At 37.5% G+C, this 72,089-nt stretch overlaps 2 protein-coding genes and 1 long non-coding RNA gene across 9 annotated transcripts; all 3 read left to right on the forward strand.

Annotated features, from left to right (window-relative positions):
* Window positions 1-1,819: 1,819 nt before the first annotated feature.
* Window positions 1,820-30,403, forward strand: rab11fip4b (RAB11 family interacting protein 4 (class II) b). 4 transcript variants are annotated; one of them, NM_001128825.1, is given in 13 exon segments: window positions 1,825-2,089; window positions 6,656-6,848; window positions 7,006-7,194; window positions 21,223-21,351; window positions 23,222-23,257; window positions 25,287-25,386; window positions 25,995-26,098; window positions 26,244-26,384; window positions 26,671-26,752; window positions 27,079-27,216; window positions 27,656-27,814; window positions 28,528-28,671; window positions 29,215-29,531. In NM_001128825.1, coding segments are annotated over 12 exon segments (1,509 nt in total). In that variant the 5' UTR covers window positions 1,825-2,089; window positions 6,656-6,678; the 3' UTR covers window positions 29,332-29,531.
* Window positions 30,404-30,730: 327 nt separating this feature from the next.
* LOC147836340 (uncharacterized) lies at window positions 30,731-33,602 on the forward strand. Of its 3 annotated transcripts, none has more exons than XR_015493622.1 (4): window positions 30,731-30,762; window positions 32,116-32,292; window positions 32,389-33,143; window positions 33,325-33,602. XR_015493622.1 is itself a non-coding variant. In XM_087257174.1 (3 exons), exons 1-3 carry the CDS (start codon window positions 30,732-30,734, stop codon window positions 32,562-32,564), a joined length of 384 nt encoding a protein of 127 aa, XP_087113300.1. In that variant the 5' UTR covers window position 30,731; the 3' UTR covers window positions 32,565-33,602. The 3 variants fall into 3 exon arrangements, 1 of the variants encoding a protein (XP_087113300.1); XR_015493623.1 differs by lacking the exon at window positions 30,731-30,762 and adding an exon at window positions 31,560-31,683; XM_087257174.1 differs by having other exon boundaries at window positions 32,389-33,602.
* Window positions 33,603-45,901: 12,299 nt separating this feature from the next.
* LOC108190486 (uncharacterized) lies at window positions 45,902-49,151 on the forward strand. Of its 2 annotated transcripts, none has more exons than XR_015493624.1 (6): window positions 45,902-46,011; window positions 46,941-46,974; window positions 47,073-47,208; window positions 47,400-47,514; window positions 47,607-47,743; window positions 48,195-49,151. It is a non-coding gene; the product is annotated as an uncharacterized LOC108190486 (long non-coding RNA). The 2 variants fall into 2 exon arrangements; XR_015493625.1 differs by having other exon boundaries at window positions 45,908-46,011; window positions 48,306-49,151.
* The last annotated feature ends 22,938 nt before the right edge of the window (window positions 49,152-72,089 follow it).

The raw sequence follows: 72,089 nt of genomic DNA on the forward strand, positions 1-72,089 counted from the left end.
TAACATTAAAAGGCGTAATTAGGTTAATTAGGGTAATTAGGCAGGTAAGGGTAATTAGGCAAGTTATTGTGTAATGATGGTTTGTTCTGTAGACAATCGAAAAAAATTATTAGCTTAAAGGGGCTAATAATTTTGTCCCTAAAATGTTTTTTTTTTTTTTTTATTAAAAACTGCTTTTATTCTAGCCAAAATAAAACTAATAATTTAATAATTTACAAATAATAATAATTCTGACTTCAACTGTATATTTCTAGCACCTTATACATTGCTAAGTGTATCAAATCCATTTTGCAATGGGAAGACCTACGCCTCACTGACAAAGGTCCAGAGTTTGTCCCAAACATGAGCTCTTTAACTCTTTAATCTGTTTTTATTTAACAGGTATTACATCATAAATTGTAAAAATAACTCTTCAAAGAAGGCTTTAAGACCAAGAAGAATCTGATGTCATCTTTTACTGACCTACTGTATTTTTGTTAAATATCGTACAAGTAACTTTTATACTGAATCGTGGACCTTATTCTTGAAAGAAAAGAAAAAGACCAATACATTTTAATACTAATTAGGCTATTGTTGCTATCCATCTATTTCATGTACTTTTTTACAAGAGTGGCTTAAAATTTAAGGAAGCTTTAAACTATTATTATTAATAATTTTACTATTATTTTCTACGTTTAATTTTTATTGTACAAGTGGACAAATAAAGTTGGATGGACTGGCTAGTTTGCCTAATAAATGACAATAGACTACTTAGCTTTAATGGGCAGTTTTTTTTTTTATTCAAAACTTTAACAGATTCCCTTTTTCCTAATGATATATGATGTAATAAATTTGTATTTTAAAAATAGTATGTATAAATACTTTTGTTTCATATTTCTTTATCCTAAATCTTTGGGAAATGTTTTAGTACATCAAAAGGTGTGGTTATGATTACCACCGGACAAGCTAATCCAGAAAAAAAAAAATTGTGCTGTGACTAAAATGCAGTTTTTAAATCTTATTAAATAGAAAATTAGGTGAATAACTGGAAAAGGTGCAGTTTTTGAAATAAAGAACCACCTCTTTCACAAGGCTGGCTAGTGGCTACGGGCCTGAATACTGTAATTCTTGTTTGATTGAAAATGTGTATTCTGTCCATACCATATGCTATACTGGACCGACACACACCTTTATAAAAGAAATTGCATTTAAACAAATATCCTGCAGTAATTGGGAGACCAATGGCCAAAATCTTTTTGAGAAGTCAAAGGGAGAACATTACTTTCCAGATAACTAACTTGCCTTCCATTCCCTAAGGCCGTCTTTTTTCTAATCTTTAGAAGTCGGTTTCATTCTGAGAAACTGTCACAAATACAGCATTTTGATATAAAGGCTTTCATGGTTGCAAAAGTGCAGTTTCACAATGAATCATGCAATACACGCACGATACAAACTGGTGTTGTTGCAAAGAGAGGAAGTGAAATTGTGAGGTTTGTTTATTTTGCGTGTAGTGTGGTGCAATGTCACCTCCGACTTCCCCTAACGACGTCTAGAGTAATTTCATTTAGATCAAAAATGTATTACGTTTGGTTTCCCTTTATATTTCGTTGTTTTCTTCTTATTTTTCCATCAACTTTCCAAACGAACGCACTTGCCGTTGCCACAGTGATTAGGTGTACCTGTTTATGCAAATACCTAGGCAGGAACCAATCTACAGCATTTCAGCTCCGCTCACAGGACCTCCCCTGAGGTCGGTTGCTTGGCAACAGCCACAGAGATTGAGAAGTCGAGAGTAGGAGTGGCTGGGTAACTCACAACTGCTGTCAGAGCTTCTGTGTGTGAGTGTGTGAGGAGGAGGCTGTTCGGTCAAGTGAGCAAGAGTTGTGCTGTGTTTGCAAACGTTTTGGAAACGAATATATTCATTCAGTCGATAAGCAGACGAAGAGGAAGCATAAGCATCCTCTCTCAATTTCTTGGATGTGGGTAAAAATATTGATACAGACGCTGTGAAGGAGGCCTCACCTGTTGGATTTGACTTGGTAGACAGTAACATCAGAAGTGGAGTGTGAGGAGTGAACAAAATCATGGTCCCTCGTCTGTGAGAGACAGGGTAAGATGAGCTCTTTTTATTTCTATCGACAGGAAAGGAATATACATTGGACATGAAGAAAAAGAAGAAATGTGCAAAGAAGAAATGTGGAGGATTTTATAGTTTTGTTGATCTCACGCTTGCCACTTTTCAAACTGCTTCATCCCCCAATTCTATCTCGTGCCCGTATGCATACTCTCTTGTAACCTGTACCATCTAATTCTTACTGTGTGATTGCCCTTACTCCGATGATAACAAGATTAATTGTAAATTGAGGGCAGCTGCAGCTTTCTATGTTTTAAAACGAATCATTTAAAGTAGCAAGACGTAATCAAATCGTCGGTTTCTTCTTTCTTTTTTCTTGACATCCTTATGCTCGTGAATGCTAACCTGGGAGTTTCTACACCACTATAACTACATTTAGTTGAATATATTCATGATATTTTGCCAATTCTGCCTATGGTTATAGTCTGCTTATACCTGACAATGATCGTGTCCCTGAAACATCTAGGTCAGAATGCATCACACGTAACTAGATCAGCTTGAGCCATGATACCATTAAAACGTGTTGTGGGTTTATGTGATGGATTTCAGTGTTTTCCTCTGAGTTGTATTTAGAGTGTCAGCTGTCTATTTTGTCTCTAATGATGATTTAAACAATAAATGCATAACTGTAAACAAAAGTATGTTAAAAATAAATTGCTAATCTAAACGTGTTTCAGCCAGCTGGTGTGGCTACACTGCTGTTCACATTTATCAATTTGCTGACATTTGCTATCACCTGTCATTCACCCCTCTGAACATTCTCTCTCCTCTTTCTCTCTGCTTTTAGATTCAAGTCTGCTAAATATAGACACAACAAGACTGTTCAAAGTTGAATTCGTGGTTAAAATTAATTGTTCATTTAGGTTTTACTCACTTAATGTATTTTTAAATACTACACCTAACTTTCTGATAATTAATTTTAAACTTTTTAAGAAACAACTAAGAATTTGACATTCAAAACAACATTTATGTGACATTCTGATCTTTCCAAAAATAGTTAAGAAATTATGACTTTTCTTGCTTTGACATCTGTTTTCAAACATACTCTTGATAGCATTTCAAGTCTTTACTATATCTCTTAAAATTATCTCTCCCACACTACAACTTAGCTTGAGTTACTGCTTTAGCACAGTGCAGGTTTCAGTGCTCTGCTTGTAAAGTGCAATGTGGTCCGTTAATGCAATCTCTCTATACAAAGGCTGATAGAATGTTTAAGTGGAAATGGGGAAAAATATCTGTACAGCAGCCTAGAACATGTACTCAAATACACATAGCACTTTGTGCAAACTATATGTCTATATTTTTCATGTTGTCATTATATTTTGCTGATACATACATTGTGATTATTTGGGAAGTAAACCTGGTCTTGGTAGGGATTTTTTTTTTTGCTGTGGTAAAACATAGTTTGGGCATGTCATGTATTTCTTTGGATTGCAAAAAGAGCAGAGCATCTCAGGGTGGTGACTCATTGGTTCCTGTGTATCAGCTTGGCCTTGACAGATTTTTTTTTAAACATTTTTTTTTTCCCTGGGTGTGTGTGGGAGTGAAACATTTCTCAGCAGAGTGAGAAATGTGAATTAGCATGAAACATTTTTTGTAATAATGCTAAAAAAAAAGAGGGAAATGCACTATGCTGTTTTAAACTTTGCTGATTTTAGATTTAGAATAAGGAAACGTACTATAAGATGGCTTATTTTTATGTAGAAACAAAATTTATGTACACAACGAAATTAACTGTCAAGAAGCTTATGATAAATTAATTATCAAATTGTCAAAAAAAATTTTTTTGTTCAGACATTTAAAATGCATAAAGGACAACTTAAAATGTGATGCTATTGTAACATTGCAATTTTTGTTTGATGAAACTCTTAACACCTGTTTTTTTTTTCTTTAATTTAAAGTGTTTGTGCTTCAATTTGAAAGTTTAGCCAACTTGAAACGTGAAGCTATTTACAAAATATTAAATCAAATAATCTTCAATATTTCAATGTAAGAAAATTTTTTCTAATGCTAAATTTGAAACTAATTGCTAATGCATTTTTAACAGTACAGTTTCTGTAGCTGAGCTTTGACTCAAAACATTGATGTCTATTTGCTATGAATTTGCTATATATGCATAGAAAAATTAAATGGAGGGTATTATGATTGATTATTAATTATAAGCTAAGCTGTTAATAACTTGGAAATTATACCAGGGAGGGATATTTATATTTAAGGTCAGAATGGGCAAACTCGCTCCTGGGGGGCCGGTGTCCTGCAGAGTTTAGCTACAACCATATTTAAATACACACCTGCCTTACTGTAGATTATAAAGACACTGATGGTCAGGTGTGATTGATTAGTGTTATAGCAAATATGCAGAACAGCAGACCTCCAGGACTGAGTTTGCCTGTCCCTGGTATAGGAATTCCGAATATCCAAATCTGCTTCAGTTGCACACATTCTGACTGTGGAAGAAAAAAAATATATATATAATCTCATAATGATTTTACCTTCCAAGTTTCTTTTGTTTTAAATTTGGGCTGCCCCAACTGGGTCATGGATCCTGAAGAGTTTAACTCCACATCTGCCGAGTAACCTAGTCAATAGTATTTGGATGCAGCCTTTATGATGCAAGCTGAGATTGCATCACTCAGTTATGCAATGTCAGACACAATGCACTGAATGGAGTGAGTGACGTCACTGTGACGAGTAGGGTTAGGGGAGCGCATTAAAAAGCATTGAATGCAGCTCAGATTGCACTGCACCAGGCCTGCATCCAGACCTCTCTTAACCTAGTAGAGCTTGATTGCCTGGTTCTGGTGTGTCTGGGTTTGGAGCTAAGCTATGCAGGACCAAGTTTGGGCTCCCCTGTTTTAGATCATTTGATGGCCTGCCTAAACCAGTTTGTTATTTTGACCAGGTATGTCCAAGCTCGGTCCTGGGGGGCTGGTGTCCTGCTGAGTTTAGCTCCAACTTTCTTCGACACACCTGGCAGGAAGTTTCTAGTACATCTAGCAAGAGCTTGATTAGCTGGTTAAGGTGTGTTTGATTAGGGTTGGATGTTTTTGATGGTTCACTCTGCTGAAATGTAGCCTGTTTTTCCAAGATTGAGGCAGGTGGAGATGTGGAGAAGTTTGTGCCTCTCATTTAATGTAAATGTGAAGGGACATTGCTGCTATTTCTAGTCAGGCCTTGAACATATGTGCAGTTTCCACACATTCATTTAGAGCATTGTGAGCAAGTAAATGTTTGACTCACAGTGTACGTTTCCTTCCTGCAAAGCTTTTAATATCATGTTTCAAGCTGCAGTGGGCTGTGTGCGTTTATAATCAGGTGCTCAAACACAGGTACACACTCATGCCCTGCTGTTACAAGACAGTCTAGTTATTTTGCAAGCAATAAGATCTCTGTTCATCCATTCTAAGGATTCATATACTGATGTTTCATGAGTTGTTGTTTTTGTGCTATTATATACACACCACAAAATATGTAAAAGTTTGTATTGCTTATGAGAGAGAAAGAGGATATGAAGAACAAATGGTGTTGTGTGTGTGTGCGTGCGTGCGCGCGTGCGTGTGTGTTGTTTTTGTGTGTGTGTTTGTGTGCATGTGTGTGTGTGTGTGTGTGTGTGTGTGTGTGTGTGTGTGTGTGTGTGTGTGTGTGTGTGTGTGTGTGTGTGTGTGTGTGTGTGTGTGTGTGTGCGCGTGCGAGCAAGTGTGCACAGTTTTTGTGTCTGACTGACATTTTGTATCCCTGCCCCCTCATGTTCAGCACAATAGAATATTAAAAAAGATCTTTTTTTTTTCCTTTCTCACACATGACACATGCACACCCCCCTCCTGTGTGCTCGGCTTACAAGAGTGACTGTTAGTTGTTGAGCCAGTTTTGAAAACCACAGAATCAGTTCCTAATTAATGAAATATTGGGAAGAGGTAACACTTTTGCACTTCTGTGCATTGTTTTATATATGACATACAGTGTGCTGCTTGTTGTTCTTTCTGTTGATCTGTAAAGTTTCCTTTTATTTGTTTTTGTCTGTTTGCCAGACTGTACTGTCTTTTTGTTCTATTCAAATGGAATAAACAGTCATAAAGCAGATTTATTAAATGAATACATTTTGATTGTGAAACCTTACCAAATTTGGCATAATATACATTTTTTATAGTAAATTAGGCATGTTCAACAACTAAAATGCTGCAAAAAACTGTACAATATCATGTTATGTGAAAACAGTATTGATAATTAATACAATTAAAATGACAATTAATAGTTTATGGCTCATGAATAAATTAATCCTAAAATGAAAAGCTCAACACATTGAACACTAGATTAAAAAAAGAAGAGATTTTTCTTGTAAATATGTCACTAGTCACTGTTATTAATGTAAATGTAATACTAATTAATGTAATCTAATGTAAAATGCCAAATGGCTAAATTTGTGATCATCGTAGACAAGTGCAGCTCTCACTGCTAAATACCTTAATCTGTAAAGACATCTGTGCATCATAATTATTTCTGTTCTTATTAATATGATTTGTGTTTTTTACTGTATGCAATCAGGACAGGTCAGACTACCCATCATCATGTCTATTCAAGAGTGTCCAGAGAGCCCAATGCTGGAGGGTGAGGAAGGCAGAGGGGTGGAGAGAGATTCGGACAGAGACAGTGCAGTAGACAGTGCTTCAGAGATATCAGATGGAGGGAGAACTGGAGAAAAAGAGGAAGGGATTGGGATTTGCCTCCCAAGAGAAAAGTGTGTGTTTTTTTTTTTTGTTGTATTTTTTTTTTTTTTGGTTTGTTTTAGTACTGTACGTAAGGTTGGACTGAACAATTATTGCTTTTATGGATGATGTAAAGTGACAATCTAAATCTGCACAAAATAACATGCCAATTGTATTTCTCATCTGCAGGGGTGATCTGATGCATAATCATTTTGAGATTTCTGATCAGTCTGCACTTTCATCTGCCTCATTAAATGAAGAGCAGTTTGAGGACTATGGAGAAGGTGAGGATGGAGACTGTACTACAAGTAGCCCCTGTCCAGATGATGAGATCCGCATTAATGGATGCTCAGATCTGGGGTCTTCAGTTTCCTCCAGGTAAATGTTTGTGTGTGCTTTCTCAAATTCTTTTTTTTTTTTTTTTTTTTTTGTCTCTGACTGTCTGAGTGCCCCTAAGCCTGCTTTCAGACGGATTTACTTTAAAATGAAAGAATGATCCATTTATAAATCCACACATCAACCTTCATTATGCAGGATGCATATTAGTTAATAAAACTCTGACTGTGGGAAACCTTTTCATTCAGAAAGACACAGCATTATGATGACAAATACCCAAAGGCAAGATCTGTTCAAACATGTGGGTGTAGTAAAGAACAGTACCTTTTTCATTAAAGGTGCAGTAGGTGATCTGCCAAAATGATAACCGCTTAGCATATTATCTTTGGACGGCGAGGAGGGACTGTAATTCAAAGCCACACCCCTTGAAATCGCGAGCACGCGCACTGCGTCACAACAGCAGACAGACAACCCACTAGTTCATGTCCTTCGCCAGCCAGCGGCGTGCACTAATTAAATTTATTATTTAGCCACACTTACCTGCTATTTAGCAAATATCCAGTGTAGCATGGTAAACAGTATAGGAAGGCTCATTGTTCAAAAGTGACCCAATGTGAATATTAAAGCAACTTCAGCTCACTAAAGCAGGTTAGGCGGAATAGTGCTATTTACTGATGATTTGTTGTTAAACTAAATATAAATCTACATTATCGATGCTGTAAAAGGACCTTATGAAACTGAAAATAATCACATCAATTTTTCACCAGGAGATATCAGTGGCTGAACAACACGTTTGTGCATATAAGGGTGCTTTCACATCTGTAAATTCGTTTCATTTGGTTCGGACCAAGGGTAATAAATGTTACATTTAGGGATGCTCAAAATAATCGATTAACTGTTAACTGAAAGGGTGCGTTTGTGACCGATTAATGCTATCACTTAAACTATTAAAATTATTATGTTATATATTTTTAGTTTGACTGCATAAGGGGCCAATTGAATGCGCCTTTGCGTTAAGAGGGGCATCTTTTGCACGCAGCTTATCCCAGAGCAGCAGTTTGTGTTGTCAAGACAACTAGAGAGAACTTTTAAAGAGGATGGTTTCCGCTACATTCATTCTTCCATGGCGGGGACCAAAATGCATCCCGCCACGGCTACATTACCCATTCAAAACATTCAGTTATTGTTGTTGTTGTTTTTAATAGCGGATTACAAACGCATCAAAACTTATTAAAAGGTAAGTGGATTATAACAGAGCAAACTTTTCTGTAACCGTATAGTGCTGTGCGCTGTCTGTTTAATCCTTTGGGGTTAAGTGCTGACTGACTGACAGGTGCGCGATGCATGAGACCAGCAAACACGCAGAAGCTTTCAGTTAAGATGAACACAGTTTCTATAGTTATACTTTATTTATAGATAAAGTATGATTCTGTATATAATCACACTATCTTGCTGGAGTTTATAGCCGTTTCGCTTTACTTCAGGACGCATTAATGCCGCTCTGAAGGTCTAATCAATGTTTTAAGTTATCCAGAGCTGTATGAATGTACAAATCGAGAATATCACAATAGTATTAAATATTACAATTGTAACAGCACAGACAGCAACACTTATGCACAATCGATACCCAGCTGATTCAGTCGTTTCATAAGAGGACCGCGCTTCTTCTCTTCTTTTTTCCTTGTCAACATAAAGGCAGTGAGGTGCGCCTCACATTTTTGGAATGAAAAAAAGCACATTAGCTGTGGTCGGCCACTTGTTTTACTGCAAGACATACTTAACTTTGCGGGACGATAACGTATAACCCATGGCTACAGACACATTTGCCAAAGAAGCAAATATGGAAGAAGAATATTGCTGTTTGAAACAGACGTGTTGATGCCAAAAAAGTGTTGATGTTGACCTGGATCTGCATCATAAATGCAACATATAGGCTTTACCGTTTATTTTACAGCTTATAAAGCATGTATGCACATTAATGCAATATCATATTTAAACAACACAACTGTTTACAAAAAGTCAACATATGCGCGCGTTGTTGTTGTCTTTTCATCACGCAGCGCGCGCACTTTAACCGCGAGGCAGAGAAAGGAAACCATATATCAGGACATATTCTTTAAAATAATGATTTCTATTAAAAATGTAAAGGTTTTGTGATTATAATAATAACAGCGGGGCATTAAATAAATGCATATTTTCCGTGGAGCGAGCGATTTGAGGAAGTCTGCTATTTTATTTGACGGAAGACAAAAATATTATTGGAAAAAAGCAGCCTATGCCGGTTATTAAAAATAATCAGTCAGTGTTTTCGATTTGTAATATAAATTAATTATTTAAGTGGAAAATAATTAAGGGCAGTCCTATTTAATTTATTAATTTTATTTAGTTTATTCTGTTCTTCTGTGCTTAACACTACAGGTGCGTGAAAATGCTCTGTTGTTATGTTATTAATATTAATATGCTAGCATACAAAAATAAATCAGTATTTTAAAATGCAATATTTAATTTGTCGGACACAAAATAGTCAGGTCAATTTTTTTTATATAAAATTAATAGTAATCTGACCAGTTAACCGTTAATAACCGATTAATGAGCGGCGGTTGTCGGTTAGCAAAATTAACCGAAATGAGCATCCCTAGTTACATTGTTGCATCTTCTGCCGTCTTTGGGTCGTTTTCACACCACACTGCTGGCTTTGGTCCGAACCAGTTGAAACGAACCAAAATGCAGTCATCTGACAAAATCCACATCTCTCATTGGCCAGATGTTGTTGAACATATTACCTAAACTGCTTATTGATTGGTCAGAATACACGTGCGGGAAAATGCCAGTGAACTCCCGCAGGTAAACAAAACCTTTTACTCTGGAGGGATGACTGCGCTGGCTGATTGTGGCCCTGCTTTAGACAAACTATACATTTTGAAAATGAAGCGCGGCCGTGGCTGGAAAACAGTGTTTAATGTATTGCTTGTCACTTCAGGATAGGACGTGAATTAATTTAGCTAAACTGCGACAAGGTCATCTTGCGGAAATATTACCAACGATCCATCAGGTAATGTTTTCCCCTCTCTCTCTCTCTCTCTCTCTCTCTCTGTTGGTAATGCGGTGTCAACAAATATTTTTCCTCCATATCCCATAATGCACAGCGCATCGGTTTACGGCAGCTAAATTAGTCCAAAACGCGCAGTACTTTTTGCGGTTGGACCTGTTTTAGTACGGATCATATTCTCACCACAAACAAACCGCTCCAGGGTTCGTTTGAAAGCGTACCGAGACCACCTCTTCAAGCAAGTCTCGGTCACTTATTTGGTCCGCTTTTGGTGCGCACTCGAGTATGATTGCTGCATTCTCACCTGCCCAAACGAACCGTACCAAAAGGGGAAACGAACTCTAGTGCGATTCAATCGAACTAAATATGGCAGGTGTGAAAGCACCTTAAGTCATTCATAATAGAAAACAACCTAACATAAGCTTAGCCAGACTAAAATAGTTTCAAGAGTTCACACTTAGCTGATGATTGGTAATAAGCTAGTTTGGCATGCTGTCCCGGGAGAGAGCCCCGAGCTCATGAGAGCCTCGAGCCCGGGGCTCCCTCCCGTTGCAGGGCGAGAGGGGAGTTTGAGCTCGGGTAGATCTCGAGAACCCCCCTCCCTCCTGCTGCGTGAGGGTTGCTAAGGTGATGCGTTGCTGACAGAATTGAATCAAATTGGTGCTAATTTGGATTAGTCAATTTACTTAAGTGTCATGTTTTTGGGAGTGTGGGAGGAAACCGGAGGACCCGGGGAAAACCCACGCAAGCACGGGGAGAACATGAACTCCACACGAAAATGCTGACCGTTTGGGTAGATGCCCGAACCGGAGGCATTTTGCTGTGAGGCTGCAGTGCTAGCCACTGGGCCGCCGTGCTGCCCTGTAGTCAAAAGAGGAGGCGAAGGGGTGGAAGGGGGGATTCTTCAAGACGAAGATGACTAAAGGTAAGGTGTTTGGTTATTTATACTTGGTTAGGAGTAGTCTGATTGGTGGTTCGTACATTAGCTTGACTCGGGGCCAGCCGTGTCAATCATAAGCACGTGATCCTCTCGAAATTAGTTTATGAATAAACTTCACTTCAAGAGTTCACACTTAGCTGATGATTGGTAATAAGCTAGTTTGGCATGCTGTCCCGGGAGAGAGCCCCGAGCTCATGAGAGCCTCGAGCCCGGGGCTCCCTCCCGTTGCAGGGCGAGAGGGGAGTTTGAGCTCGGGTAGATCTCGAGAACCCCCCAAAGTGCTTTATGCTCGGGACAGCAGCCGCGTATTGAAGAACCCCCCCAGAGCCGCTGATACCAATGCTATATCCGGCTGCTGGATATACAGTTAGGGAAGAGTAGGAGAAAGAGAGGGGCTCCTGCGGGAGCGTGGGTAATCATAGACTCCGTGGGAGTCTGGGCAGGGAAGCTTGGGAGACTCTGCGGAGTCACAGCTAGGAGTGATGGCCTAAGCAGAAGGAAGATAGAGGGGTAGAGCTAGAGGGAGTAGTGGCGGTATTCGTCACTGAAAAGAATAAGAAAAGGAGAGGGGGCGGAGAGACTTCAGTGCTTGGAGGAAGCGGAGCCCTCGACGCCGCAGGGTAGAGAAAAAAGTGGGGCGGAGAAACTCGACGCTAAGAAGGAGCGGAGTACTCGACGCTGGGACAGAAAGGAGGCGGAGAGACTCGGGCGCTCTGGGGGAGCGGAGCACTCAGCACCAGAAGGAAGGGAAAAGGTGGAGAGACTCGGCGCTAGAAGGTAGCGGAGCACTCGATGCTGGAAGGAAGAAAGAAAAATTCTAAGGGGCGGGGGTGGGCGGTGACAGACTCCGTGGGAGTCGAAGCTCGGGGTCAGAGCTGCTGGGCCAGTTTTTTGTCCCCGCTGGAGTCGGGAGCGGGAGGGGGCAATAGTGACTCCTGCGGGGAGGGGCCGTGGCCAGAATCGTGCTCCGGGGTGACTCTAGCGAGAGTCAGAGCTGGTGAGTGAGGGCCTATGCGGAAGGAACATAGAGGAGCTAGGTGTGCTAGAAGGAAGCGGAGGTAGCGGAGAGACTTGGTGCTGAAAAGGAAAAGAAAAATCGGAGGGAGGTGGAGAGGCTCGGCGCTGGAGAGAGCGGAGCACTCAACACTGAGAGACAGGCATAAAGTGGGGCGGAGAGACTCCCGCTAAGAGTAAGCGGGGCACTCAACGCTGGGACAGAGAAAGGGGGGGTGTGGAGAGACTCCGACGCTCGGAGGGCGCGGAGCGCTCCACACCAGAAAGAAGGGTGTGGCAGAGAGACTCTATGCTGGGAGACAGCAGAGCGCTCTGTGCTAGAAGGAAGACAGAAAATTGTCTAGTGGGTGGGGGGGGGGCGGTGACAGACTCCGCGGGAGTCGAAGCTCGGGATCAGAGCTGCTGGGCCAAGTTCCTGTAGGAGTCGGGAAAAGGGGGTGGGCGGTGGGGACTCCTGCAGGGAGGTTTTGGGGCTCCTGCTTGGGGGGAATACCCCTGCGGGGGTCCAAGCAGGTGGGTAGGGCCTATGCGGAAGGAATATAGAGAAGCGAGATTTGTGCTAGAAGGAAGGGGAGGGTAGCGGAGGGTTAAACGCTGAAATGGAAAAGTGGGGCGGCGGAGGAACTTCGTGCTTAGCAGGCGTGGAACCTCCGTCACCGGGAGACATAAAAGTGGGGCGGAGAGGCTCGATGCTAAAGAAGCAGGGGAGCACTCAACGCTGGGACAGAACAGGAGTGGGGGTCGGCGTGACTCGCCGCTCAGAGGGAGCGAAGCGCTCGACACCAGAAGGAAGGGTAAGGGAGGCTCGGTGCTGGCAGAAAGCGAGGCACTCGTCGCCGGAAAAAAGAAAAGTAGTGCTACTGGCCTGCGGGGCCGCAATTGACTCCTGTGAGCTGTGGGAGTCGAGCTCGGGGGGGGTGAGGGTGGGGGGGGGGGTGGGGTGGCTCCGCTGGCTGCTGGCGGAGATAAGCGTTTGTTGTGCTGCTTTGATGTGAAAGCGGCTGAGGCGGATATAGGAATTAAAGGCGTCTGAAGACCACCGGCCTAGGGCTTGGATTTGGTGTTGGGAAAGGCCTTTGTGTGCGGCTGTAGTGGCCGCTCCTATCCTAAACGAGTGGCTGGAGAAGGGGTCAGGGGGAAAACCAGAAAGGCGGAGGATGTTTTTTAAATGCTTTTGGAACCAGAAACGGGTTACCGGCTGGTTAGAATCATCTGTGAAGAGGGGGGAAAGCGGGTTAGGGGTTTGGCGCTTACGGTAGTGGGAGAAAGCTAGAAGGGTTTGAAAGGGACTTGTGGGGGAGGGGAGGTCGAAAATATATATAGAGTGGCCCTTCCTGGACTGATCCGTCTTGCTTTGCTTGATAAAGAAGGAGAGGGTTTCTTTATCCAGCAAGGCCAGATCTGAGATGGTGGGGTGGATGGCTGGGTTGAATTTGTCGGATGCAGTTAACTCAGAGCACCTGAGAAAGCCAAAAAAGGCTAGGTTAAACATGGCATCGAGGGTGTGAGCTGTGTGAATTGACTGGTAGCCTTTGCGGAGGGTGGCTATGCATTTAGAAAGAATGCGGAGAGTTATGGGTTGTCTGGGATCGGGGGGTGGGGGGTGGGTTTTCTGTATGCCTTTGATTAGGAGGTTTGTTTGGGAATGAAGGATGGCAGCAGAAGGTGCTCCATAAATCAATTTATGAAAAAATTGAATGCCACTTAAATAGCTTCTAATGGAGCTAGCCTGGATTTTCTTTGATGAGTGAAGGTGTGATATGAATGAGGTGATGGAGAGGAGGGAGAAATCGGGAAAATGAATGTTAAAAAGTGAGTGAAAAAGTTTAAATGAGTTCCAGGCTGTTAGATAAGATTGCAGAGTCCTGGGAGCCACGGCTTGAAGGATGAGAGAAATAGAGGTTTCGTGGAGTTTGTGGAGAGGGTGGTCTATGGCAATATCAGGTCTGAATATGGAGGCACTGGGGTTGGATGAGGGTCCGCCTCTGGAGCTAACCGCCAAAACCTCTGAAAACAGAAACGAGAGAGAGAGTCAGCAATTTGATTTTTAAAGCCTGGTACATGTTTAGCAGTTATGATAAATTGCTTTTTGGCTGCGGTCCAAATTAACCGTCTTAATAAGGGCATGAGCGTGGTGGAGTGCGAGCGCCCTTTATTAATGCATTGCACGGTAGCTTCGTTATCGCAGTGTATTAGAATGCTGCTAGCGGACCATTCATCGCCCCATAGGAGGGCGGCGACGACGACGGGATATAGTTCAAAGAGGGCGGATGAGCGTAGGTTTTGGGGGGTGTCTAGCATTTGGGGGGGCCAGGGGGCGGCAAACCAGTGCCCTTGGTAGTACCCCCCGAAACCGACAGAAGGGGCGGCGTCGGTAAATAGTTTAATGTCGACGGGCGATGAGATTAAATCGGAATAGAAAAAGGAACAGCCGTTCCAGTGCTGCAGGAAGGATATCCATAATTTCAATTCGTCTCGGCTGGAATTGGACAGGGAAATTGGGTCTTCTAGGCTACGGACTGAGTTGGCTAGCTGCAATAAGTGCGTGATGAAAGGGCGTCCTTGAGGAATAATACGCATGGCGAAATTTAGATGCCCGAGAATAGAGAGGAGCTCGCGTTTTTTGCAAACTTGTTTTTCGAGAAAGGCGGCCGAGAGTGAGGTGATACGGTCGATTTTCTCTTTGGGGAGAGATGCTTGGAATTTATTAGAATCTAAATCGATGCCTAGGAATTCGATTTTGGTAGCGGGACCGGAGGTTTTCTCGGGGGCGAGGGGAATGCCGAGATCTGCGAATACCTTTTGGGTGATCGCGAGATGTTTAGCCGGCGGCGCGGATGGAGGGGAGACGATGAGAAAATTGTCTAGGAGATGGATGAGGTAAGGGATGCCATAATTATTTGACAGTATCCAGCATAAGGCTTCGGAAAGCATGTCAAATATTTTGGGGCTGCTTCTGCAGCCGAACGTTAGACGAACTGCGAAGTAGAATTTGGAGCGCCACTGAATGCCAAAAAGGTGCCAAAAATCGGGATGAATGGGCATAATTTTAAATGCCGAGGTAATGTCTATTTTTGCGAGCCATGCGTTACGGCCGGCGGTTTTGATTAAGGAGATCGCTTGATCTATGTCATGGTAATGGAGGGAGAATTCTTCTAGCGGAATAGTGCTGTTAATGCTTGGAAAGTATGAATTATGCGGAGCTGATAGATCGATAATAAGGCGTTTTTTGCCTGAGAATTTGCGAGTGGCAATGCCAATTGGGCTGATGCGAAAGACGTTAAATGGAGGAGCGGAAAAGGGCCCGATCATAAAGTTGTCTTTAATTTCTTTTTCGATTAATTTATCTACGATTTCGGGCTCTGCGATAGCGGACTGTAGGTTAGAGCAAATTAGGTTATAGGTTGGGAGAGCGGAGATGCCAGGGTGAAATCCGTGGGTTAGACCTGAAACGAGAAAAGCACAAAAGTTAGGATCAGGATGACAGCGTAATTCAAAGGACAATTTTGAAACATTTACAGGAGTCGACAAGTAGTTTTTGGATTTTTTATTTGCTTTTGAGATAGGGCAAACTGTGCGTGCATGTGCGCCCCCGCAGTAGTTGCAGAGGTGGAGGTATCTGCATGGCTGCCTGAAGCATCTGCCAATGTTAAAATTTTGGCAGTTTGCGTGGGGGGAAAGGAGAGAAGGTATATTAGAGCTAGGGATACGGGGGACGTAACTGGTGGATTTAGGTGCTGGACGGTCTGAATCGGTAGGGGAGACAGTGAAGGGGCAGGAGGTGGTTGGGTGCAGACTGGAACGGCAGACCGCGCAGGTTAAATTGCGGCAACCTAAAAAGACTCTGTTATGAAGATCGGTGTCGAGTGCTCCCCAGTAGGATTGTTGGTTCCACTGGGTGAGTCGAATGGCGCATTTGGCGGAGAAGAGCTTGTGGTATGTGTAAAAGTGAGTCCCCCCATAGGAAAGCGCGAGCTCCGCGATAATGGCCATGTAATCGTTTAACTCACGCCTCCTATGGGGGAATACGGAACAAATTATCTCGGTGAAGCGTGAGAAGGCGATAGTGAATTCGGCGAGTGATAAGGTGCGTGATTGGGTGTTGGCGGGTGGTTTGAGGGTTATAGAAAATTCGCCGCAATCCACCTGTCGCTCTGCCGAAGGGGGTGTGATGGGTGAAAGAAGTGAGAGGAGATCTACGTCAGCACCTGACAAGATTTGGTTCCTTGCTGTGTATGAGACAGGGGGGGGTTCCAGGGCTGGAGCGTTAGGGGGGGGAGGGAGGGGTGTGGCGGAATGGAGAGTGAATGGAGGACGTGCTGTAGAAGGTGGTGGGGGGTGCTGGGTCGGAGCGGTGCTAGTGAGAACGGGGGGGGGGTGTGCAGAGAGGGAAGGAGGGGGGGAGACTGGAAGAGGGAAAGTTAGCTGGAGGGGGCGGGCCGCTAGGAAAGGAGCTGGGAGCGAGAGTAGGGTGAAGAGGGAGAGGATTGATTTGCTCTAGTGGATTTGAGGCCGTGGGGATGCTTTGGGGCTGGATAAGTGGGTTAGGGCTTGAGGAAAAGTTCGAAGGGGGAGCTGGAGGCCAGAACGGAGATCTGGGGTGCTCTGATTGGATTCTTCGGTGGAGAGTGGATGCTGGATGGTGGGTTGACGTCTGGGTTTCCTGGGGGTGGTGACTGGATGGTGTGCGGCTGGGGGCGTGGCCTCTTCTAGCTTGCTTCTGGATTGGTTGGATTGATGGAGAGAGTTCTTGCGGAGGGTACGGGGTGTATCGGGTCTTGGGATTCCGGGTTTTCTTCTTTGCTTGTGACGTATGTGTGGGATTTCCTGCTTCGGTGGTGGCGTTGTGGTATAACTCGAGCAGCGCCTTTTTGTTAAGTGAGCGTGGAGCCTCTATGCCGGCGTTTGACAGGATGTACCGGAGTTCATGGTTGGTCATCTGTTTGGGTGGGTTGAGGGAGGAGAAGGCTGAGGCATAAGAAGAAGCTGGTGAAGCGTTGTGCACTCTGGAGGTGGATGGGGAAGGAGATACTGCGAGGCTGTGGGTTTTTGAGGAGGAAGAGCGGGTTAAGCGGCGGCCTCTGGTTGGAGCCTCGGGCTCTACTTGGGAGCTCAGCGGGGCATGCTGGCGCTGGGCCGCGGCCGGAATTTCTTGGAGCGCGGGGCTCTCGGGAATGTTGCTGTCGTTGTTGTTTTCCATTCGGAATTTGCTGCTTCGGCGAGTAACGTTAATGGCTATTCGACGTTTTAACGCGAGGCTGCTTCTTCAAGACGAAGATGACTAAAGGTAAGGTGTTTGGTTATTTATACTTGGTTAGGAGTAGTCTGATTGGTGGTTCGTACATTAGCTTGACTCGGGGCCAGCCGTGTCAATCATAAGCACGTGATCCTCTCGAAATTAGTTTATGAATAAACTTCACTTAAAACAGAATATTACCTGTATTTTGACATTAAAAGTAATACTTTAGCCATGGTGTTGTCCTTCCTCCATCGTGCTAAAGTAACTCCAATATTGAGTCAGGTTTTTAAAAGTTTCAATTCAGCATTTGATATCTCCCGGTCTGTGTATGTCTCGTGACCGCGCGGCACTTATGCAGACAGGCACGCGCGAATGAACAGATGCGCAGAAGTCCGACTCTACATTTGCTGACAAACAGTTTGAGCTGCTAATTGGAATTATGAGTGATGTCGGTCCGACAATATTTTATTAGATGAACATTTTTTAGTTTTATGCCTTACCCCGAATATAAAAATACATATACACACGTTTAGATCATTTACTGTAATCATTACTATTGGACTATGAAGAGACTTTCAACCAGCACAACAAAAAATGCTTTTGAAGACAATCACCTGCTGTACCTTTTACATAGCACAGAGTACACATTTTTCATTTATTTTGTAAAAATGCAGTTTACGTTTTTCAAATGTTAACCTTTTCCCAACACCACCATCTTGTTGTATTAATTAATTTTTTTTAAATGGAAACATTTTGCTTTTGCTGTCTGGTCAGTTAATTTGTCTTATTTTTATTTAACATACAGTGCACCCGGAAAGAATTCATAGTACCTCACTTTTTCCACATTTGTTTATGTTACAGCCTTATTCTAAAATGGATTAAATTAATTGATTTCCTCAATTCTACACACAATACCCCATAATGACGATGTAAAAAATATTTTTTTTAAATTGTTGCCAATTTATTAAAAATAAAACCTGAAAAATCAAATCTACATAACGTCACGTTAGAATTATAAGGTTCTATTTGACATTTTTGTCAATTGAGTTATTCACATATTCTTATTAAATGACAAATTATTTACATTATCTGATGTTTTTTATAAAGGTGTTTACATTTTAAGACTTTTTATTTAAAAAAACAATTTATTTACAAAGTCAAACTGTAGTTTGGCTCTATGAAGTGCTTTCTGCGAACCAATTAGCATTTTAATGCGCGTACAAAGATCAGTCAGGATTAGCTTCTTTGTCATTTTGCCGGATTGCTCCATTGACTGGGGAAAGACCAGAAAGACAAAATCACAGTCAACTAAATAATGCTGCACCACACAAAATTGGGATGTGTGTAAATCTGATGATTTAGAAGCATTTTATGACATTGAGATGAAATGTTAAATTTTACATTGTTGATAAAAAAAACGAATAATACGTTTTTTTTTTATTAAATGTATTTAATATTTTTTTATTAAATTTTATTTTTGTAAATATAGTCAGTGAAAAATTTTTCAGTGTTCATTAAACTCATTTGCTCATTGTCTTTTTTATGTCTTTAAATGTGATATTAAACATTTAAGGGCAAATACTTATAATAATTCATGGCACATCAATAAATATAATTCAATCATTCACATAAACCATAAAATTCAATAAATATTACCATATTAATCACATAAAATTAACATCTGCACTGGACAAAGTATTTAGCACAGCCTTGTATGCTTAATTTGAACAAGAAAAATATTCATCCTAAAACATTAAATAAATGTTATAGAAAGCAAAAGTGTAACTTTCTCGAGCATTAACATATTGTTACAACACTTATAATTTTTTGGATTGTATTTCTTTAAAAATAATGCTTCAATAAATGATCTGCCAGATTATTTCAAGTGGAAAACAACATTTCAGAATTAGAAGGGTCCATCTGCATTTACCATGTTTTTTTTTTTACTCCATTTTGCAAATGTAAGAGATCTTTGATAATTTACATTTAGAGTAGATTTAGGGTCTCTGTCATGTTTATGTATAAAACAGAAATGTTAAACACATATTGTTTGCTTTATGGAATGCAAGAACTTTGAAGCTCAATATCTTTGTTCTAAGGTGACAATAAGTATTCACAGCCTCAATACTTTGTTGATGCACCTTTGGCAGCAATTACAGCCTCAAGTCTTTTTCATTATGATGCCGCAGGCTTGGCACACTTGTCTTTGGGAGATTTTGCCCATTCCTCATTGCAGTACCTCTCAAGCTCTTTCAGGTTGGATAGGAAGTGACGATGTACAGCCGTTTTCAGATCTCTTCAGAGATGTTCAATAGGATTTATGTCTGGGCTCTGGCTAAATGAACCATCGCCCCAGTCTGAGTTTAAGAGCACTCTGAAGCAGGTTTTCATTTAGGGTGTCTCTGTACGTTGCTGCATTCAACTTTCCCTCTATCCTGACTAGTCTTACTGAAAAACATCCCCACAGCATGATGCTGCCCCCCCCCCCATGCTTTACTGTAGGGATGGTATTAGCCTGGTGATGAGCGGTGACTGGTTTTCTCCAAATGTAATGCCTGGCATTCACCCCAAAGAGTTCAATTTAAAAAAAAAAAAAAAAACAGAGATTTTTGTTTCTTATGATCTAAAATTCTGGGCGGGGAGTGGCTTCCGTCTGGCCACTCTACCCTACAGGCCTGATTGGTGGATTGCTGCACAGATGGTTGTCCTTCTCTACAGGTTCTCCTCTCTACACAAAAAAACGCTGGAGCTCAGACAGTGTGACCATCAGGTTATTGATTACCTCCCTGACTAAGGTCCTTCTCCCACTCAGCTTAGATGGCAGGCCAGCTGTAGGAAGAGTCCTGGTGGTTCCAAACATCTTGCACTTATGGATGATGGAGGCCACTATGCTCATTGGAACTTTTAGAGCAGCAGAAATTTTTCTGTAATCTTCTCCACCCTTGTACCTCGAGGCAATCTTGTCAACCCTGGGACCTTATATAGACAGGTGTATGCCTTTTCAAATTATGTCTAATCAACTGAATTTACCACAGGTGAACATTTCAGGAATGATCAGTGGAAACAGAATGTACCTGATCTCAATTTACAGCTTTACGGCAAAGGCTGTGAATGCTTCTGTACATGTGATTTTTCAGGTTTTTTATTTTTTATAAATTTGCAACTATTTCAAAAAAACTTTTTTTTCACATTGTCATTCTGGGGTATTGTGTGTAAAATTGTAGGAAATAAATGAATTTAATCCATTTTGTAATAGAGCTGTAAAAAAAAAGTGAAGCGCCATGAATACTTTCCGGATGCACTGTATAAATAAAATAGATGCTTGTGCAAAGTTTAAATTAATGGAACACTAATCTATTCTGTATTCAAATTATATCCCAGAAGAGAAATGTTTTTATTTTTTTATTTTTTCTTTGCTTAAATGTGGATGTTTGTGGAGCTTTACAAGTTACTACTACTTAATACAACTAACTCACAAGGATATTGGTCATGCATAATAGTGGCTGCATCTATTGTAAGTGCTTAAATTGATTGTGAACATATCTAAATTTCATTTAGAAGCTCTAGTTAAAATGTGCTAAAATAATAGGCAAAACTAACTGCTGAGAATCTGCCTGACGCTTCTGTGATGAGTAGATTTGTTCAAAATTCACTGTAAAGGGGTTCTTGCTTCTAGTTTTAGTTTGTAGAAACTATTTCTTGGTGTGTTTCTTACAATTGCTTATATTTTTACTAAATGTTTTTAAAAAATGCACATTTGATATGCCATATGTTTGACCTTTTTTTATCTCTTACTTTTTTCTTTCTTTCCTTCCTTCCATCAACCAGTGCTGGTCAAACTCCTCGAAAGATCCACAATGTGGATGACCAAATGGAGGTGTTTTGCTCTCAGTGTTGTAAAAGGGTCAGTCTGCTCAGTGACCTGGAGAACAGGCTGAAAAATCTCAAAACCAGCAGGTACTGATACAGTTAATCTCTTATGAAATATAGAGTTGTAAAATTATTTTGCATCTAGAGTGGTTTGTCATATGTTGTGTTTAAGGCATTGGTTGTGCACCAAGTTAAATCTCTGAGCTAGGGCACTTTCTGTACTGATCTAGGGTCACCTGGTTTTGTTCCATGTTGGTGTCATTTGAAATCAAAAGGTGATGTGGCTGTTTCTGTGGTTGGCCACAAGCCTTGGAAAAGTCTCCCCATATCTTCCGAGATCTGCTCTATTACTGGACATTTTTAAGTGGACAAATACAGCACATTGGGCCAGTTTATATTGTGTTAAAATGTGCTTTTTAGTTGAATGCTGTTGTTGCTGCTTTAAGTTCATATTCAAAAAGTCTTTTCTAGTTTCTCTTCAGTCATGTAAAATGAGTGACCTCATAGAGCTGGGAAATACACCTTATTCTGCTGGAATCCACATCAGAGGCACACTTGGATTCATTTAAATTATTTGTTCTTTAAGGTGTTCCTCAAAGAGTTAATGTGAGGATGAGACACTGTTAACACCTCTAAAGTAGAGGGACTCTGAGATCTTGCTGCAGTCTCTCTGTACCTCTAACAATTTGCTCCCTTTTCCCTAGATAATTCAGCCCACGACTTTAGAACCTATTATTTATTTATTTACTTACTTCATTATTTATTTTTTATTAGCCTTATTAGAGATCTGGAAGTGAGCTACACACACATCCCTATGCTAATCTGTCTCTATGCAGTCTTTAATTTGTCATGTCTCTGTTTCTGCATCTTTCTACGTCATTTCTCTTTCTCCGCATCTGTCTGCATCTACATCCGCACATGAACAAACAGGCATGCTTTGGATACTGATTATTTGTAGAGAATCAGGAGATTCAACCAGATCTTCTTCTTCTTTTCTTCACCCCTGCTGGTTTCCAAGATTCAGTGAGTTTACTTTTACTTTATGTTCACATATTTAATTAACCTGACAAATCTTAGCCTCAGGAAAGTCAGACAGGAGGTAGAAGAGGAGGAAGGAGAAAAATGAAAGGATGATCTGTGGAATAGAATGGAGGAATGAAAGCTAAATGCACTGTCAGCAGACTGCTTAAAGAAATGCCTTGTTCTGTTACTTGCTGGAAAAGGTGGTGTCAGCAATTACTCTGTGTGCGTTTGTGTACGTTAGAAGCGAAAGTTGTGCGTCTACAATTTTTTTGATAAAAAGAGTTTGATTGGACAGTACATTACACTAATGTATATTAGGGCTGCATGATATTGGAAAAATCTGACATTGTGACATATATTGCAATATGAATATCATTTCATCAGATAATTTGATTAGCTCTATTTGGAAATAAATTGTTCATTTAGATTGACAGGGATGATCAAGTCTTTTTCTATGCAGTGCGGCTGCAGAAAATACAATAAGCTACAAGCGTATAAACACAACAGGGCAAAAATAAAAGATAAATAAATAAACATTGCTCTATGGTTTTCTGGACAGTCATCAGAAATTGAACAATCAAATGTAAAATGGCATGGTCATTACTGTTTAAATCATTCTAATAGTAATATTTAAAAAATACCTTTTAACCTTTAATAAATAATCTAGTCCTGTGATGTGACTATTGCAAATACACACATTGTGATATCGCTGCTCATACGATATATTGTGCAGCCCTAAAGTTTATATTAGTTTCTTGATGCATGTACACTTTTTGCCTGCATTAACAGATGCAATTCAATGGTGTTATTAAAGTTCTTATTAACTCTGTTAATTCTTATTTGTGAATCAGACAGACTTTTAATCAGCGAGGTTTAATCAAAGAGGTTTAATCAGCGTGACCATTTATTTGGCTTTCTCTTGTTTATTTTCCAGTCCAAACAGAAAGATCTCCAGTACTGCATTTGGAAGGTAGGTCACTCCATATTTCTCTGCTCAGTGTTTGTTTGTGTAGTCTATGTTACTGTGTTAATCATTACTATGCTAGTTTGTCAAATTGTGTCAGCTTTCAAATGCCTTTTACTGCTTCAACTGATCATCTTCTGTGCTTTTGTAATTTGTTTTATGAATCTGTAATTTCTCGATGGTCATTTTTCTCATTTTAGTTTAGACAACAGTTCTAGATGAACAAAATCTTACAATGGAATAGAAACACATAGCTACAAATAATTGCATTTATGTAAGTACTCTAGATCAGTACTGGCAGTGCATTATTATGATCTGTACAGTAGTTTGCATAACCTACTTAGACAATATACATTTAAACAACAAAAATGGTCAATAAAACTCACTGTGAACTTCAGAGTTTAATTTCCAAGGTTAAAGGATTATCAGAGGTCAAGATCCCATGATTGATTAAAAATAATTAAATGCACAGAAAATGAATCATGAGCTATGATAAGCTAAGCACTAAAAAACACAATCATTCATGTGCATTTGGAAATCATTTATAATATCCAGCAATAAATCACAGTGAAAAGATGCTGAACTGTGAATAGAGATAAAGAAAGCAGAGCCACTGACAGAGCTGGATGTGTGTAATTTGTTTAATGTATTTTCATTCATTCATAATGCTTTCATTCATTCAATTCAATGCTTTAACAAGATTTGGAGAAATAAAGTGTAAATAAGGCAGACATGTCACATGAATTTATATCTGCATGCCTTTAAGATTAGGGCAGAAAGGGGGTGGGTGTTATAATATATAACACATGCTCCAATCATGTGAACAGGTAGAGTCATGTGGCAGACACAGCACATACTTGTACCTTTATAATTAATGCGATAGTTGACCCTGTAATATGCATTTATTTTGTATGGCCATACACCCAAAGTACTTTACAATCGTGTAAAAGGGTCTCTCCACACTGGCATAGGTGTGCAGCATTCACTTGAATGCTGCCATGGCAGCCACAGTGCGCTCACCACACACCAGGAGAAGGTGGAATGAAAAGACAGTTATAGAGCTAATTTAATGTACAGGGATGATGGGTAAGGAATTCACCTATTGAAGACAGAAGAAAATATTTTAAAGAAAGCTGGATATCTGTAACCACTGACTTCTGTAGTATTTGCTTTTCCAACTATGGAAGTCAATTTTTACAGATTTTTAACTTTCTTCAAAATATATATTATTTTGTGTTTAACAGAAAAAATAAACAACTTAAATGTTTGGCATGAGAGAGTACTGTAAAAAGTGAGGCCATTTTCCTTTTAAAGACAATTTTCACCTAAAAATGAAAATCCTGGCATTAATTCACTCTTGACTTGTTTCAAACCAGTTTGAGGTTTTTTTTTTGTTTGTTTTTTGTTCTGTTAAACACAAAACACATTTTTAGAATGCTGTAAAGCTGTAACCGCTGAATTCCAAAGTATTTATTTTTCACAGTATATCTGTTTAGAAAGAACTAGCATGAACAAAGTAAAAACAATAAATAAAAACCATCCCCGTCTCCCTCTGTGGTTCTCAGAAATTAATTTAAGTGGGACAAGAGCATAGTGTCTGTGTCTGCGCATGTGTCTTACTGTTTGGCTCTGTGTGGGTGGGTGGACTGTTTCAGACACTGCACCACGATGCCTCTACTGGCAAGTTCTTTCTCTCCCTCATCACTGCAGTGCTCCTAAAGCATATGTGTTGGAAAGAACAAAAAGGTGGTCTGCTACAGGGGTGCAGAATGGGTAGCATAGTTGGCTGGAATTAATGCTGCAGTGTAGTTTAATCCAGCCATAGGAGGGAGCAGAGAGGTAAGTGGGAAGTTCCTCTTGCAAAATATAGCTGGCAGGATGGGATGTAAATACTGAGGGTGCACAAAATGAACTGGTGCGGTGTAGAATAAAATGAAGTGTAACCACCTTGCAATGTCTTATTGGGAAGCATGATATTAATGATTAAGTTATTCCTGTCTTGTTTTGTGTTCATGCGTTAATGTGGGTCCAACAGGAAGCTGCTTCACAATAGTAACATCAGCAGTAGTAATGGCAGCACAGAAGATTTGTTTCATGATAGCACTGACTCCAGTGATCTAGACATTACAGAGAAGGTAAGGTCCATTCATAACATGCAGAGACATGCTGAAATATGTATAATTTGCTGAAATATATATTTTACAAGTATGTTAAAATATTTCAGAGCATTTAAAAATTTGTTGTGTATTAAATGTATTCATAGAAAATTTAATAGAAACTCTACATTTGATGTCTAAAATGATACCACTATAACAATAAATACATAAGCACAAGTTACAGCTAAATACGTGGAGATGTGGATTTCTTGTACTCATAACTGTTTTTGAATTTTTTTAAATAATTTTAAAAGAATTAAAAATACAATCTCTGTGCATAGATGTATGCACAGGGTTTTATTACATTTACATTTACAATGTTGTAGCAACCTCATAATTCAATACAAAACATATTTAATACAATAGATAATTCTAGACTGTCATGAAATATTGTTGATGTTTCATTGCTGCTGCACATTGTTAAACCATGGGCTGTGTGAAAAGTGCTTCTGCTAAGGATCAGGATCACTAAAGTTTTGCACATAAACACTTGTAACACTTGTTGTTTCAGGAAAAGCTACTAATTCAGTCCTGATGAGAAAGTGGTTGCTTATCATTTTGTATAATTTATAACTGTTACCAAACAGGTAAGTTACTTGGACAAGAAAGTGACAGAGCTGGAAAATGAGATTCTGATGAGCGGGGATGTAAAAACCAAGCTGAAACAGGAAAATATCCAGTTGGTCCACAGGTAAACACGTACCCTCTCTGCACACATTTTAAAACATATACACGGTACTCAACATTTGAAGTGACTCAAAACCTTTTATTAGAGTTGCCCCAAAACTAATGAACAACAGAACTACTAATGAACAATCAGGCCTATTTTTCATCAGGATCCATGAGCTGGAGGAGCAGCTTAAAGACCAGGAGACCAGAGCAGAGAAAATCATGGAAGATGAGCTTAGGAGACACAGAGATGCCTACATTCGACTGGAGAAAGACAAAAACACTCAGATAGAGCTGCTCAGAAACCGGTACATCACATTAACAACACTCCAGCACAAACTGATGTTTGTATTGCTGATGCTGTGACCAACACTACTTCTAAATGAACAATGTTAATTATGTTACTTGTGTCATGCTGTGAATACAGTACTATTTTCAGTGTTGGGGTACTTTTATTATGAAACATACATAGAGGGGTCTTTCTCAAGGGTGTTAGATATACAGTAATAGCAGTACATTATTGATGAGACCATTAGTAGTTTGCACTTGTGTGATAACAGTAGTCCCCCCCCCCCTTTTTTTTCCCTTTGGTAGATTACATCAACTAGAGGACGAAAATGGAAAGATGGCAATGAATATGAATAGACTAAAATCTCAGACCGAGAAACTGGATGAGGTTGGAGTTTTTTTTTTTTTTTTCATTCTTTGAGGTGGAGGAAATTGACCATTTTGATGTTGGTTTAATTAGTTAAAAATGAGGCTGTATGAATTCTTATAATTCTTGTAACGCAATGGGGGTGTTACAAAAGAGAATACAAAAATATTTACATGTTGGTTAGAATCTGAAGGATATTTGACTTAATTTTCTGTTTCCCAAATATTGATTTTAAATTGTGCTTTATAGACTATTATCCAAACTGCTTGCACTTCGCAGTAATAAGTAGGGTAAAAATAGCAAAAACAGTCATTTAAATTGTATGAAATATGTTTGGAAATATGAAGGAGAAGCAGCGGATGACTGATAAGCTGGAGGACACAAGCCTGCGGTTGAAGGATGAGATGGACCTGTACAAGAAGATGATGGACAAGCTACGGCAGAATAGACAGGAATTTCAAAGGGAAAGAGATACCATGCAGGAAGTAAGCCCATGTGCTAAAATGTGACAAAAAATCTCTATATATGAAATAATCATGCAAACCTAGTAATGACAAGTGTGTTTATTATAGTTCTTTAGTTAATTGATTGTAAAGCCCCAGATTTGGTGAGCACAATCACAATATTTAGCAAGATATCTAAAAGTATTCAAGTTTAGAATAAGAGCGCCAGGCTTTAGTTGTCTTCAGGCTTGCTTCAGTGCATATTTAAAAAAACTGAATTCTGGATCGTTTAAATGTACTAACATAAAAGTAAAAGCACAGTTGCACAAACATAATATTACACAAAAGAAGTTACACAAACACAATATTATTCATTTAGATATCAATTACTTGAATGTGTTATTCTACCTGTCCCTAAAAACATTATTCTGGTATTTAGTGGTTTCAAAAGTGTATTTTTGGATCCTTTTGCTTTGTTCAGCTCATCGAGGATCTTCGGCGAGAGCTGGAGCACCTTCAGTTATACAAGCTGGAGGCAGAACGAGCGGGACGTGGTCGCAGATCTTCCATTAGCCTATCTGAATACAGCAGCCGAACACGTGAGAGTGAGTTGGAACAGGAGGTCAGGAGACTCAAACAGGTGAGAGAGATGGACAAGCAGAGTTTCTAGACATTTTTTTATTTAACTTGCATAGTCAAGTGTTCAATTTCATATGTTCTTTTGCAATTATGCAACTAACACTTTTTTTTAAGTTTGTTTTATTTATATTTGTGTATAATCAATGGTTACTTTTTAACCCCTTAAATCTGGATGTAATCTAACAAAAAAGTGATAAAAACCGTTCTTATTCATATTTCTTTGCGTACATACAGAGACGCATTTCCTGAAACATGTCCTTTGACCTCCAGCAGCTTTTGTCTGCTAAGACAGGACTCGTGACTGTAACTCATGTGCAGATTTAATACCCTCATTTGAACTACTAATTTGTTTATATGTGAGAAGTCTGTTTTTAGATTTGTCTTCCCATCCAACATAGCCACACTTTTTGTAGGTTACAGATTTTGTAGTTCCATCTTCCTCTGAAAAGTAGAAGATTACACAAATAAATCAGAGGGTCTAAATGGAGCTGTTGCATTATTGGGAAAATAAATAAATAAATAATGGTTTAGCAGCAATTTACATCAAGCAAATAATCTCAAGCCCAAATGCATTCATCTGTCCATCATATGCTTTTCTATCTAACCAAATTTTCTTCTTTCAGTTACAAGTAGGTCGCAACATAAAAGAAAGCAGGTTAACTGTTATAGCCCATCTTTTTAGGGTAAATCTCTTCTCATGCTTTCTTTTGACAGGACAACCAGAAACTGAGGGAACAGAATGAAGATCTAAATGGTCAACTTCTCAGTCTGAGTCTCCATGAGGCCAAGAACCTGTTTGCCACACAAACAAAAGCACAGTCTCTGGCTATGGAGATTGATCATGCATCCCGTGACCAGGTAAGGGAAGTAAAGGACTTTGTTCTGTAAAGGGGATAGAGAACATGACTTTGATCTACTGATGAAATTGGATCATGCTAAAAGATATTGGTTAATAGTTACGATACTTGAATGCGCACCTGTAAATAAAAGACTATATCTGTCTGTTGTTTTCTGGAATAGTCTCTGAAAAAGATCATATTGCCCTAAAAAATGAGAGACCTTTGTGAGTAACTCAAAGGAATAGTCAAAAAATAAATAAAATGTCATTTTACTTGCTGTGTCTTCCCAGCTTTAATGAATTTATTTCTATAAAGAAATGCCAATGGAGAAAGAAAGCAGGATGGCCAGTGTTTCCATGACTTTTTCTTAAGCCAGATTTGCATATGGATAGGACCGAAATTAGTACACACAATCTTTGCCTCATCAACAATTCTCAATACTCCTAACTTTTTTTTTTCCAATTTGTGTTGAGGTTTAATTGGAAGCTCAAAATGCATTGACACGTTCTGAGTCTGTCTAAACAACTCCAATATAATTCTAAAACTTTTTCCTTTCTCGCAGTTATTGGAAGCCCTCAAGCAACAAGAGGAGATAAACCTCCGTCTCAGGCAATACATGGACAAGATCATTTTGTCAATTTTGGACCACAATCCATCTATTCTGGAAATTAAAAACTAAACGTGTGTTATGAACTGTTTAAAAGCAGCCATGGACATAGAGCTCCTCCCAAGGAAGGAAATGATCTCCAATGCCTCTGATTGCACAGTAACTACAACGTGATGGTGTTTGTGCACCTTTTCCACATTACACAAATGAAAGAAAATGTATATACAGTGATGAAATATTTCAAGCACTTTTAAGGGGCATTTTTGCTGCTCAAGAGGGATTTCACTCAAATAACATTATGGTTAATCAATTGCACCAACTTATATGTGACTGTTTTAGCACTGGGTGCTCATCGAGTATGTTTGTGTTGTATGAATCATTGTTGGCTATGTTTGCACTGGGATGTAATGAGACTACATAACAAAGAAAGAACCATATGACTTTCAGAGTTGCTGTGTATGATGAAATGAAAGAGGTTTTTATAAGTGAACATGCAGTTATTTTGGTGAGAGAAGTATTTTTGACCATCTTCCTATTTTATGATATGTGAAGTAAAGGAAATTAGAGAAAAATACGATCTGATAGGTGATCGAAACTGGTACTTGATAACACTGCCTGTGGTAAAAGAATCTGTTTTAGAGCAATGCAATGAGTGCCCATTGTTATGTTTGCAATGCAATGTTGAGATGTTTATCCTGATATTATCTGGCCTTTAAAAAGCGGAAGACTGAATGTGAACTGTCATTGTGAATGTACCAAATAAGTAGTATTTCAGGTTATTTACAGGCTTAATAATAATACTAATAATGCACTTGTCTGTTTATCCGCTGAATTGTTTTCATAATGGCCTTAAAGGGACTTGTTCTTCCTAACTGAAGTACAGTTAATTATTGTAGATGCAACATACACATGATTTTGTTTATTATGCAGATCTTGAGTAATTTAGGAAAAATAAATAAACATGCACATCAGATAATGCCAGTCTACAACAAACTATGAAATTTGGGGAAAAAAAAACAAAACAAAAAAAGACAGCACATTGATCTTTAATTTTCACTAGGTCCTTGTTGAATAAGGGATCAATTCTTCCATCAATTTCATAATAATAATAATAATAATAATAATAAAGGCTTTTTTCTGAATACTTGAGTCTGAATTCTTTGACTTCAAAATATATTTTAATACACTTATTTAAGATTTTAATTAGCTTATTCGTTTTATATATATATATATATATATATATATATATATATATATATATATATATATATATATATATATACATACACACACACACACACACACACACACACACACACGTTTTTAAATTAAAATTCACATAATGGTAAAAAAGAGGTAACTTAAGGGATGCAACAAGAACAAAATCGGGTAGTGAGTGGAGTATTGTTCACCAGCAGAGAGCGCTAACAGTTACACTGCCTACTTGTTTGCGCGCCACCACTTTTTCAACAATGAAGAACAGAGACGCCGGCCGGCTGCAAGGTATTTGAAGTATTAATATGGCCATGTTAATTTAACACATTACTGTTTGTATGTACGACAAACCAGGACCTAAACATTGTGTATTTTTCCCCCTTATAATGCTAAAACATTATTCCTACACACCATGATGAAATGATTCTTCTAAAATGAATAGGGAAAACAATAATCGACTAAATATACTTGTCAGAGTACTTTGTAGCTAATCAAACATCCATGCTAAAAAGCATTTTAGTACAGTTTCCAAAAGCACATTAATATTTCAAAAGTTGTAATTACACAGTTACTTGCTGTTAGCAAAACAACCAAATACAAAATGTGAATTTTACCAGAACCTCTCGGTGGGGTATGGCAAGAGGAAACATGATAATACACATTAAAACAAACTAACAACAACCAAGCCTTTTGACACTCACAATGGGTCGAGCATTTCAAAATGTAACGTTCGGCCGAAATTCCTTTCATTGTTCTTGCAGTTTCTCTTAATTTAGTATCGACTGTATAATTGATTAAAGTTCAACGTAGACAGCACAGGGCAACACCTGACCTGACACTGAGAAAATGGAAGCGTGAGTGTGATTTCTTGAGTTGACTACATGTAATATTGCAGTCAGCTTAATTTGCAAGTGATAATTAGGATGGTAACGTTACAATGAGTGTTTAGCAAGCCACCTTAATTCAGCGTCTTTGTAATAATCCTCGTGACCTCGTGTTTTCTTCCAGCCCATCATGTTTGGCTTTGCCACCAGAGGGCGCGAGTCACCTTATTAGTTTTATGTTCAGTTCGCTGAATCCTCATCCTCAGTTACATTGTAGTGTAATTTTACCAGAGTGAAAACAGGTAGCAGGGTACCTGCTCGCAACAGAGCCATCGTCTTGGAGTCAATTAACATCTGTAGTTTGACTGGAACAAAAGTCAAACCCGTAAGTCTCTCTCAGTAGTGTGTAGTTCATTCATAAACGCGCGTGTTGATAAATGCAAATTAGACATAATGTTAGCATGATATACAGAACTAGTTTATCACGGCGCTGCATTTGGTTGTTTGGGACAAGATTAATTTCTGTCACAAATATGTGATTTTAAAAATATCTTGGCAAGTTGAGGACAACTAATACATATTAATATGGGAAAAACAAAAATGTTAATGAAACGAATGAAAACAATCTTAAAAGCTAAATTGCTGTGTTTAAAAATTTTGGCACTTGGCTCTATGTTCACAAATGCAATCATGAAGCTGAGTTATATATCCAACACTGAATGGAGAATGGAATGTTACGTGTTGCTGACTCATACATTTAAATACTACAGCACTTTGGAGAAGAACATAACTGTGACTTTTTGCCTCAACTTTAAAGTGAATAAAAAAGAAGAAATGCACCCAAACAAGTGGAGGCAAAAAAAGGGAAAGAAAACCTTTCGTCGGACAGTGAACCACACGGTACAACCACAGCGTCCTGTTCAGGAGGAGGACTGGGAAAAGGAGTTAGAAGAGATTTCACAATCCATAGAAATGCAGAAACAGCCTCCTTATGGTAATTTCATTTACTGAAGTGAATGATTTTTTATTTAAAAAATGGTTTGCAAGAAACTATTTAAACTGTGATTTTCATAGTTGTTTTCTTCAACAGATTCTAGAGATGTTTTGATGACGGACATAAAGGAGATTTGCCACTGTAACATCCAGAATGACCCAAGCTCTGTCCAGGGACACTACAGCCCAGCAGTCCACCACATTCAGCCTGTAAAATGGGTCCGCTGTGTTTATGCAATAGTTGATGAGCAGTTTGCAGATGCTGAAGATTAAGGCATTTAGAGAATAAATTTGAATTGATTTCCTTTAAAATCTGCTGAGTTCAGGCTAATGTTGTTTTAACTAGTTTTGTTGTTTTTAGTGAGCTGTCTGCATTTATGTTAATTAATTATTGATATGTTGATATGTAAATGCAGCGCTTTCATAATTGCAGCTATAGTTCATTTTGCAAATCCAAGTATATTTTTAATCTCTGTTAAAGTGAGGTTTTGAATTTGATTGTATACCTATAACGTAATGCATTATAATGTTAAGCTGCTATAACAGGACGTCAAAAGGAGTTGTGTTCTTGTGTACAATTATAACACATTAATTGATAATTTAAAAAATTGCATTGATTTGTGCAGTCGTTTTACACGAGTTTCCACTAGGTGGCTCTGTTTGCTCAATTTTCAAAAAAGCTTGATCCTGCCAGATATTACTCTTGATAGATTTGTCTTTAATAAGATTAATAAAAAAAAAATCATACATATGATATTTTCAAAGTTGTCTGTCTCAACTTTGAAAATGTTCTAAGTCATTGCATCGAGGTAATGTGATGCGCTTTATCATTGTTCTGTGTAAATTAAAGTGGTGTTTGTTAAACCAGTGTTTCCCAACCCTGTTCCTAAAATCACACCAACAGTACACATTTTCAACCTCTTCCTAATCAAACACACCTGAATCAGCTCATCGAAACAAAAGAAGAAACTCTTAATGGGTCAGATAAGGGAGACATCCAAAATATGTTCTGTTGGTGTGCCTCTAGGAACAGGGTTGGGAAACGCTGTGTTATACATCATCACATTGACTTTTTGTTCTCTGCCTTTTTTCAGGCTACTCTCAGATGTCTAAATGTTAATAATTTGTTTAAAATGTGTTTTTGAACAAATGTGGTTTTTGAAGTCACTTAAAGAACTTAAATGTCACATTATCTGGGATTACAACATTTCAGTTCACTGCTCTCTTTGATAAGTTTCTTTCTTTTCATTAAATTACTAAATATTCATTAATCCATTCATTATTTAAAATGATTAAAAAATCTGCAAAATTGCCTGTAGTGTATGTGTGTGAATGCAAGAGTGTGTGGGTGTTTCCCATTGTTGGGTTGTGACTGGAAGGGCATCCGCTGTATAAAACATATGCTGGATAAGTTGGCGGTGCAAACAATCGTTCTGAGATTTAACTGCCAGTTGGAACAACTTTATTACCTCAAATTCAATCCACTAAGACTTTTAAGATCAGATAGTGAGTAACAAGTTAGTTTGAATTTCTACAATATTCAGAAAGGTGTTCTACAGAGTTTTTGACAAATGACACTTTTAGTGCAGCTGGCTTTGTAGGCAAAAGTTTACAGAGACTTTAATATTTGAAACATTATGGCAGGGCTGTGATATTTTGAAATGTCTGGCAAGGGTAAAAGCATGCTTATTGGTACAGTAGTGTTATTTCCTAACTCAAATGGACTATGCAGTGGTGCAATGTTGTTCGTTTGTGAAGCTTTTAACAGAGGGCTTTTAACAGCGTTTTGCAGTCATGATGGTACACGTTTCAGATGATTAAATGTTGTTTGAAATATTATAAATGGATCATTTTTGTCAGGAGAAATAAGAATCCTATATTGGTATGGCTAAGGGGTGTCAAACTTTTCTGGAGGGCTGCAGCTCTGAACAGTTTAGTTACAACTTTAATTCAACACACCTGATCAAGAAAATTGAACCCTTTAGTCGTGTTTGAAATCTACAGGCAAGTTGTCTCCATCAGTGTCTATTACAGCACCAGATAGATGTCTGGCTCAGCCCATTGACTACTCATCTCCCTATTGACTGGATATAGAGTGAAAAGTCACAGAAGAGGGTTAATAGGGAATACAATTCAGAAATCAAGATCTGACTCTGTACTACTTTTATGTCTTTTTCATTGAAGTGTCTATTTAGGGACAAACATACATGTTTTGGTATATTTGAATAATAGAAATCCAAAATAATGTATAGATAAAATTGTCTTGGCATTATGGGCATTATTGTACATACATAAAAAAACACTATTAATGTTTTCACATATGAATGTCTTTACACACACACACACAAACATGCACACACACAACTGAAAAGTATGAACATGAAAAGTATGAGCATGCATACAATACTCAGTACTTAGTTGGGGTTCCTTTTGCCTGAATTACTGCAGCAATGAGGTTTGGCATGGAGTCAGTCTGTAGCACTGCTCAGGTGAGAGCCCAGGTTGCTCTGATAGTAACCTTCTCTTCTGCATTGTTGGGTCTGTATCTTCCTACTCATGATACCCCATAGATTTTTTTATGGGATTAGGGTGAGAAGTTTGCTGGCCAATTAAGAACAGGGACACAATGGTACTTAAACCAGAAACTGGTAGCTTTGAAACTGTGGAGATGCCAAGTCCTGTTGGAAAATTAAATCTGCATCTCCAAATAATTGGTCAGCAACAAAAATTATGAAGTGCCCTAAAACATCCTGCTATACCAGGTGTGGGCAAACTTGATCCTGGAGGGCCAGTGTCCTGCATAGTTTAGCTCCAACCCTATTCAAACAGACCTCATTATAGAGTTTAAGTGATCTTGAAGACACTGATTAGTTCGTTCAGGTGTGTTTGACTAGTGTTGGAACAAAACTCTGCAGGGACACTGGCCCTCAGGGATCAAGTTTGCCCATCCCTGTGCTATACTGTATATCACTGACTGTAAAAACTTTACACTGAATCTCCACCAATTTGGATTGTGCGGCCCACCTTCCTCCAGACTCTGAGACCCTGATTTCCAAAGGAAATGCAAAATGTTTTTTGATTAGAGAACATAACTTTGGAGCACTCAGCAGCAGTCCAGTCTTTAGCCTAGGTGAGCCTTCTGACCAGTGCAGGCAGTGAGGTTTGAGGCTGGTGAGGCACTGAAGTCAGATTTAAAAACAAATGCACCCAATATGTTTGACAACATATGTTTTTTTCATTTATCATATCAGCATACTTCATATACAGTAAGTTGTGCATGTACACTGTACCTGGAAAGTATTCATAGCGCCTCTCTTTTTCCAAAAAATATTTTTAAAAACCTGAAAATGTACATGTACATAAGTATTCACAGCCTTTGCTTAATACTTTGTTGATGCACCTTTAGCAGCAATTACAGCCTCAAGTCTTTTTGAATAAGATGCCACAAGCTTGGCACACCTGTCTTTTAAAATTTTTGGCCATTCCTTTTTGCAGTACCTCTCAAGCTTTATCAGGTTGGAGGGGAAGCGATTTTTTTTTTTAGCTTTTTCCATAGATGTTCAATAGTATTTAGATCTGGGCTCTGGCTGGGTCACTCAAGGACATTCACAGAGTTGTTTTGAAGCCACTCCATTGATATTTTGGTGGTGTGCTTTGGGTCATTGTCCTGCTGGAAGATGAACCGTGACCCCAGTCTGAGGTCAAGAGCACTCTGAAGCAGGTTTTCATTCAGGATGTCTTTGTTCATAGCAGCAGTCATCTTTCCTTTTATCCTGACTAGTCTTACAGTTCCAGCTGCCAAAAACATCCCCACAGCATGATGCTGCCACAGCCATGCTTCACTGTAGGGATGGTAATAGCCTGGTTATGAGGGGTGCCTGTTTTTTCTAAACGTAACGCCTGGCATTCACTCTAAAGTGTTAAATTTTAGTCTCATCAGACCATAGAATTTTGTTTCTTATGGTCTGAGAGTCTTTTTGTTTTTGGCAAATTCCGGGTGGATAATGACTTCTGTCTGGCCACTCTACCATACAGGCCTGATTGGTGGATTGCTGCACAGATGGTTGTCTTTCTGTAAGGTTCTCCTTTATTCACAAAATAATGACCATCAGGTTATTGATCAACTCCCTGACAAGGCTCTTCTCCCCCGACCACTTAGCTTAGATGGCCGGCCAACTCTAGAAAGAGTCCTGGTGGTTCCAAACATCTTCCACTTACGGATGATGGAGGCCACTGTGCTCATTGGAACTTTCAGCAAGTGGTGCTCGCTGCAGAGCCATTTGAGGAGAGGTGAGCTCCAGAGAGGGGGAGCTTAAGCTTGAGCTCCACCTTTTTTGCACTTCTTCTACGAGTGATGTCACTGGGGGTAGGGTTAGGGGTGGGGTTGGTGTACGCATTAAAACAGCTTACAGGAGGAGGAGCGACAGCTCATGCTCCCCCTCTCTGAATGCTCACCTCTCCTCAAATGGCTCTGCAGCGAGCACCCTCTCACTTTCAGGGCAGCAGAAATTTTTCTGTAACCTTCCCCAGCCTTGTGCCTCAAGATAATACTCGGTTTGGGTTTTGACATGCACTGTCAACGCTGGGACCTTATATAGACAGGTGTATGCCTTTTCAAATCATGTCCAATCAACTGAATTTACCACAGGTGAACTCCAATTACGCTGCTGAAACAGCTCAAGAATGGTCAGTGGAAACAGAATGTACCAGAGCTCGATTTAGAGACGGGGTGTCCAAACTCAGTCCTGGAGGGCCGGTGTTCTGCATATTTTAGTTTCAACCCCTATTTAATACACCTGAACCAGTTACTCAATTTAGCTTTTAGATTTACTACGGAAGGGGTAGCCTTGATTTTGTCTCCCATATGATCTGATGAAAGTACTTTTGTTTGATAGTAATGTATGGTATCTGTAAATGTTTAGTGTGTGGAATTGTTGGACAACCACCACACACACATTAAACAGCAAAATAAACATGTCTATAGCTTACTAAAAGCCTTTATGTCTGTTCATATATTTTATATAAATGCAGAGCAGCAAGACCCATGGGATTTCATCAGCCACTCACCATCAGAGTCCTCAGTGGAAGCTGAGAAGAGCAGAAGAGGAAGCCAAGCAAGAGATGCCAGAAAAAAAGGGGGAAGGAAAATATGTGTTATTTTGCTGTTTGAGTATAGGCAGGCGCAGTGGGTAGCACAATCGCCTCACAGCAAGAAGGTCGCTGGTTCGAGCCTCAGCTGGGTTAGTTGGCATTTCTGTGTGGAGTTTGCATGTTCTCCCCATGTTAGCGTGGGTTTCCTCCGGGTGCTCCCACAAGTCCAAAAATATGTGGTGACATTGGGTAAGCTAAAATTGCCCGTAGTGTATGTGTGTAAATGAGTGTGTATGGATGTTTTCCAGTGATGGGTTGCAGCTGGGTGGCAACACAGTGGCACAGTAGGTAGTGCTGTTTCCTTACAGCAAGAAGGTTGCTGGTTCGAGCCTCGGCTGGGTCAGTTGGCGTTTCTGCGTAGAGTTTTCCCTGCGTTCGCATGGATTTCCTCCGGGTGCTCCGGTTTCCCTCACAGTCCAAAGACATACGGTACAGGTGAATTGGGTAGACTAAATTGTCCGTAGTGTATGAGTGTGAATGGGTGTGTATGGATGTTTCCCAGAGATGGGTTGCTGCTGGAAGGGCATCCACTGCGTAAAACATATGCTGGATAAGTTGGTGGTTCATTCCACTGTGGCGACCCCAGATTAACAAAAGGACAAAGCCGAAGAGAAAATGAATGAGTATAGGTAATGATAGACAAGACAATGTTTGATTAAGATGAAGTGTTTTAAAATGCTTATTTATTAAAATAAAGGTTAAAAAGTAAAGAAGAAATATATTGTGTGTTTGTATATTTATTTTACTGCCTTCAAGATTTTACATTGTAAACTAAAGGGAACAAGGGGGAACAAATGTTGTATTTACCCCTTCACTACAGGTAACAAGGGAGGAACAATGCTTCAATTTAATTTACAACCTTCAAATGTGGTATTTACCCTGTAAGTACAGGGAACAAGGGGGTAATAAGGGAGGAACAATGCTTCACTTTAATGTACAACCCTCAAATGTGGTATTTACCCTGTAAGTACAGGGAACAAGGGGGTAACAAGGGAGGAACAATGCTTCACTTTAATGTACAACCCTCAAATGTGGTATTTACCCTTTAAGTACAGGGAACAAGGGGGTAACAAGGGAGGAACAATGCTTCACTTTAATTTACAACCCTCAAATGTGGTATTTACCCTTTAAGTACAGGGAACAAGGGGGTAACAAGGGAGGAACAATGCTTCACTTTAATTTACAACCCTCAAATGTGGTATTTACCCTGTAAGTACAGGGAACAAGGGGGTAACAAGGGAGGAACAATGCTTCACTTTAATGTACAACCCTCAAATGTGGTATTTACCCTGTAAGTACAGGGAACAAGGGGGTAACAAGGGAGGAACAATGCTTCACTTTAATTTACAACCCTCAAATGTGGTATTTACCCTTTAAGTACAGGGAACAAGGAGGGAACAAATACTGTATTCACCCTTTAACTACAGGGAACAAAGAGGGAAGAAGCTGAACTTTAACACACTAGTGTATACTTGAACACTAAGAACAGAGTAAACTACAGCAGCAGTTTTTATTGATTGAAGACCAAATTACTACATTTTTCTATAAAGCATCAGCTATACATTTACTGAAATGCAACAGTTAGCCCCCCTGTGCAAACAGCAGTAAAGATGCGAGCCTGTTTTAATCTTCATTGAACCCTGACGGTAGGCCTATATCATGCTTTGTTGTTATTTGTTGATAGTGAGTGAGTTATGGAGACATTGATGGCTTTGGTGAGATCGACGAGTAAACATAAGGTAAGTAGTGTATGGAAATATATTTTCTATTGAATTGCAGATTTAAAATACATACAGTCAGGCTCGGATTGGCTAATCGGGAGGACCGGGAGAATTCCCGGTGGGCCGGTCCGTTTTTGGCCGCGAGGGCCGGTGTCCCTAGCTCCAGAATCTGTTGCTCTCAGCAGTCACACTTTTTAAAATAATTTATTTATTTACTTGACCACAGTCATCTTATTCATTATTTTACCGCAGCTCTGCTCTTTTTATATATAACCAGCCTGCAGGTTAATGATGATAGATGGTCTATACAGCTGGTGTGGTCCAGTGGTTAGCATGTTAGATAACGACGCCGCCGACCTGGGTTTGATCCTCGACTGTGTATGTTAAATTTTTTTTTTTTTCATTTTTATTGTTAAGACATATAATACTTTTAGGGTTGTTGAACATTTAAAGTTCTAAAGCACCGGTTTTCTCAAAAAAAGACGGGATAGTGTAATTAGAAACTGAATTGGAAATGACCTTATTTTAATATAGTCAGTCGTGAACTGAGGTGGGCCGGTCTGAGGCTTGAAACTCCAGGGCTGAAAAAGAGTCCCACTCCGGCCCTGCATACAGTATACAATAAGGGTTCATAATTTCACAGGTTGTAAACCTTTTATTCATTAAACACCCCATATAAAACCCAAGCACTAATGTACTCACGCAGGTACATGTAAAGTACATTTGCAGATAGCAATAGGTTGTCACCATCCTTGCATAATTCTTTATATATGTATACAATACTTGAATAAAAGTACATCGTTAACGTAATATACTTACGCGGTTCTTTGCGTGATGAATATCTTATTGTTACTCCCCTATTGCGCATATATTATGGTTTGTTCTTTTGCAATTTAAAGAAAAGTACAACGTTATTTCACTGTACTTACACGGTACTTTTCATGCTGAGTATCTGGTTGTTACCCCCTTATTACCCAAGCTTTACAGTTTGTTCCCTTATACTTAAGTAAACGTTAATTATACTTACACTATACGTACAGAAAAGTACACCGTTATTTCACTGTACTTACACGGTAATTTTCATGATGAACATCTGGTTGTTACCCACTTATTTCCCAAGCATTACGGTTTGTTCCCTTATACCTACACATACGTTCATTATACTTACACAGTACGTACAGAAAAGTACACTGTTATTTCACTGTACTTACGCGGTACTTTGCGGGTTGTAAAAGAAAGCGTTACCTGAAAATAATTTTATTATTTATTAGAATTTATTTATTTTAGTTTTTTAGCTCCGAATTCAATCTGACTCCAATTTAAATGATCCTAAAATTTAGATTATATTTCTAATTGTAAAAACGGATCACATTCATCATTTATGATTTAATTTAGAGTTTTGATATTTTCTGAGGTCCGATATTCTAAATTGTACGTTCATTAGGGACCAACATCGCTCACAGTTTCACGCCCCAGGTTTGCGCTTCTTCTTACGGACAATATGTCGACACTCTGAAAATAGTCAGAGGATGCAGGATTAACTATATTTGAATAAGCTGGTCGCATTAATGCTTACCTAGTCTTAAAAAAAACAGATCCTTAGCCAAGCCCATACAACTTGCTACTTCCAGTGATTAAATGATTAAAAGGTCTACATGTTATAGGCTCTCTATGGCTACGTATAATCAAATGTGCGTATTAATCAATTCAATTTATGCCATACTATAAAGGTTATGAAGACTCCTCATAATCTACTGGATACAAGGAATTTACAAAAATCCAGAATTAATCAAAACTTAACATTTTATTTGTCAGGTAAAATTGTATTCTGCCAATTACATAATAAATCATCAGGAAGCCAATTCAGAGATGAGACTGTAACAATACAACATCCATTAATCAAAGATAAATCAAAGAGTTAGAGATGCATACCTGACCAGAGAAATACATTGCAGCATAAGTCTCAGAGATGCTGCAATGGCGTGTCTTTTTACAAGATCTCCCCCCCGACCCATAGCACATCTTACCTTATATACTCAAGTCAAAACAAACAGCCATGAATTTAAGACAATAGAAGTGTCACAGAAACCCTGGCCTGGTGAATTTGAGGACTTAACCATCTCTGAGGAGGGAGAGCATCTTATCAAGATCTTATAAAAGTCAAAAACCTAATCAACATATACCAGTGAAATATTACTGTAAAATTAAGACCACTTTACCAATCACACAGAGACATTTAAAATGATACAAAACATGAATATAGTGCTGCAAGATACACCATATTAAAACCTTGAACATTTTATGTGAAATGTGCTCTAATTAGAAGGTGACATAAGGGTCAAGAAGGGGGGCTAGTGGTGGAAGGAGAAGGATGACTTTCTCGCATTACCCCCTGCTGTAGTGTAGCTCTGTTTCTCCAGCCTGTGTCTGCATTGTCAACACTCAACAGTGATTTGAATAGAACAGTTGAACAGCTGGTTTCTTCATCACTTCTCAGATTAGAAAGTGCATTAAAGCATTGCATCTTGTCTCATGAAATTCCTTAACAGTTCTCAGGGTCTGATATTTTGGATCCTTAAACGTGTGTTCTTGTTTTTATTAAAATTTACAAATCATCCCAACTTTTCTGGAATTGGGGTAATTACACCCGTCACTGACAGGCAGTTACTTTCTATATTGTATGATACCATGCTCTATTCCACTGCCTTCTTACGTAATCTCTTTTGTGCTGTCCAGTTAGATCAAAAGCAAATGTTTTTGGCCTACTTTCCACAGCAGATATAGCAGCAGGATTTGACCCAGAGTCAAGGACAACACATTTCAAGGTCACTCCTTCTGCACTAATATATATATATATATATATATATATATATATATATATATATATATATATATATATATATATATATATATATATATATATATATTACGGATGTGCGGAGCAGCCGGTATTTGTATTTGTATTTATATTTGTTGAGGGGGGAAAAGTATTTGTATTTGTATTTGTATTTGTATTCGAGTAAAATTCAAAATGGCGCAAAAATATATATTTTTTCTATTACAATTCTTATTTACGTTATAGTGAAAGTATTGTTTAATTATACCCATTATATAAATTATAGATATGCAATATTGGTTGTTGTTTTTGAACATGTGATAAGAAATGTCATTGAAAAGAAAATAACATAGAAGCCATTATCTCATCCATGGTTAAACCAACAACTAATAAAATACCATTGTGAATATTATGAACCCCACCACCACCGTTCTTGACACTGAATAGACGGAATAAAAACAAATATCACTTCAAAAAACTGTTCTTCTTCTGAAAGAACTTCTTTCCAATGCACAGAATTCCAAAAACTAAAATTAGCTAAATAAATCTAAATAAAACCCTGCCTGGGAGATCTGGCAGAACAAAAGTATTCTATATAATACTAAAAGATACAGCCCTGCTATTGTCATCTGCCTGCCACAAAACAGACACAAAGTTTTTTTTTTTTATGTTTGAAACTGACTTGCTGGGGCAGAATGTGGCTTTGTTGATGGTTTGGTGCTAGTGGAGGATTTAGCAGAACATAGCTGGGCTGATTGAGGGGATTGATGCTTGTGGGGGGTTCACAGACAGTATCAGGAGAGGATGCTTTAGTGCATGTGATAATACATTACATAGAAGGTTGCGCGGTGGCACAGTGAGTAGCACTGTCGCCTGACAGCAAGAAGGTTGCTGGTTCGAGCCCCGACTGGGTTCTCCCCATGTTGGCGTGGGTTTCCTCCGGGTGCTCCGGTTTCCACCACAGTCCAAACACATGCAATACAGGTGAATTGGGTAATCTAAATTGTCCCTATTGTATGTGTGTGAAAGAGAGTGTATGGATGTTTCCCAGTGCTGGGTAGCAGCTGGAAGGGCAGCCACTGCGTAAAACATATGCTGAAAAAATTGGTGGTTCATTCCACTGTGGCAACCCCAGATTGATAAAGGGATTTAGCCGAAAAGAAATTAATTAATGATTATGGATAGAAGATGTTAACAGATGTTTAATATCTCTGCCTCTGCTGATTTCACTTTTGCACACATTATACAGTATCACTTTGTTTTATCTGCAGCACCACTGACTGTAAAATGCTTCCACACAGAACCTGAAGGTTTTTTTTTTCTTTTGACTGGTGGAGGACCAAGAAATGGCTCAGCAGCAGTCTCATTTTTTCATAGTGCCAAAATGTATTTGAGGAGTTTTAAGTTAATAAAAAGTGACGGGAAGCTATGCTAAGGTTAACTAGCCTATAGCATATATCTTGCTGTCTGCAAAAGACAGTAATGTAGATGAACCATATAACTCCCATAGGTGCATATTATTCGACACAACTGCAAAAGCATCGTTTTAACCTTTATAAACAAACGTTAACGTTACTCTGTCAACAGTCTATTGTCTAAATTACCGCGCTAACAGAGCTAACGTTGCGTAAACAGAGCACCCGGTTGCAGACGTCCGATCAAACTCCGCTTCAACTCCGCTACAAGTTTATAAACTGCCTTTGGAACCCAATTAAGGTACAAAAATCTATTTAACAAAAATAATGATGCAGTGAAGTATTTTTTTCGCTCAGCCGAGCCTTCTGTCTGTTGCTGTGGAGAAGCGCCCTCCGACTTCTGACTGAGGCCCCGTTTACACTAGTGCGTTTTAGTTTTAAAACGGCGTTGTAGAATGAAAACGATCCGCGTCCACACTCGCGTTTTACCCAGCGTTTCTGAACAGCTCTCCGTCCACACCAAAACGCTGAAAACGCACATCACGTGACCACACAGACACTCGGGCAAGCGCTCCAGCATTTCTACCCAGATGAGAGCTCTGCTTGTCGGACTGCTCATCACACATCTCCCGCTGGATCTAATCTCACTATATTTGCTAAACGTGATATTTCATTCATGTTGTTGTCTTTATCTAACGACATAGGCAAATTCCCTGACTTTGGTCATTGGAATCTATTAAGTTACTTGTTCACGGGTAACATGTTTTGGTTAAGCGCAAAGATAAGTTAATGATTAATCCAGGTACATTGACTGATCGCTTGCCTTTATTTCCTACAATGTATAAACTTATTGTATGTTATACTTTTATAATTATCGATTATTAAAACTGATATTCAGCAAAAGAGAGGGTGTGTTTCGTATTTTCACTGAAATTGAAAGGAGGCAGTTGTTATAGGCTCCGTTTTGTTATAAATATCCACACAGTGAAGATGACGCTCATATATGCAGCACGACGCCTCAACATTTCTGCTGTCTGTTAAGTTGCTAATATTAAAAAGAAAATAGGCAGTTCCTTAAATCATGTTTACATTTTATTGTTGAGAAAGTGAAACTACATAGCCAAGGTGATGTGAATGAAGTTATAAAGTACACTGTTCCCTTTGAAGATTTACCCGTGTCCCCGTATGTTTTCCATATCAAACTGAAAAGGGGGAGACTGCAGCCTTGATCAATCTTGCGAAGTCTTAACTTACAAGAAGAGGATGCGAGACTGAACTGTGTGTGGGCTACTTAATATTGAGGAAAAGCCCCAATCAGATAGGCGAACGTTTGCAGCCCCGCCTCCGTTTTCAGATGTCTCCGTCTTTCCCCATCCACACTGAGACGGAGCAGCAGCGTTTTAGAATGAAAACGGCCTTTCCAGCGTTTTCAAAAAGCTCCGTTTTCGGCGCTCGAGAACTCCGGCGTAGTGTGGACGGATGGCGTAACCGTAGCAAAACTTATGCGTTTTCAAACTAAAACGCACTAGTGTAAACGGGGCCTGAGCGTCTCTTTCTCTCTCTCTCTCTCTCTCTCTCTCTCTCTCACTCTCACTCACGCGGGCATGCACTGTGGTCTCATGAGGAAACGCTGCTTTTTGATGTAGTGTTTTTCTTGCTCCCGAATACAAATAATTTTTCAAGTATTTGTTCGAATTAAGTATTCGTAAAAACACGCTATTCGTGCCTTTCCGAATACCGTATTCGGGTTCGGCTCCATCCTTAATATATATATATATATATATATATATATATATATATATATATATATATATATATATATATATATATATATATATATTATTTTTATTATTATTTATTTTTCTTTTTCTTTTTTGCTTGATAAAACTACTTATTTAAAAATGAGCTGAAACAACACAATTTTGAGATTTCATTACCACTTATTTTTTCAATGTTCAATCCACATAAATTTGTAAAGTGTTAAGTTAACTTAATTGATTTGTGTTTTGAGACAATCAATTGTGTGGAATACTCTTAAAAAAAGGTTCCTTGAGGTTCTATATGGAACCTTGGGGTTCTATACTTGGCCAGTGGAACCTTTTACCCAAAAAATGGTTCCATTTAGAACCCTCGGACTGCAAAGAACCTTTTTGATTAAAATGGTTCTATAATTTTTGAATCATAACATAATTATGTAGTAAGGATTCTAAAATAATTATAAGTTATAACACAGAGAGACAAAGCTTTTTGAGTCAAAACCTAATAAAATGAATGCTGTGGTCAAAAACTTAATCAGTGTACATTATGATGGGATTGTTTTATGCAGGTTTGTACAATAGCATATAACTTATAGGCCTAGTTTGTGTTTAACATTTTTGACAAATTATTTTGTGAAATAAATAACCAATTTATTTAGACTGTGCAGTAACATGTTGTTATGGTTTAATAATTTATTTGAAACTAATAATCATAAAAAAGCCCTCTGGTGACGTCATTCATTGACAAGGACATCGTCATCGACCAGTGGTGAAGAGCCTCGAGAGTGAAGGTTAATTTTTTCGAAAGGAGAAGTCCACTATTTCAGCTTCATCATTCAGGTCTCTTAGTACATTTAATATATATAGTGAAATATTTTGTATTATGAAGTAAGGTTTCTATTTGATAGAAAATCCCTCGTGTTAAATGGTGATACAGACTGAATGGGGTTAACTTTAGCGTTAATATGGATAAACACTGTGCTTGTGATGACCTCGGTCGTCACCCTTCGGTTCAGAAATCTGTTAAGTTGAATTTGTTCTGCTTTTTATTTGAAATAAGTTACAATATCGCTATACTTGTTTGTCAGTACTACTAATTAAATTACCGATAACAGTACACAGCTGTGTTATTTGAAGGCGAGCTTCGAGAGAGCGTGAATGAAGCATGTGCATGTTATTTTAAAATTAACTAGATTTGAGCCGATTTCATCGTGTTTTTCGTGTTGTTTTTAGCTCCAACCTTGAACAAACGCTCACTTTTAGCTTGGTTCGTGTGTGTTTTATCAGTGATTGAGCTAAACTCTGCAAAGTAGTGGACATTACTGCCCGCTTTTGAGACGTTCCCGCTAGTCTGCATAAAACCGCAAGATAGCAGTGCACCGCTCGTGCCCACACAGGCAGATTCGTGCCCGAGTCTGTGCACGCGCGGGAGGCCTGTCACGGTGGCAAGTTCTCCCTATGGCCAGGTCGTCCCTGAATATTATTGAAACCTTTAAAAAGCCAAACATATTTTAACAATCCATAGATGAAAGATCAGGTCTTATTTATAAAAGACACAAAAATGGAGACTAAATGTATTGTGAAATTATATATATATATATATATATATATATATATATATATATATATATATATATATATATATATACATATATATATATATATATATATATATATATATATATATATACATATATATATATATACATATAGTGCAAAATAAGTTTAAAATAAATGTTTTAATGTATATTTTATTTTTCTTCAAACAGCCTGGAAACTGAACTGCATCATACAACTTGCTTGGTATGTATTATTGTTTTAAAATCCAAACAAAATGTATTGTGGTCAGTAAATTGAAATAAATATTATAAAAGACTTCAAGATTGTATTTATCATTACAGAAAAGTGTCATGGGACCCATATTAAGTTTCCAAATTTGATCTGCTGCACACAAGTAGCTTTGAAGAAGAAGGATCCCAGCTTAAAGAAAAACACGTCACATCCATAATTGTTTGACATCATCTTCAAGCACACCTGGTAAAGTATTGTATTTTATAACATGCATAATTCAGACTTGTTGGTTGTTGTGTACTGAAAAAAATATATTTATCACAAAAAATATTCTATTACTACTGCTGTTTTAATACAGTGAGAATATTAAGGTCGTTGCTTAATAAAAAGTCCTGCAGAGAAGAAATATGTATTGAAAGGTGTAAATTTGCCTACAGGATTTCTTGTTGCAATGTCTTCAAAACAAATGTAAAAATGAAAGGATTTCAGTGGTAAACTCATAATGATGGGATCAAAAGGAAGTGAACTGGACTCTGAGGGACCTAACACAAGGTAAGTTCATTTCAATACATTTTATGTCAAGATTAATTCTGTGATTTAAATTTATATTTACACACTCTACAAATGCTGTCTTTCTACCTCAGATTGTGATGGACCTAGAATGCGACACCGTTTACGAATAAGTCAAGAACCAAATGAAACACTATTTTCCAGAGTACAGATTATGGAGGGGTCTGCGAAACTAATGGAGCAGTTTCTTCTTCTTGGAGTGCCACAGCTTGTAAGTAACCAAACACTGTTACATTGTGTGCCAAATAGATATGAAAAATCTGTGTATATGACATTTTAAAGCTCATTTGGTAAAGCAATGCATTAGCAATGCCAAATGTGTTCCAGGTCTCACATATTAATAAATGTATAGATTAAACACAATCTAAGTCCCTTTGGATAAAAGTAGTTGCCAAATATGATGTATGTTATTTGATAAACAATTATTTTGTTTTGTTCTTATTCTAATTTTATTGTTTTATTTAATGTTCATACTGAATTGAGGTCACTCAGAAATGTCAATTTCATTAAATTCTGTAACAAATGAGATGCAGATTAAATAGAAAATATATTACAGCTGTCTACACTGTATTTCTGTATTTTTGATGACTTTAAAGTACTTGTATTGCTGAAAATGTGTCACTTGGAAACTTACACAAAGTAAACAAAATGTTTTAATTTAGGATACTGCATATCAGGACTTAGTGAAGAACACAGAAACATCTTTAAAAGAAATGGCCCAATAGAAGGGAAGGAAAGAAGGAAGTACTCAGCATTGAAATATTGTTTTACAGAAATCCAAAGGTCCTAACAGCTCTCCTGATTGCGTCAAGGCTTCACTATCCTCGCTCACTATCCTTCTGCTCCCTCATTTATCAGAGGCACCACAGTAGAATGAATTAACAATTACTCTTCACTCACTGTGGCCAATTCACCAATACCGTACGCATGCCTTTGGACTGTGGGGGCAACTGGAGCACCCAGAGGAAACTCAAACAAACACTGGGAGAACTTTCAAACTTCACACAGAAACACCAACTGACCCAGTCAGGACTCGAACCAGTGACCTTCTTGCTGTGATGAGACAGTTTTAACCAGTGAGCCACTGTGCCACCCATGGACAAAACTATTTACGTTATGAGAGGCCGGCAAACATGGACATGCTACAGGTTGTGGAATGGCTGTTCTCAGTGTTTTGTCTAATAATTTTGCAAAGTTTTGCGTGCGATTAAGGTCTTTGTTCAATAACTGTTTTGAAAATTATGTATAAAAATGGATGTTGCCCTGACCAATACATACATGTACCGTCAACTTGTTGAAATTGTAGTGTTATTTAATGGATGTTTGTGTATTGTTTCTATCTGCATTGTAATACATTTTTCATCATTTTAGAGATGTTTGAAAGTTTAGTTTTGCGTTTGTTCAATCAGTAAGCAAGCTTACAAATGTTTATTATTAAGTGAAATCATTAGAACTAGATTGTTGAATGCCATTAAGCTGATAATTATGTTTACTAACTAAATAGTAAAAATGTAAAATGTTTAGAGGTAGATCTTATACAAAGTACGCAGAGGTGCAATTTTAAATATTATCTAAAACTTATTTTGTGAAGTAAATTGAATAAATTTAAACAATTTGAATTTTCTGCATTGGTTTTATTTTTTATTCAATAATAAATAACATTAATTCAATAATAAATAGAGAACCCCTAAAATGGGTTCTATATAGAACCATGTAACTTAAATTCAAAGAACCATTTGGGGTTCTATTTAATGAACCCTTAAATGGTTCTATTCATAACCTTTTTGGGGTTCCATATATGAAGCGCTTGATAGAACCATTTTTGGTTCTATATAGAACCGTTTCTTTTAAGAGTGAACCCTGCGTTTTTTACAGTGTGTTGTTTTGTGTTTTTCCCCCTCATACTGTTCTCCTACTTGTCTTTCACGTCCTTAGGTTCTGTTCATTGGTTCATTCACCTGTCAATCATTCAATCTTTGACATCACATTGACCTCATATCCTATTGTCAAAGACCACCCCAAATAAAAAAGCGCACCAGACTACTTTCCAATCCCTTCATTCGTCCCTTGGCACCCCTCTGTTGTTTATTGCGTGAATAGTTTTAACAAAATCACTTGTTGAATGCGCATTAACAATTCTGTGTGCATAAGATGTTGTTGCACATGCATTAAGTTTTGATGTTTTTGTGGTGAGCATGCAAATTTAGCCCAACTCGCTTTCTCAACATAAACTCAGTGTTACAAAATAACAGAAATCCAGACAACAGTCTGATGACCAATCACAACATTCCTTTAATAACAGATGACTGCTGTAGAAAAATATAAGACACAGGGTAAATGATTTATTTTAAAGATTAAATGTCTACCCCTCGTTAGACTTTAATAATCAACTATACTTAGACTTTAATGATTGACTATTTTGTACATTGTTATGGTTTTTAGTAACTTATTATTATTGTTACTTTCTCTTCATTTCATTTAATTACTTAATACATATGTTTTACTTTTATTTATTTCTGCTCTATTTTTGGCCTTATTATTATTATTATTATTTTCTCTACCTTTATTTAACATCAATGTACATTGTCTTATTTTTCCATTCTTAGTAGGTACTGTACTAATGTCACCATGCATAACAATGGCATATATCCAAGTAAACTCTAAAGCAAAAAATGACAGCCAAAAATAACTTATAATGCAATGCACAATATGTGCAAACCATTATACTTGCATATATGCCATTCTTATCCATATAAATAGATTGAGTTTTAGTTTTAGCTTTATTATCCTTTCGTGTGTGTATGCCTATTGTCATTAGTACACTATGTCTCAAAATAAAATTTTGTTTTTACATAATATTAACTCATGCAACGTGTGCATACTTTTTCACAAAAGTACAAACAATTAGAAAGATTTAGAAAAAAATAGATACCAACATAATTATAGGTAAACAGATGTCTCTGCCTTTTCTTGACCCCTAAAATTTCACCAGTTTGCCTCCTGGCTCCAGTAAAAGAGTCTTGGGCAAGAACATTTTGACAATGCTTTAAAAATATAGTCACTTGAGAGTTTAGTAGGGAATGAAAAATATTCACTTCCTCTTTCACCTACATTTCTTAGACATCATTCACATGACAGTCTGTTCCACTGTGCTGAAAATAATACTTGTCAAATGAACTTTTGCTTTATAAATCTACAAACCAGCAGACCCTGTAACCTGATGAAATACCCTATGTGAGTATTTCTGGGGATTATAGGATATTATAGCAGGAAGAATGACCATTATGTAAATTTAATAATGCAATCTCAGGAAAGTCTCGGGTTACGTATGCAACCATAGTTCCCTAATAGGTTTGAGACTGTGTCCATTCAGAATGCTAAGAGAACACTTCTTTTATATGTCTTAAAGCACATTAAATTAATGTGAAATTGTGAAATCAATGAAATGTAATTGGACAATGATGTGACGACTTGTCAGACCATCAGGTATAAAAGCTGGAACTGAACATTCAGTTGTAACTTCAATCTTGCTTGAAAGAAGTAACAGGCAGGAGGAAGTATGGTGGTAGACGCAGTGTCTTGTTTCCTATCAGTTAACTAAGTTGAAATGTTCCCATTCAAGGGAACTTCAACACTGCGTCCAAACAGAACGTTAGGGTCACTGCTTACTATACGAATACACACTTAGGTTATAAGAACTGGGAACCCCAGAAAGGGGGCCACATGCCGCACAAATCTACGCAGAGTAGACCAACAGTGCCACCATACAGATGTCTGAAAGGGCAGAGCCCAAAAGAGAGGCCATGGAGGCCACTATGACCCTTGTGGAATGGGTCCTTACCAGAGTGTTGCATGTTTCACAGTAACACATTACTGTACTCTAATTACAGTTTTTGTGAACGCAGTAATGTAACAAATGACATTTTAAATTCTTGTAATTTGATTAAATGTACTTAAGTCAATGTAATTGCATTACTTTTGTTACTAATAAAGTTTTTAGAAAAAAAAATCATTTAAATTACGTTTTCCACTTCAACGTCAGTTAATAAGCATGCGCTTTTAAATTGCTGGAGAACGCAAGATGAAATGGCTGCTTACCAGAGTGATTGATTCTCCAAGTGGAAATACAGACATTACTTTGAATTCATTAAGAGTTAAAACAAAAATATTGCTGTGAAATGCAGCATGTCTAGTCCCTAAAGAACCTTTAACTGCTTTTAATTTGACCAGCAACTTGTTCAAGAACTTGAACAGAAAGCATTCTATGACAGTACTCATTGCCAAGGAGGACACCTTAACAGGCTAAATTGGATTTTTGTGCAGGATCTGAAGTGAAGTTATCTTCTGACTTTGAATAGAAGCTTATCTTCTTATGGGGCTGTTCACATATCGTGCACAGCTTTCACGTGCATAAAGAAAATGGGCACTTGCAATTTCAAGGCACACCCAAATGAAAACATCTCCTCTTTTTAGCATGCCACAACCACACAGCAAGTCACGTGACAAGAACTGACCGATAAGCTTCATACTTTGTATGAAATATACACATTTCAGTAGACTTCTAGACATTTTGTGTAATCTATTTATGTTTAGACCTCACCTAGACCTCTCATGTCTCATTTTCTGCAGGATGTGCACAGCTTCAGGCATTTGGACTGAGAACGCTCTTCATGCTTTTCATTGGCCATATGCTTCAGAAGCTGGTTGCACAAATTGCACTTTGGCTTTTACTCAGGTAAGCTTGAGTATAGTTTGTGGAAATTACAGGTTTAATAAAGTGGATTGTATTTGATCTGGTTTTGTTGCCACACTGTAAAAAATAAAAAGTTGAGTAAACTTAAAATTCTAAAGCAACCGGCTGCAAAGAAATTTTGAGTTTACTCAACTTCAGTGGTTAAAGTTGTGCCAAATTATTTTTTTAAGTTGACTGTAATGGCTGGTTTAAGTCATGACAACTTTCAAGCCTAAGTTCATCTAACTTGTCATTATGAGTTTGCCTAAAATTAAACAGGGGTTGAGTAAACTGTAATAAATTAGTTGGCACAACTTAACAGAAGTTCAGTTAACTCAAAGCTGTGCAGCTGGTTGCCTTAATTTTTTAAGTTGATTTAATCTTTATCTTTTAATTCATAATTTTATGGAAATCTTATATCTGCGCTTCTCAAACAAATACCTGTATGACTCTAAGTATGAAGTTAAGAGATTACAAAACACACTATAAAACACAATATCAAAGAATATATTTATTGACAATTCTGCAAACAGCTTTCTGTCCAAATGAAATGTACTGCAGTCCAGTGAAGGAAAAGAGGCAACAAAAAGGTAAATCCTCAAATCCTATATTGCCTTTTAAGTGCTCGAGTTAAGCAAAAGTAATATTTAAAATGCTTGCACTATCAACATTTTTTTCAAAGTGCAAAAGTAATTAGTTTTGTCACGATATTTTAATTTTGTTACCCATCAGTTCTATAATTTTAAAAACGTCCATTTCCTGCTAACATTTGAGCGTTGTTGACCATGTTTTAAACACTGTTATATTGCCATTGTGTTCACATGCTCAACAGAAAAGACTGATTGGGCGTGAAGATCATCAGTTCACCAAACTCACTGCTGTTTACTGAGTGTAATCACAGATACAGGGACACTTAAGAATTTCACATTGATCAACTGGTCTGTGTATAAGCTGACACAAGTGTTACGCTGATGGATCCACTATGCGACGTTTTGAAACACTCCAGTTTGTGTGTGTGTGTGTGTGTGTGTGTGTGTGTGTGTGTGTGTGTGTGTGTATCTGTGTTTTCACTCCATGAACATCAGTGAAGAGCAGTGAAATGGTGAACTTCTCAGCCAATCACAGTCATTTATGTTGACCGCTTGAACACAACAGCCAATCTATCAATTGGTGGGAAATGGATGTTTTTAAAATTTGAAAATGTCCATCTCCATCTCTTTTGTGCAAATATCTTCTGGCTCTGTGTCCTGCAGTAAAAAGAAACATAAAAAGAGGATGAAAAACTATTTTTTACTGCTAAATCACAAACATCTCCAAAAAGCAAGGTAAAAAAAAGCAAAGGCAAAGCAACTTAATTTGGAAACTGAAGGTAGTAATGTCAGTAACACAGTCATTTATATACCTTCTATTTATAAAACCTTTCAGGTAACACTTTTATAATAATGAATCATTTATTAAGCATTAGCAAATAGTGAATTGATTATCCGTTAAGCATCAACTCTACATGAATAAACATTAGTAAGCTATTTAATAAGTACTAGTATCTAATAAATAAGTACTAGTATCTATTAAATAGATACTAGTACCTGATGAATAAGGACTAGTATCTAATACATAAGTACTAGTATCTATTAATTAGGTAGTAGCATCTCAGTAACAGGTACTAGTACCTAATGATTAACTACTAGTAGATAAAAAATATGCACTAGTCACAGCTGGAATACATACTAGTCAAAACTGAATAGTTGATATCTCAATTAGAGATCCCATAGAAATGAATGGGAAAATGTTTAATTCATTACGAGTAACAACAGAATAGTAACTAGTCACTATTAAAATAAGTACTAGTAACTAATAAATAAGAACTAGTATCTATTTAATAAGTACTAGTATCTAATAAATAAGTACTAGTAACTAATAAATAAGTACTAGTAACTAATAAATAAGTACTAGTATCTAATAAATAAGTACTAGTAACTAATAAATAAGTACTAGTATCTAATAAATAAGTACTAGTAACTAATAAATAAGTACTAGTAACTAATAAATAAGTACTAGTATCTAATAAATAAGTACTAGTAACTAATAAATAAGTACTAGTATCTAATAAATAAGTACTAGTATCTAATAAATAAGTACTAGTACTTAATGGAAAAGATACTAGTATCTAAAATATAAGTACTAGTAACAAGAAAATAGATACTAGTACGGGCTATAGAATAAAAGTTAAAACGGCTTGCCATAGGTCATTAGCTATTGTCACATTAAACCAGATGCTCTGACCCTGAGAGATGACAGGTGGCACCACTTTACAATTGAAGGGCATTAATTATGGTTATTCACAGGTTAGTCATTTTCATCAGAAATTCCCAACATGTTTTAATTATTAAAAATGAAATTTGCTTTATAATTATTGTTGCAGCACCTGTTTTCACTCCCTGGTCAGCCGGACTCAGTCATGGTTGTTCTACTAAAGACTAAGTGATGAAAATGTAGCATCCTTTACTGAGGTGAAAACAGTGCTACAAACTTTTCTTTTAGGGAACAAACTGTTTTGTAATTTTGAAATTTGCAAATAGGGAGATGATTTTCAGACACTCTGGTGTAAGCTGAGAAAATATGATATACTTTTCCTTCTATGCTAATGAAGGACTACTGAGACATTCCAAGCATGGGATGGGTCCTCCTGGTGAGGCAGAGTTCCTCACAGCTCCGATACACATCTCTGCCATTTGCTTACAGTAACCATGTGCTCTTCACCATACACAATTCATCTGCTTGTGTTCTTCTTTCAGATAACTTTGTCATGTTTGGTGTCATTTGACAGTTTATGACTTCAGTGTTGTAGTGATGAAATTAACAGAGACATTGATCAATTGTATTTCAATCTACAATATATTTACTATTGTTGGGTCATGGCTTGAGGAGAGTATGTTAATGTACTTCTCCCCCACTTCATCTCTTCAACTTTCTTCTCACGTTCAGCTGGTTTTGGGGGTTGGTTTTCACTCATGTTTGACAATGCTTTGCTCAGGGTATAATAGGGAAAGCTAACTGTTGATCTGGGAGAATGGCTTTTACTCTGCATCTCCCGCACACCAGTGCGTAGCCTCATATGCTAACAAAGGCAGTTTCACTGTCTTTGTTGCTCAGCAGTGCATATGTTACAGCTAATTTCTTTATACAGTATGTTAGTTTGTGTCATTCTAATGTCTGTATATTTAAACATGTAACTTAATAAACAACTTTGCCTGCTTTAAGACATTGAGATTCTTTCTCTTTATCAATGATGATAACAACTATAATGGAGTCAGATTAATTACAATGGAGTCAGATAAATAATGCATTTAAACACGCTATCCTTCAACTGCTTTCTGTTTCCGACTATTGGTTCAGAATAGCAGCATAAGCTTCAAGCCTTACACTGGTAACTGTGTGGTAATGTGGCTACAATATCTGGAGATTTTCCTTATGACGTCAGCTTTCTCGCTGTTTTCTCCTTTCTGTTTGGCAAACATGGCTTTATTCTAAGGGCTCTATTTTGATGATCCATGCACAAAGTGCAAAGCGCAGGGCACAAAAGCATTAAGGGTGTGTCAGAATCCACTTTTGCTAATATAAGGATGGAAAAATCCATTTTGTGCTGTGGGTTGAAAAAAGGGTTGAGCTTATTTTCGTAATGAGTTAAGGTGTGTTTTGAGAATAAACCAATCAGAGTCACATCTCCCATTCCCTTTACGACTCAGTTGCGTTGCGCCATAGCGCATTTGCTATTTACATGACGGACTCTGTAAGTGCTCTGAAACTGAGCATTTCACTAGCAAGAAAACAGTTAAACTGAGCATCTACAGTGCGAGAATGAGAGATAAGGCCTCCTCATTATTTACTTTCACTTTCACTCTTGTGGATAGGAAAACTTGTTGTATGCACAGACATCCATTAGCCTATAAGTAATTAATTTCATTCGTTAAGTGCAAAGATTTGTTTCAAAATTATTTCTAAATTCAGTTCTAATTTCCAGCAAACAAATAAATTAGCAATAATAACGAAGTGTGGTCAAAAAACTGAGTTACATCCAAATACACATGCTGTGCCCCATATGGTCAACAACCTGATAGGTGAGCAAATCTAAGCTTGTTTTTAAGAAAATAAATATAAATATGCATATAATAAATAATACTTTTAATAATAATAACATTATACAAAAGCAAATTGTTATGAATGAACTGAGAAAGCCCCCGAGATGCAGAAGGCATGAAAGTATAGTTTTTATATATATGTAGGCTAGAAAATAATATGTTTTGTAGTATTTTAATCCTTTATATTTATATTCTATATATATCCTTATTATATCCTATATATTTATATATCCTTAATATTTTAATTCTTTTTCAAATGAAAAGATATTTGCATATTAATTTACATTCGGTCTGTATTAAGCAGTGTGTAAGCGAGGCGCACAACTACTGTAACACTCTTTGCGCTAGACTTTAGACCGGCTCTGTTCTGGTCTATAGATCATTCTATTATACAGTAGTTTCTCAAAATAGCAAAGCACCAGTAATGCGCCTCAACACGTCTTCTTTTTTAGACCAGAACGCCTATGGGCGCACATGTGAGTCAAATGCATTTGCTATTTAAACAACGTGATGCAAAACGTCAAAACGACTCTTGCGCCAAGCCGAAACTAGCAAACAACAATTGCGTTGTGCCTATCATGCACCGTCGGGTGTATGATAGGGCCCTAAGACTTTAAATGTTGCCTTTTGATTCAGCATTTACTTGACAGTGCTTGAAAGTGTGTTTTTGATTTTTCATGTGGACAGAATTTTTTTTATTTAATGATGGCAGGAAAAAAGTATAAAAATACCCATGTACAGTATGTGCATACACGGCCTATGTTGCTATGACAAATTAGGTTTTCAACATGACCTGTTCCAGAGCAGGGCACGTTCGAGGTTTAGTTCACCTATAAGCATTAAATATGTGTTCGTTATGATGTTTCTTTATATATATTCTTTATGTACAGTTGACTGTTTATGTACTGTTTCTCCAGAAAAAGGTTATTTACCAGACACACTACAAGCTAGCTTCACAACTTAACTATATTTTTATGACATGTTGTGTGTTTGCTTTTAATGTCCTGCCTTAATGTGCACATGCCTTATGAACTTAGCGTTAACAGAAAAACAATAATTATTGATGATCAGAGTCATGGTACCATCAAAGCCTGAGGACTGTTACACAAAACTAGTTAAACAAACACAAGGTTGCGGAATAAGTTTAGGAATGACAAGCCAAAAATTCTAACTGGTTAAGTTAAGGAGTTAAGGTTAAGGAGTGTGTGTCTGACTCTGGACCACATGTATCAGAAAGTGTATCCACTGCTTTATTCACATCTGTTATGATAATGAACAAAATATACCTGATTAAAGACGTGTCTTCTTTCATAATTGTCCTGACAGAATTGTCCTAAGGCTGTCGTGTTGAATTATGTAGCGATTTTACTGACTTTATAACAAACATGCTCAGTTTTAAAAATGTTTGAAAACATGCAGATGATCACAGAGAGCTGAACAAATCTTTTAATCCCAGTTGCTTTGCGCACATCCTGTCTTGTGGATATGATTTTATGTGCTACTACAGTTAATACACGGCTGTCAATCAATTCGGTGGGTGGAAAAACCGGTAACAATTTTCAGTAACAGTACATGAATAATGATGTATTAATATGTAAACTAAACATTAGTTTATTATGAATTAATGATGAGTTAAGGTATGCACTAATCATGAATTAACTTTAACAACAACTTGATTTACATGAGTTCATGTGTGAATGACGGCTACCTTAATTTCTTGTTAGCACATGATTGTTTATTAATTACTGTATTAATTACCACATTAGTTTATGCTTAATTTATCCATGATGAACTCATGATATGTTAATGTATAATTATGTTGTGTCTTTACTTGGAGGGGTACATCATCATTAATCCATTCTTAACTACTCATGAACTCCTTATACATGTCCAACTAGTCAGTTTTCACTGAATAACAATAGAAAAGTGTTCTGTCAACATCACTGTTAGACCTTACCAGGCTTTTTTACAGAAGAACACTGGCAACACTGTTGCCAGCTACTCACTGTAAAAGTTTGGTTACAGTAAGTAACTGGCAACAGTGTTGCCAGTTAATTACTGAAACTGAACCATTACAGTGAGTGGCTGGCAACAGTGTTGCCAGTTGTTTACTGTAACTGAACCATTGCAGTGAGTAGCTGGCAACAGTGTTGCCAGTTAATCACTGTAATAGAGCAGTAGTGGTAACTAACTGGAAACTGTGTACAGTTAATTACTGTACTGTAGTGTTACAACTCACAGCATTATACTGCATACACAATAGTATGTCAAGGTGTTACTAAAATTAATTAGTATTCTTACCTGTTATTAATTCTTTAAATTAAGTTGTAAATTCTGACAAATTTATTTTATTGTTTGGGCAGCAAACAAATATAAAACAGAAAATGTATAACAAAATTAAGAAATCAGCAGATATAAATATCATCTTGCATATTACTGAGAGCCCCAGGTCTGCACAGCAAGGCTGCAGTCAAACTAACGTTTAAGCATGCAAAATTCTCTCATATGGCTCTGCGAAAAGGAGTGGGATTAAACAAAATATTTAGAGATTGAAAAAGCAAGCAACTGGTCCATAATTTTTGCTCAGAGAGGTCATGGTTTGATCTTTGATTAGTCTCAAGCAATCACATGATATGATTTCGCAGTTCAGAGTTCTCCAAGCTTGAACTTTCCAATGCTGCAAACTGTAAAATTTGTCGCATGAGCATGCATTCCAGGTCTGCAGCATTCACATGCGTATGAATGGAAGTCTAAAGGGAGAAAAGTGCAGTGTGACTGGGACTTTAAGCTGTAACTCTAATTAAACACACCTGATAAAACTAATTAAGGCTCGTTAGAAATCTACAGGTAATGTTGAAGAAGGGTGGGAACTAAACTCTGCTGCCCTGCAGTTCTCCAGTAACTTGGAGTTTGACCCCCATGGTATATAGCAGGGGTGCTTAATCCTGTTCCTGGAGATCTACGTTCTTGCAGATTTCAGTTGCTACCCATATCAAACACACCTGCCTGTAATTATCAAGTGGTGTTCAGGTCCTAATTAATTGGTTTAGGTGTGTTTGATATGGATAGCAACTGAAATTTGCAGGAAGGTAGATCTCCAGGAACAGGATTAAGCACGCCTGGTATATAGCATACTTTTAAAGCAACTGCTAACATTTATCACAATCACATATCCAATAAACACACAAACACACACACAAAGTGCTGCAGTGAAATGTGTTACTCTCTCCTCAATGCTGACCATGCAAAAAAAAAAAAAAAAAAAAAAAAAAACTGAACAGCAAAAAACAAAATAATTATTTTAAATTTTAAAGTTTTAAATAATTAAAAGCTCTGTCAAATCTCAAAAAGTTTAAAATAATTATAGAAAACAAAAATAAAGTTGGCAACACTGAAAAACCAAAGGATCCAATCTTTTATTGTTATAATTATCTCATGACAACAAACTTTTTTTATTGTTTCAAATATAAATTCATAGGTGGAAACACAGCTCTGAAAAATACTTAGCAACAAACTCACAACCTGGGACCGGACAGGGGAGCTTTTGTGTGTGGATGGCTATGTGTATCATGTTTTTGTGATTCCCTGTGATGATGTGCACATGTTACCTTACTGAGGTGATGGAATTTAATTTTGGCTTAGTTGCCAGAAAGATACATACAACTTTTAGCATCTGTACATTATGGCAGTATGCAATATCCAATAAATACTTAAACTTAAACAAAAGTAATGTAAGAAGTTATATGAGGAGAGGCTGACTAGCTAACAATGTAGCTTTCAAGTACACAGTTCAAGATAACAACAATATAACTTAAAACACAGCCTTATTTTAGAAACCCTCAAAAACATTTGAACACATTTTACTTACTCATTTAAGATTCTTATTTAAAGCCTAAAACATATCAGACTCAACATCTGAATTGATAGACAGAGAATAGAGCACACTCAGCAGTAAACAAATCAAACACCTGGCTTTCTTAAAGGGCCAGCATTTTCTGAAAACTCTTTCTAACACCTTTGTGTTTAGAATAAGACGGACAGCCTGTGGGAGTGTGTGGTAATGCCTAAATCATTGTTTTTTTTACAGTTATTTACTGCACAATCTACAGAGTAACAGTGCAGTTATACTAATTAAACACACCTGATCAAACTAAATCTAAAGGTAGTGTGTTGAAGCAGGGCTGGAACTAAATTCTACCAGGCTGTGGCCTTCCAGGAGTTTGACACCCCTGGTACATAGCATATTTTCAAAGCAACTGCCTACATTTATCACAGTTATGCACATATTGTTTAATAAAAACGATAAAAATATACTATAATATAAACTTCATCCATAGAAAAAAATAAATAAATAAATAATCTGATTCTCATGTCGTTCCAAATCTGTAGTAATAATAAAAAACACAACAAATATCATGGTTTATACATTTATTTAGGAAAGCCTTTATACTGTTAATGGCACTTTTACTTGCCAGTTTTCCAGACAAATTCATTGAGTCTCTGCAAAAATGTATGTGCGTGTTGTTTAAGATATATATATATATATATATATATATTTTTTAATAACACATTTTTACTAGTTATTTAGCAAAATACTAATATTCAGTTGAAAGTGCAATTTAAAATCTTAACTATAGGTCAAACTAGGCAATTAAATTTGATTAATTATAGAAAAAGTAAAAAAAGTTATAAAAAAATATTGTGACAATTTCTTTGCTCTGTGTGAATATTTTTGCCTTTAAATGCATTTCGTCCATATCTTACACTTTCCTTTTAATAAGCTATGTGGCATTGGTTGACTCCTGATACTCAATGTTAAAAACATAAAAGGAACCAAAGAAAACACAGAGATAAAATAAATATAAAATAGCAACATAAAGCATCAGAATAGATGGGGCAGTAATGGTTGAACAGTAATTTACCATTTATTATCACAGTAAATATCTGTAATGGTACATAGAGTAAATTACTGTAATTTATTCTTTGCACTACAGAATTTCATACAAATCCTGCTCCTTTTACAGTAAAATACTGTTTCTTTTCATTACAGCTAAACACTGGCTATTTTACAGTTATTTACTGCATAATCTACAGTAAGGGTTAACAGTGATCAACATGAACCGGAGTTCATGAGTAGTTAGGGATGAATTAATAGTGATGTGCCCCTCCAAGTAAAGTCACGAAATAACTATACATTAACAGCTCATGAGTTCATGTTGGTTACATTTAGCTTAAACTTGAAAAATTTACTTTAAAAACTTAAAAATGTTAATTAATACAATAATTAACAACATGTACTAACAAGTAATAAGGGTGGTCGTTATTTACACATGAACTCATGTGATTCATGTTGTAGTTAAAGTTAATTCATGATTAGTGCATACCTTAACTCATCATTAATTCATAATAAAGTAATGTTTAGTTTACATATTAATACATCATTATTCATGTACTGTTATTGTAAAGTGTTACCAAAAAAACTGCACTCCTATGTCACGTTGCAGTGGGCCTCAGAATTGCAGGGATTTGGATCCTGTTGTGGAGTGTTGATGTCTCAGGACCATGTGATCATTCTGATAGGATCTACCGGTGGACAGTGTATGACCAGACTCTTTAAAATAGGCATGTGGCATAGAGATGCGAGCTCCGAGGTGGTGAGTTGCGGGTTATGTCTCTCTCGGGGTCATTATGCCTTCCGGAGATAAAGACAGACAGACAGTCAGACAGGGCAAAACACTGTTGTAGAAGTGTTAAATTCACTGTGTGTAAAGGAGTAGGCATGATAATTGTGTGTGGCCCATTATGTCTATATCTCTTCAGCTTCACTTGTACCCTGACCTTAGTTGCCTTTGCTCTTGATTTTAAAGTAAATAAAGCATTTGCTCTGTGTTTGTAAGAATTTAAGTTACCATGTGCATTTGTGTTTATGGAAAAACATGTCTTTTTCACCAGCAACGCAGTGACGCAGTAGGTAGTGCTATCGCCTCATAGCAAGAAGGTCGCTGGGTCGCTGGTTTGATCCTCGGCTCAACTAGCGTTTCTGTGTGGAGTTTGCATGTTCTCCCTGCATTCGTGTGAGTTTCCTCCGGGTGCTCCGGTTTCCCCCACAGTCCAAAGACATGATGTACAGGTGAAATGGGTAGGCTAAATTGTCCGTAGTGTGTGAATGTGTGTGTGGATGTTTCCCAGAGATGGGTTGCGGCTGGAAGGGCATCCGCTGTGTAAAAATGTGCTGGATAAGTTGGTGGTTCATTCTGCTGTGGCGACCCTGGATTAATAAAGGGACTAAGCTGACAAGAAAATTAATGAATGTCTTTTTCACCAAGAAGGTTCATACAGATTCCAAAGGCAGATACTAGTAAAATCGGGTAATGGTTAATATGTGTCTGGAATTTGGGCGTTTTACAATATGGTCACATGTTTATTGGTCAGTTTGTATGTATAAATAATTGGGCTTAGGTCACATGGTCAAGAAAGATGCAAAATAGGTGGTAATCTTTGCTCTGTCTGCTCCTCTCCTGCTCTGGAGTTTTTCTTTTCTGAGTCTACTGCTATCAGGTTCTCTTTGGGGCCTTCTCTCTGTTGTTTGTCTCTCTCTCTCCCTCCCCCTGTCACTCCCTCTCACTTGGGTAACTTTATTTTAGTAGCTTGGTACAATAAATATCATGTGTTTTTATCATTTCATGTTTTATCATTTATACAGTTATTTGTAACTAATTCATTTGTAACCATAAATAATTATTGTAATTAAATAATTTTATTTTTAAGATTTCTGTGTATTATTTTTGATTTATCTTAACAATAAATTGCTCCATATTGCAATACAATACAATCACATAATAGCAATGCTCTCCCACAGTTTTAGCTAATATAACTGCCCTTATTTCCCTTTTTGGTATAATATAGCAGAAGGATGGTTTTACAGATTAGTCATTAGGCAGAACTACAGTTCGAACAGCTGTATTTAAAAACTCATACATAATCATTCTGCATAAATGTCAATAGGGTTCATTATTCTAGTCACAGGAATAAGCAAATAAGTGGAGCAGGGGGAATTACTGGATTCGGTTACTGGCAAGTGTACATACCTGTCAACATTAGATGTAAAAAATAAGGGATGCAGAAGACCTGGCTCTCCTGATAAAGTAATCCAACCTTTCAGCAGAAAATGTGCATCACTTGGTAATGCAGTAACTGAATAAAAAAAAAACAACACTCCATGGATGCTGCTGGTTTCATTTTAAGACAGGACAATTCGCAATGGCATGCCCCTGCTTATAACAGTAAAAACATTCATTATTAGTCTTAGTGGGCCAGACGAGGTAAAACCTTTTCAGGCAAACATTTGAACTCCTCTAATAACAACAATTTTATTCGGACAATGCAAGCCAGGACCCGGGGGAGAGGTAAACTCACAAGAAAACTAAAGTGATTAGAGTGGCTCAAGAATCTTTTTAAAGACCCTTTTAGGCCTTTTGCTATTTACAATATTCATGCTGCCCCTGGGAGACATTATTAGAAGACACAGGATTAGCCTTCACTGCTGTGCAGATAATACTTAATTATATATTTCAACAAACCTGATGAAATCTAAACTGTCTAATTTAACTAAGTGTTTTAAGTATGTGAAAGACTGGATAACCAACCATTTTCTTCTATTAAATTTTGAGAAAACTTGAGTATTTCTTATTAGTATTTAATTAGAACTCAACCTGCAATTAGAGGAATGCAATGTTAGTATTACAGTAGTTCTACTGTCAAAAAATCTTGTAAATTAGCCAGCAAGTTACTTTTTGAAAGTCATATCCACCATGTCACAAACACAGCCTTCTTTTATTTCAGAAATATTGCTAAGCTAAGAAACAATCTGGGACACAGAAAAGCTAGTTCATGCTTTTATGACATCTAGACTGGATTACTGTAATGCATCCACTAATAAATTCTAATAAATTCCAGAATTCATACCAGGTCAAGAAAATACATACAATGCACCACATACTGTAGCTGTAGGATACAGTTAAATTCAACTAATCAAATGCGTTCTTTCTCGCATAACAATAATATCTCTTGTGCAATTAAATTATGTACTGCTGCTATGCTAATTCAGTTTTATAATTATATTACTAGTGCTGGGCAATGATGAATTATTATTAATCATATGCAAAATAAAAGTTAGTTTTTACATTATATACGTGTTTAAATTATATACTGTACATATATTTTTTTGTATATGTGAAACTCAAATATATCAAATCTAAACTCTACAAAGGTATTTTGTTATCTAGATTTTTCAATTTATATATAATTTGTGTCATACACATATATTGTTTTTATAAAAATGTTTTTTTTTTTCAAATATATGCATCCATGTGTGTATTTACATACACATATATAATAAATATACATCACACACACATATATGATGTTATAACAAATTATTATTTTGGATGTGATTAATTGTGATTAATCTTTAAGCACTAATTATTACATGTTATAATTTTGGGAAGGACACAATATACTGTAATAACTGCAGTTCCACTATGTTTATATACAACGAATCCTACATAACAAGTAAACTTGAAATGAATTGAATACATATTACACCCACAGTGAGCACGTCTTGTTTGCTGTCCCATATGTTCTCATGTCTGTTGTATCCTCCGCCCATCTTGTTAAGAGAATTCATTGAAGAATGACACTGGAAAAGTTATTCCTGCACACAATTCTACACTGTATTAACAATTGAGATTAATGTCTTTATTTTAGCTGATTTCAAAGTTGGCTTCTCATGAGAAATTTCTTAAGAAACTGAAATGTTTTGGTGTGTATTTTTTCTTGTACTTTTTAGTTGCTTTTGGGGCTCAATGTGTACATTAACTTATATTAAATTAAATTAACGGAGTATTAGTATGAGTTTCTAATTTAATGATACAAAATGCAGAATGAATGGCAGAGACAGCTCCGTAGAAAATCAGCTCTTTGAAAAAAGCTCTTTGAAAATCATCATAAATAAAACAAAAAGTATTTTCATTGTTGTACAGTTGATGGCAGTGTTGCATACATGTAACATGTTTATCTAATACAGAGTAATATGTAAAACAAACACTTTAAAATTGCTTTTACTCTGGCACTAAAAATTGCATCATACAATCTCTAATGTGTGCTTGTGGTTTACCTTAAAGATTTTGGTACAGTATGTGCGTTTGCTTTAATGGGTGGTTTAGGGTGGTTTATGAAATTGGATTTACAGTTTCTGGTAAATAATTAGATAATATTACAAGTCAATATGCGTTTAACTATTGAAAGTGTGTGGCCTAAGCACAAGGGAAAAATCTGCAACAGAATATAACAGGAAAACTATAGTAACTATTTTATTTTAAAATCGCTAAGTAAAGAAACTAGTGGGATGTATAAGCAGGAGAGATGTAAGTCACTGATCAAATGAGATTTAAAAAATAAATAAGTAAGAAACTGGAGACTTTGCCCTTATCGAAATATGATATGATGATGCATTTTAATTACAGATCACATTCAAGTTCATGCTTGGATTTAACATAAATGAAATGTGTCATATATTTCAAAATATGGCCTAGTGCATTTTTTCAACCATTGGAATTACAAATATTTTATCTTGTATGAGAGACAAGGATGAGGATGTATGCATTACTTCAGTAGAGTAAAACAGGTATTGATATCTTAACTGACTTTAAAATTGTGGATTTGCAGAAGTGTTTTTGTAAATGACATTGTCTCAGTTTTAGTGTACATGACAATTTCACACACATTTTATTAATTTTAATACTAATGTGTAATTTTCCTCCATAAATTTGGTCAGGTATGTAACTTTGAAAGTCAACATATTAGCCTTTCCATATCACTGACAAGTTCATGTAAGCGTGTTGAGGTACATCCCATCCTTGCCTGCAGGATCCCGCCACTGTGACAAGTTTAAACTGCCGCCTGCTTAATATTAGTCATGTTGAAATATGATGAGTCATAAAACCTTGTCTTTGCTTACAGACTTGAACTCAGGTTCACATTAATGCCTGAATCCAAGTGTGCATTATTGTTATTGAGAGTTGGTCATGATGTTATGCTACCATATGAAGAAACAAACTTGTAATCCCTGAATTGTTATTTTCAGATCTCTCTCTTTGCTCATACATTTAGCTGTGAAAAACTTTAAAATACACAATATCTCATGAAGATTACATGGTTTTCAACCTTTTTCCACAAGGCAATATTCCCACACAAGATGTTTTGACATTAGAAAAGTATACAATTGATTGAAAACAACTTTTGCCGTTTTACTAAATTCCCATTCATAGAAAAACATGATTGGATAACCTAATCTATCAGGGTTCTGAACATCACCATTTAACAGAGGTGCTGTACATAAACATACACTGTACAATCTTTATACTCTATACACATTAATATAAACATTTCCTCACCTTGGAATTATAATGTTCTATCTGCGTTCTGAAGGATTTTGAGATATTGAGCTTCAAAGTTTTGCATTCCATTATAGCAAACAGTATGTGTGTAACATTTTTTTTTTATTTAAGTCTTAAAATGTAAACAACTTAAAAAACATTGGATAATGTAAATAATTTGTCATTTAATAAGAATATGTGAATAACTAAATTTTGACATAAATGTCAGATATAACCTTATAATTCTAAGGTGACAATTTTACAATAATGCACTGCATTTGCTCACAACCAGAGGTGGGTAGAGTATCCAAAATCTATTCTCAAGTAAAAGTACAAGTATTTGCAGAAATTTTTACTCAAGTAAAAGTAAGAGTAACAATCTTAAAGGTTACTCGATTAAAAAATAAAAAAGTATCTGATGAAAAAATTACTCAAGTAAATAATTACTAGTTATATATATATATATATATATATATATATATATATATATATATATATATATATATATATATATATATATATATATATATATATATATATATATTTGAAGTCAAAATTATTCGCCCTCCTGTGAATTTTTATTTCCAAATATTTCCCAAATGATGTTTAACAGAGCAAGAAATTTTCATAGTATTTCTAGTATTTTCTATATTTTTTCCTCTGGAGAAAGTCTTACTTGTTTTATATCAGCTAAAATAAAAGCAGTTTTTAAAACTATTTTCAGTTCAATATTATTAGCCCCCTTAAGCAATATGTCTTTTGCTTGTCTACAGAACAAACCATCATTATTGATTTGCCTAATTACCCTAACTTGCTGAATTAACCTGGTTAAGTCTTTAAATGTCATTTGAAAAATAATATAAAGTATATAAAGATAAATATAAAGATAAAATATATCAGTTATTAGAAATGAGTTATTAAAACTATAGAAATGTGTTGATAAAATCTTTCTGTTAATAATATAATATATAATATGTATACCATTTTATGTTAAAAAATAATGTGTAAATGTTATATTTTTAATGGTTAAATGACTAATGTGTGCAGGGCTAACCAGTTACTCCATTAAACAGAAGTTTCTTTAGTTATCTCATAGTTACCATTAATAAGGCTCAAATTGGAATAACTTACCACAACGTGTTTTTTCAGGTGGAGCTGTCATTCATGTATATGTTGCAATATCAGTTCGATGCATGCATCGCATTATAAAACTATTCCTGTTGACATCTTAGGGCCTACTCACACTATGCCATCCGTACCGTGCCCAGGCCCGTTTCCCGGATTGTTTGAGAAGTGTGAGTGTGAGTGTGAAGGGCTCAAGCACGGTTCACTTGGCCGGCCCTGGCCCGGTTGGAGGAGGTGGGCCTGAGCGCGGTTCACTTGGGCTTTGTCGCAGTACGTTTGTAGTGTGAGTGCAAAATGCGGCAAAGCCCGAAACTAAAGGCGAGCAGTGACTTGACTTTTAAGGGACTGTTTCATATGAATTTATTAATCTTTCTTACTGTTCAGTAAACGCAAACTGCCATAGTTTATTAAAGACGCAAACCTCTCACTGCATGACAGCTGCGCACCTTCTGCAGTCCTCCTCATTTCTGCAGCACAAGAGCTTTATGATTATGAGCGCCAAAAGTGGCGGATCTGTTTGGCGAAATATCTGACTGCGTGTCATCGCATCCCTAAGGACTGTTTGGCGAAATATTTGACTGCATGTCACTGCATATCAAAGACTGACACGATACAACAAGAGCAATCTCCACTGTGCTGCTGAGTGAGAGCGCTTCTCACTGAACAGCACAGCAGCAATGACGTAAGCGTGCCGAGGCCCAATTGTGGTGTGAGTGCAGGCCGTCGGGGGAGATGCGAGGGGGGACAAGCGTGCTTTGGCCCGGTTCGAGGCAACTGCACCTAGTGTGAGTATGGCCTTAGAGTAAAAACAGAGACTGAACTTGAGGCCGGGTGATGTGGTCCAATAAACTCACTGCACAGATGGTGTAATTGTCTTTTTTGGAACCACAGATGGCGACATGGCAGAACCGCAGTATAAACTTCATATATACTTCAGCCAATATTCCAAGGTAAAGTTAGGCACGCATGCTCTTACTGAAAGTGGGAGATGCATCTCTATAGCAAACTCACAACCTCTCCAATGCGGCGCCTCGCAAGATTTGTAAACAAGTCATATGGATCGTATTTATTATCATTTGACAGTAACGGAGGAACGCCGCCAAATGAAGCAAAGTAAGAGTAATGATTTTTCTCTAATAATTTACTTGAGTAAGAGTAAAAGTACACATATTTAAATGTACTCAAAAAGTACTTGTTACCCAATAATTTTACTCAAGTAAATGTAATGAAGTAAATGTAACCAGCGTTACTACCCACCTCTGCTCACAACACAACGGAAACATTTCAAGGAGACCCTAAATCAGGGGTCTCAAACTCAATTTACCTGGGGGCCGCAGGAGGCAAAGTCTGGGTGAGGCTGGGCCGCATAAGGGATTTCACAAAAAAAAAGTCCTCAAATGTCATTATAAACAGTTTTAATTATTTCTTCTGAACATGAAGTGTCCTGAACATTAATAAAACATTGAGTAAAGATTATGAACAGTTCTTCTGAACATGGCATCTTTTGCCTACTCCTTGCTGCCAGAGACTTGACAGCGCTTCTTCTCACAAATCTGAACCACATTTGGCTTTAGAGCGGAAGCAGTTGAGACCCTCAGTATGGCTTGGGGGATCTCACTCAAAACTTCCATTCCCTCACCCAGGCCCGTGCAGAGTATACTCCGGGGGGGGGATTGGTGCAGATCTGCAGAGTGGATGCGCGCGTACTGAAGAGCGGTGTTATCGCGCGCGTACTGATCAGCTGTGTTGTCGCGCGCGTACTGATCAGCTGTGTTATCGCGCGCGTACTGATCAGCTGTGTTGTCGCGCGCGTACTCAAGAGCGATGTTGTCGCGCGCCTACTGAAGGGCGGGACCGAAGGTGTGCCGCGTCGCGAGGGCACTTTTGATCATTTTGGAGGGGCACTTTCTATCCAAGACTAAAAAGGGCATGTGCACTGCACAGGTTGAGCCCTATGTGTGCACATGCCTACCCTCACCTAAAAAAAAGGCGTATATATATGTATAAATAAAACACCCCCACCCCACTCCAGTCACATCAGTCTGTACCAGTCTGTATCTACCTATAATATAAATAAGATGCAGACTGTAGCTAGGTAGGTGGCAGGCTGCAGATAGGTAGCTAAGTGGTAGGCAGGGGCGGGAACAGCTTACCTTGGTTCTGGCCGGCGCGAGTTCCCTCCTAACACTTCCTGCCTTACACAGCGTCTAACAAAGGGGCGGGGTGTGTGGTGACGTCACCGGCATCCCCGCCCCTTTGTTTACAGGGCGGGCGGGGAATGCCAGTGACCGCTGTGTACGGATAGAATCAGCGGAGCGGGGAGCGCTCTCTCTCCCCACTCCGCTGATTCTGTCAATGTACAGCGGTCGGCGCGGGCCACAAAATATTGCACTGAGGGCCGCGAGTTTGAGACCCCTGCCCTAAATGAACCGTGACGGACCCGACTATTAAGGTTACGATCTATGATCACCTACAACTTCATTGAACAATAGTCACGGCACAGCAGCATCCTTTATGTTTTAGGACCCCCTTAATTTTTTCCGTTGTGATTATTTTTGTGTTGTGAGAAAATGCAAGTGTTTTTGTAAGTTGTTTGCGCTTTGAGGAAATGCAGTGCGTTTTTTAATGTGTATGCATTGTGGGGATTTGTAGCACGTGGGCTGTCAAATAGATGAAGATCTTTTTTTAGTTTGCCGGGTTGTTTTGTAATTGCATATGTTTTCGTAAATTGCAGCACATTAAGCTCTCTCGGCCACCATAAATTCCTGATAAGCTGGTGTCAAGTATCAAAAGTAAAAACAGAATTTGCTGTGGTAGGAGATGTTGAGTGAGTCTATTCCGTATTTAATAAATTACTTGCGCCCCCTGGAGCTGTTCACAGCTTTTCACAAAGCTTGTGAAAACAAAAAACATACCACACGTTAATGCTTTTAATTTATTGTAGGTTATTTATGACATATCTGTACTGAATATGACATGGGCCTATTGTTTAGAATATTTCTGCAGTGGTTTTCATGTGTTAAATAGTAAAAGACTTTAAAAATAAAAAATAAATCAACAATATTCTACTTAATAATAACAATAATCATCTAATAATAATCATTATCATCATTAATATTTTTAATAAAGTATGATTTTTGCATTTCTTAATAAATATTAAATAATTTTTTTTTTAAATAGCCTCATTATTTATTTATTTATATGGTTTATATATTCAAATAAATTCACCTTTATTTGTATAGCGCTTTTACAATCTAGATTTTGTCAAAGCAGCTTTACATAAAAGATCATAGTAAATTAAAATAGTGTAGTTCAGTTTAGCTCAGTTTTGTGTGGTTTAACAATCACTACTGAGAGTCCAAACACTGAAGAGCAAATCCATCGATGCGCAGCTCTACCACGCAATCTAGTGGGGAGGTAAAAACCTCGAGAGAACAATGCTCACATGGGTATGACCATTTCTCTACTGGCGAAACTTCTTGTGCAGAGCTGCAGTCTAACGCCTGTTTCACACCGCAAGCGTCAGCGGCGCGTGAGCAGAGCGTGCGCAGCGCGTATGTCAAGCAGTAGCAGCACGCAGGCGTTTGCCTTTCACACCAGCTGCGTCTGCGGCGCGCAGCTCTTCGGCAGCTGCTGCAGAGATCAACCTATCTCTGTCTATTCTATCTATTTACCCATGTCTCTCTATATACAAATACACTTTTTAAACTTTTCGTCTGCACCAAGGCCCCTCCTATGCTGTTTCTTTAACCTGCAAATGCTTATTTTACAAAATTTATAGATCAAATAGTACTGTATGCTTCTCAAGCTATTTATATGAGAAGTGTCTACAGTCAGAAGACAATCGCCTGTGATATCATGTCATTTGTTTTTTGATTATCAGGTTGCTGATAATAGACCTAGACCTAGACCTAGTTATAATAATATTTATACAATATAGTTATAATGATATTTATACATGATCAAACGAGTGTTACTTTCTCCGCTTCAGTGATGTCCAGCGGCAGAATAACAGCTTGTTAATTCATGCTTGTGCAGAGGATGAGACGGACAAAAGTAACCAATGCATGCCATTCTTTTACTTATTTTCCTGTTGTCAGATAATGATTCACAGTGCAAACAGCT

Source organism: Danio rerio, chromosome 6, assembly GCF_052040795.2.
Source record: "Danio rerio strain M-AB ecotype USA chromosome 6, GRCz13ab, whole genome shotgun sequence".
Classification (NCBI taxonomy): Eukaryota; Metazoa; Chordata; class Actinopteri; order Cypriniformes; family Danionidae; genus Danio; species Danio rerio.

Coding starts and splice junctions, on each gene's coding strand:
- LOC147836340 (XM_087257174.1), top strand. CDS start 30,732: ATGAAGAACAGAGACGCCGGCCGGCTGCAAG. Junction 30,763..32,115: donor AGACGCCGGCCGGCTGCAAG/GTATTTGAAGTA, acceptor TCAACTTTAAAG/TGAATAAAAAAGAAGAAATG. Junction 32,293..32,388: donor GCAGAAACAGCCTCCTTATG/GTAATTTCATTT, acceptor TTTCTTCAACAG/ATTCTAGAGATGTTTTGATG.
- rab11fip4b (XM_087254798.1), top strand. CDS start 7,016: ATGCATAATCATTTTGAGATTTCTGATCAGTCTGCACTTTCATCTGCC. Junction 26,385..26,670: donor ATAGAGCTGCTCAGAAACCG/GTACATCACATT, acceptor TCCCTTTGGTAG/ATTACATCAACTAGAGGACG. Junction 27,217..27,655: donor AAAGAGATACCATGCAGGAA/GTAAGCCCATGT, acceptor TGCTTTGTTCAG/CTCATCGAGGATCTTCGGCG.